Here is a 71,629-nt window from a genome sequence, read left to right on the forward strand (position 1 = left end):
CTCTGCATCACCTAACAGATAGTCCCGCCCATCATGAATGTACTGTTGAATCTCCCAGGCTTACTTCCATGATTACTTTTCCCCACCTCATTCATGAAGTCTTTATGGTCTTTGTTACTCACAATTATTGATTCTGCTACAGAGTTTTCAAGTCACTTTTGGACTATATCACTTCACATTTACATATCAGGCTTGACATGTTCCCTTTCCTTTGCATTTATGCATGTTTTGTGTTCTTCACTAGATGTGTGGAGTGTTATGTATAATACAACCTTCAGTTTTAGACAGTTGTAGACAAGGTCTCACTGAGTCTGGGAGTGGCGACTTCCTGAAGATTAAGGGATGGGGTTATTAAGAAATTATTTGGAAATATAAAGAATAAAATAATCCACTCACCTTTTTCCACTGCTTTCCAGGGACCCAGTACCCCCACATTTAGATGTATGGCTGTGTGGATCTCTCAGATGTCCTCTTGGGCCTTGTAGGCAATCCTTGGTCTGTTAATGAATGTCCATTTAGTTGTAACTTAGAGGGAAGAGACTAAGAAAATAGCTCACTCCACCATGATGCTGACATAACTCCTTGAACATCTTGTATTCATAAAGATGCCCTAAATCTTTTCTTTCCCGGGTCCCCCGAAGCCACATTGCTTCCACTTTCAGGAGTGATTCCCAGAGCACAGGCCCAGTAATTCTTTAAATATTTTCAACTCTTGAGCCTAGGGAACACCATAAGAATTCAAGAGTAATCCCTCCAGTTTGCTCCTTGGGTCTGAAAGCAGGGTGGAATTTGGGGTGACTCATTTAGGGAGACTTTCTATGCCTGAAACTAACAATTTGGAGCTAGATCCTTATTGGTGTTCTGTAGCATACAAGGAAACTTAAAGCTAAAAAATATTATTTTTACCAGTCACCAGTGCCTTAAAAAGATATAGAGATTGGGGCTGGTCCAGTGGCATAGAGGTTAAGTTCACGCACTCGGCTGCAGTGGCCCAGCGTTCACTAGTTCAGGTCCTGGGTGTGGACCTATGTGCCACTTACCAAGCCATGATGTGGTAAGTGTCCTACATGTAAAATAGTAGAGGAAGATGGGCATGGATGTTAGCTCAGGATCAGTCTTCCTGGAAAAAAAAATGCTATAGATCTTTCTACTTTTACTAAAAAAGACTATGTACTTCAGCTATGACTGCCTAGAAAAGCTAAGCAGGCTACCCTGGGCCTTTATTGAGCCACCTCTATAGCCCTAAGGCTCTGTTGTAGGGCAAACTTCGGGTCCTCCGTGTATCTACTGCCCAGAGTTAAACCCTTGCATCATTTGTTCCTGTTTATAAAGGCCTTCACCACTCTCTTCAGGCCCCTGATGAGGTTCTTGTAACTTTTGTTTATTGATATCCATGAATATGGATATTCAGTCCTTCTTCTATAGAAACATCCACTGGCCTATAAACAAAGCCACCACAAGCTGATGTCACCCATCAAGGTCACAAAACCAGCCTCTTGCCGATCTCAGGAAAGTTAAAAAGGACCAGTATGAGTTTCTTCAAGCTCCAAAATACCCTGCTCTCTTGTGAAAGCCCAAAGCTGAAAGCCACAGGGCCTGGTCCCACTAATAACCTCATCTTGTAAATATATGACACACTTATGTTAGTTCCTTTGTTTTTATTTCTGTTATATCTAAGCCCATGTCCCAACTTTCTGTGTCTCTATTAGCTCTCAAAATTCTAGATTTTCTGCCAGTCCAGGGCAAGTTTTGTGCCTGTCTATAGATCTGTCTACCAGCAGGCTTGCATCCAAGATGAAAAGAATGGAGCTGATTAAAGCATGCCTCATTTATTATTCCCCCAAATTTGCCCACCAGATAAGTCATTTCACTTCTCCTGGGGTGGAGTGAGTTAAGGAGCAGAGAGAGGACCAGAGTTGGAGTTGTATACACATGGAAGAAACCAACTGTTCCCTCACCACAATCACTCATTAATTTATTCATGCAAATTAAAAATGACTGTTCAGTTGTTTGCCAGATTTAGCAAATAAAAATATTGGATTTTTAGTTATATTTGAATTTCAGATAAACAGTGACTACTTTTTTAGTGTAAGCATATCCCAAGGATTGTATGGGACATAGTTATAGTAAAAATTATTTGTTTTTTATATGAAATTCCAATTTACCTGGGAATCCTGTATTTTATCTGGTAATGCTAGACTTAATGTCATGCATTGTTCATGGTGCAGAGACTATAGTGTGAACATGACATAGTCCTTGCCTAACAGAGAGGAAGACAGAAAATCCAATATTTTTGGCATCAAATTGGCAATAACATTCAAAAAGCTGCTTTCTGAGCATACCCTTCTAACCACAAGAAACAATTGTTAGCAGGAATCATCATCATCTTCACTTATGATCATGAAATGAATTGTAATTTTTCGTGTGTTGAATAAGTCTGATTTTAACACACTACATCTCAAAGCTATCCATATTCAACTGATCCTTCCTTTTGTTGACAGTTATGCTGGACACAGAGAACTCAAAGTGAGTCAGAGTCATTACCTTCCCTAAAGATACTTACACTACTGAGAAATACTGTCAAAGGAACAGGAAATTACACTTCACTGTGATGAACTCTGTGATGAAGGAAATCAAAGTGTTCATTAAACACATGAGAGGAAGACCTAGCCCAGATTTGGAAGGTCAGAGAAGACCTCTTAGAAGAAGTAACACCCATACTCTATAGTTATTCGTTTACAATATGAATATAAAAACAGTAATTCAAAAAAATATATGCACTCTTATGTTCATTGCAGCATTATTTACAATAGCCAAGAGATAGGAACAAGCTAAGTTCCCATAGACAGATGAATGGATAAAGAAGATGCTGTATACACACACACACACACACACACACACACACATACACAATGGGATACTACTCAGCCATAAAAAAGATGAAATTTTGCCATTTGTGACAACATGGATAGACTTTGAGGGTATTATTCCAAGTGAAATAAGTCATATGCAGCAAACAAATACTATATGATTTCATTTGCATGTGGAATATAGAAAACAACAACAATAAACAAGCACGTAGGTACAGAGAACAGATTGGTGGTTACCAAAAGGAATGGGGAGTAGGGGAAGGGCAAGGGGTAAGGAGGACATTTGTACGGTGATGGATGGAAACTAGACTTTTGGTGGTGAACATGATGTAGTATATACAAAGTCAAAATATAATGTAGTACACCTGAAATTTATATAATGTTATAAACCAATGATACATAAACTTGCATATTGTCGAAGTAATCAAAACAGTATGGTACTGGCATAAGAACAGACATACAAAACCAATGGAAGAGACTAGAGAATCCAGAAATAAACTCATGCATACATCATCAACTGATCTTTGACAAGTATACCAAGAATACTCAATGAAGACAAGATAGTCTTTTCAACAAATGGTGTTGGGAAAAGTGGATATCCACACGAAAAAGAATAAAATTTGACTCTTATCTTACACCATACACAAAAATCAAGTCAAATGGATTACAGGCTTAAACATTAAACACAAAACTGTAGAATACCTAGAAGAGAACATAAGGAAAAAGCCCCTTGATATTGGTCTTGGCAATGATTTCATGGGTATAACACCAAAAGCTCAAGCAACAAAAAGAAAAATAGAAAAGTGACACTACATCAAACTAAGAAGCTTCTGCACAGCAAAGAAAACAATTGACTGAGTGAAGACACTCTACAGAATAGGAGAAAATATTTGAAAACCATATATCTAATAAGGGGTTAGCCTCCAAAATATATAAGGAACTCTTACATCTCAATAGTGAACAAATTTATAATCCAATTAAAAAATGGACAAAGGACATTTCTCCAAAAAAGACTTACAAATGGCTAACAGATACATAAAAACATACTCAACATCACGAATCATCAGAGAAATGCCACACAAAAAGAAATGAGATATCACTTCAGACCTGTTAGGATGACTATTATCAAAAAAACAAAAGATAAGTGTTGGGAGGATATGGAGAAAAGGGAACTCTTGCATTCTATTGGTGAGAATGAAAAATGACACAGCAGCTATGGGAAACAGTATAGAAGTTCTTCCAAAAGCTGAAAATAGAGCTACTAAATGATCCACCAATCTCACTTCTGGGTACTTATCCAAAATAATTGAATTCACGATCTTGAAGAGATATTATTAGCACTGCTATGTTCATTGAAGCATTGTTCACAAGAGCCACAATGTGGGGAAAACTTAAATGTCCATCAGTAGATGAAACGATAAGGAAAACAAGGTATACATACATTGTAATACTACTCAGCCTTAAAAAAGAAGGAAATCCTGCAATATGTGACAAAATGGATTAACCATGAGGATATTATGCTAAGTGAAGTAGGCCAGTCACAGAAAAACAAATACTGGATGACTCCACTTATGTGAGATATCTAAAATAGTCAAATTCATGAATCAAAAAGTGGAATTGTGGTTTCCGAGTGGATGAAATGAGGAGTTACTAATCAATGGGCATAAAGTTTCAGTTAAGCGAGATTAAGTTAAATTAAGCTCTGGAGATCTGCTGTATAACATTGCATCTATAAGCAACAATAATGTATTGTATACTTAAAAATTTAAGATAAGTATCTTGTTGTGTTCTTACTACAATAACAAAAAGGAAGGAGGGAGGGAAAGAAGCAATGAAAGAAGGAAGGAAGATAAGAAGAAAGAAGGAGGGAGGGAGGGAGGGAAGGAGAGAAAGCAAGAAGGAAGGAGAGAAGGCAGGAACGAAGGAAAGAAGGAAGGAATGAGGAAAGGAGGGGAAGAAGGAGTGAAGGAAGGAAGCAAGGAAGGAGAGAAAGAGGGAAGGAAGAAAGAAAGAAAACACAATGGAGAACACACCCGATTCTTTTGAGCTCTTGTGATGCTACAGTCTAATGAGAGAAAGGGACATCATACAATCACACAAATACATATAGAAAGGCAAAATTTGGTAACTATCATTGGGGAAAGAATGGAATGCTATTTGGTTAAAGAAGAGGACCTCTTTCCATTATAGCCTCAGGAGGTCCTCCCCACAGAAGCGACATTTGATCTGAGATTCTCACCTGTTTCTAATGTAAAGGTGTCTTTGAATGGTCATAGCTTCCTATCCTGGTAGTTAGATTGCTGAGAATGGTCTGTCTCTATGTCTAGAACATGCATGCCCAACAGCAGTGATATAAGCCTCAAAGCAAAAAAATGGTTCTTGGGGAGGCAAAAAGATCCTACTATTTTTATGTGTAAAACATAGATACATGCATACCGTACATAAACAGATATACAATATGTCTGTGGTCTTAATGTTTCATGGAGGAAGGGATTGGCTTGGAAAAAAAGTCCAAAAGTCCTGTCAGGGAGGGATAATGAAAAAATGGTTGAGAAACACTAATCCAGAGTTTCTCACAGTCCCTCAAAAAATATTTATTAAGTGCCTACTTTTGAGAAAGAATTGTTAGAAGCACAAGTGATATAACAGTGGATAAGACAAACCAGCCCTTACGCATTAGTCAGAGAGAAGACACAAAAATAACCAAGAAAATAGAGGAAATAATTAGATCATGATAAACACTGTGAAAAAAGCACACAGGGGCTGACACAAAATAGATGAGACCTCTTTGACTGCAAGGCCGTGGAAGGTCTCTCTGAGAAGCGCCCTGGCTTTGAAAACAGGGGTTCGGTAGTATAAGCCCTGACAATTGGTTTTTCCTCTTTATAACAAAGAGTCTTTGACATAAGCTTTGATTGCCTAGGCCTACACCTCAAAGATGGCTACTTCAAATAAAGACACTGCCAGCCACTAGATAAAGAGCTAGGCTGCTTCCCCTCCCACCCCTGCCCCCGAGACTCCCTCGTTTTAGAGATCTTAGTTGATTTTGATAATGGACCATTTGGGCCACTTGTTTTGTCTCTTTCTGTGCTTTAAATGCCTGCTCTTATGTTTTAAATTCACCAACAAAGAGTGAGCCCATGCCACCCTAGCCCCCAAACCCCATTAACCTCAATAAAAGTGGAACGTCAGCCTTGTGACCTCACTGTGCAGCCCTATGTGTGCCATATGCTTACCAGGACCTGTATGTAATAAACCTTTGTTTTTTTTCCAAAATTTTCTTATGGTGAATGCAGAGGGCATCTTGCAATCATAGTAAGAACCACAAAAGCCAGTCCAGTCACAACACTGGTAATACATAGGCTGAGACTAACACAAGAGACGTTCCTCTTTTTATGCCTGTTCCTTTGTCTCCTACTTTGCACAGATCTGGGTGGCAATTAGCCACTTTTGCTAATCTGCGATTTTCTATTATTTTCCTTTTCAGCAGCTTCATGCCAGCTTATATAAATGGCAAAAAGGGTTTTGCATCTGCTTTGACACTTTGTATGACTCATGTTGTAAAACATAGTAAGACATCACACTCATCAAGTGTCTCTATATTAGGAGCCTCATGTGGAAGCAAAAACCTCATGTGGAATTTACAGTTATAAAGGCATTTTCCATTTGAAAAATAAAGAAAAAGTTATTTGAATACTAGCAAATCCACTGCTTGTCATTTTCAGAGAACCTAGGGACAACCTTGGAGATTTCTCCTGCGAGACTTGAACTGTTGGAAGATGACCACCACCTAAAAATGCAGAGCTGCCAGTGTTGAAATACAAACAGCATTTAGGAAGGCAGCCACGTGAATATTTTTAGAACCCAAAGCAAGATAAGATTCTTTACTTCCCCTTTTATAATTCTTGCAGAACTCATCTAAGTACCGCCCTCCTGTCCTCCTGTGTGGATGCAAGTTAAACCTGGCCTTTGGTGAGACAGACTTTCCCTGCCCTCAGCAAGGGCCAGGTCCCCATGCTTCTGTGGCTGCTGCTACTCCTCCTGGGTGAGTGGATTGCTCAGACTGGGACAGGGGTCTTAGTTTCTAATGTCAACCAGGGGAAAAACCAAGGCACTTCTGTCTCCTCTTGCACTTAGGGTTCAGAGACAGACAGCAGGAGAATGAAAATGAGCAGAGCAGTGTTCCCAAGAAAACCAAAGTCTCTGAATACAACTAGCAGAGCAAGTCAAGAATGTTACCCTGGGTTTTTCACCCATTTCTTTTCCATCTCATAGGAAGCTTGGATTTTTCTTTCTGCCAAACTGCAGCTCTAAATCCCTCAGATAAAGAATTACTTTCAAAACTTAGGCAATTGAGGGAAGACTTACTGAGAAACATAACTCCTTCCCTGAGATTTTAAGTCATTATTTAACCAGAGATTGAAAAAGTGAGGAACAACACCAAAGAAATGAGGGGGAGGATAAGTCACTTCTCTAAACCCTTTTCTGCCTCTGCACTGCTAGTTCAGACTAGAGAGGAGAAGAAGGGAATGAAGTATGCAACAGCAAAGAGGTGAGCTGGAGTTGTGGATACAGTCATTCATGTTTATAAAATAAATTATAGGCTAATTTTTGTTTATCTGTAGGGATGGGTTCTGTAGAATTGGGACAAAGAAATGAGGAAGAAAAAATGAAGAAGTGGTTGTGGCTGGGTTGTTGGAAAATTTCTCAGAGAGTATGTAACTGAAAATGTTTGAAAAACATTGCTCTATGCTAATCTTTAAATCTTGGTTCCCTCACAGCTCCTGGAAGAGAACAATCAGGTCAGTTTTCCCTTCTCTATATTCCTCCTGGTCTCTGGGCATTGGACCTCTTGGCCAGCACAACCTGCCTCCATAAATGAAGGATTCAGGGCTGTGCCAACGTTGGTGGTGTTGCTACTCTGAGGTCATGCTTGTTGCTATAGTGGGTGAGCAGACTCTCCCCTGATTTCTCCAGTTCTTTCCCTATTATCAGGATGCTTCAGTGTAGAGAGGAAGGAAGCATTTGCAGAGGGAAGAGCAGAAGCAGGAGGCTCATGTTGGGAGAGCCTTAGATCTGATCTCCTCTATTCCCTAAGACCCTTCCCTCTGTATGTCCAAACTAGTGCCACTAACAAAGGACATAGAAATAGTTCCCATCCACAGAGGAAATGCTACAGCCAAATCTTTATATATCTCCAAAAGGAGCTCATGTCACTCTCGTGCTTCCACTTCTGGTCCCATTAGTCAGTTGCAATTCTATACAGAAGTATGATTTGTGTATATGATTTCTCAAGCAGCCCATGCCCCTTCACTCAAATTCTTTGTATCCTTCAATTATTGACTGTGTCCAACTTAGATGGAGAATAGAAAAAAGTTGCCTTCCCCATAGAATCTCAAATTAAGCAAGGTTTAATAATAATGAAAAGCTAGAAAAAACTTTGTTCATTAAATATTATCACCAAGTAGGAAGTGGTTTTTTAAAATCTAGGACTTGCCTCTGAGGTATACACATCTCAGGCTCACATTTACCTTGGTAAGAATATACAGGTCAAGCTCATTTCAGAATCAGCCCACCTTGAGACGCCCTTATAGTGTTTGCCCAGCTACAAGTCACATCTCCTGAGCTTTTCTGAGCCCACACCAGGGACCTGAGAGCTATCCCTTATGACACCCACCAGCTCACCTTCAGGCCATACAAAGAATGCAGAAGAACAGATTCTGCCCCAGGCATTTCCCAAGGTTGTTTCTGTTCCATTTCTTACCCAGGTCCTAATAGGAATTAGTTTAGGGAAACTCCCAGCTGCAGGCCAGGCCCTCCCCTCTTCTCTTACCCACTCCCCATTCACCTTCACGTGCCTTCATCTTTCTATTTCCTGTTCAGGATTAGCTCCAAAAGCTTTTCTTCTCCTTACTCCTCCATGGTCCACACACTTCAAAGGACAGAAAGTGACTCTCAAATGCAGGGATTCCCGTTATCCAGCCTGGGGAGATGTATCCTGGTATTATAATAAGAATTTGATGAGAGAAGAATCTGGAGAGATTCAAATAAAAAAGTCTGGATATTACAAATGCAAGACCCAAGTATCTTCCTTCAGTGATCCCGTACATGTGGAATTTTTGTCTGGTAAGGAAAGAAAGGAAGAGTTTCTGAAATAAAACCACTCATCAGCATGTCTGAGGGCTGGGTTAATGCAGAGAGTTCATGAAGCGTGAGATATTGGAAGTATTGACCACAGAAAATAATGAAATAGGGCAGCAGTGGATGCTGCATTGTCTGTCTTCTCCATCCAGAGAAGTGTCAGTTACCTATAACTCACAAGGCAAAGAGGGACCCACGTCTGAATAAAGGTATGGTATAAAATTTCTATTTTAACAATATTTATGGGAATTTTTTGAGGACATTTCCTGGGATTAGTTCACTGTCCTAGGACAATGGAGAGTCAGGGATTGGAACCACATGGAAATGTTGATGGAAGATATTTGCAAGCATGTACAGGACTGTAGCTCTTTCATCGTGAGCAGAAATGAGAGCTTGAAGAAAGAAGCAACAAGGGTAAATTGGTGTGTTCCTCTACTCTTTGCAGACTGGCTGATCCTCCAGGCTTCCCACCCTGTATTTGAAGGAGACAAGGTACTTCTGAGATGTCTGGGGAAGGAAGAAGACATTCCTAGTGAAAAGATTTACTACAAAGATGGAAAAAAACTTGGTAGTACTTATAGTACAGAGGCCATCATACTAAATTCAGTTTCCCTGGAAAATAGCAAATATCATTGTACTGTGTCTAGGAAGGATTTCTGGAGTTCATGGAAAGAAACTTCAAAACCTCTAAGGATCCAAGTTCAAGGTAATGGCTACACTTCTGTGGGTAATAGGGCTCAGGAGGGAAACAGTGCGTGTGGATTGAGGGAGGGTACTCATCAGTGGGGATTTCATGAAAAGCCTCTTTTGAGCCAGCCATGGGAGGACGATGAGAAGTGGTTCCATCTGCATGGGTCCCTATCTCCTGATGGCTGGTGCTGACAACAAAGTGGTGTCTTTCCAGGCACGCTGGGCCTCACTGCCCTGAGAATTATATTTGTTCTTCTCTCTAGAGTTGTTTCCGCCTCCTGTGCTGACAGCCAGCCCCTCCCAGCCCATAGAGGGGAGCCCAGTGGCCCTGAAATGTGAGACCTGGCTTCCTCCACAGAAGTCAGACACTCAGCTTCAATTCTGTTTCTTCAGAGAAGACCAGGCCCTGGGGTCAGGCTGGAGCAGCTCCTCAGAGCTCCAGATCTCTGCCATATGGAGTGAAGACTCAAGTTCTTACTGGTGCCAGGCAAAGACAGTGACTCACAGTGTCATAAAAAGAAGCTTGAAATCCCAGATACTTGTGCAGAGTAAGTGTCTGTAGGGCTGCTCTTTCAGAGTCAGAGGTGGGGAGAGGAGAAGAGAACAGTGACATCTGCTCACTGGGATAATGAACATAAGGGAGAGGAGATTCCTGCTATTCTGATATCCTTCTCTGTTTAGGTTCTACAATGGCCTAATCTTCCTAGAGCAGTTTCTTCCATCTAAGTCATGTAATAGCAGTTATTGATCAATTACTGGGTGCCGAATGCTGTGGGGGCTACAGAGACATACAAGATCTGTTGTATTCTCTCATGCGTAAACAGATAACTAAAAGCACAGATGACCACATGCTGTATTTAGAGGTCTCTTTGTTGCTTCCATTTGTTGATCTAAACTTACTCCAAAATAATCAGAAAAGAGGAACATAAACACAAACTGGAATAGTCAAAGAAGAATGTGGGAAGATAGAGGTGAGAATGGAGAAGAGTCTTGAAAGAGAAGAGAGGGGTTTGATTCTGAGTAAAATCAGATCAGGATAGAAGTAGCATTACCATTGCTCTCTCTTATTTTGTGGCCCATTGGTGCATCAAAGTTTCCTTAGAGACAAATGTCCATAAAATATGACGGCAGTCAACATTAGGTTTAAGATTAAGGGCCTGATGCCCACATTACTCAAGAATGGGAATTGTCTGTGAGAGGAAAGGAGCTGCTCCCATTGTAATAATATACTCAATTAATTCCTTAATTCCTACTTTGGACCCCTGCCCATTGAACCTGCTGCTATTGGCTTAATCATGGCAGGACCAGCCTTCTCCTTGACCTTGAAGTCTCTGCCATCAAGACCCTCATGTGTCATCTTGTGTCCTCCCAGGAGTCCCTGTGTCTGATGTGAATCTAGAAATCCAGCCCTCTGGGGGGCAGCTGATTGAAGGAGAAAATCTGGTCCTTATCTGCTCAGTAGCCAAGGGGACAGGGACTATCACATTCTCCTGGCACAGAGAGGGCACAATAAGAATTTTGGGAAGAAAGACCCAGCGTTCCCTGTCAGCAGAGCTCCGGATACCCACTGTGAAGGAGAGTGATGCTGGGAGATACTACTGTGCAGCTGACAATATTCATGGCCCCATCCTCAGTAAACTGACTATGGTCACATTGAGAAGTAAGTTCCCAATTTCTTTTACTTAGCCTTGGTTTGCGAGCCAGGGTTTAGGTTCTCTGTAAGCTGTGAGGATCTTGTGAAAGAGGCAAAGGAACAGAGCTGTGAAAATTTAAAAGCTAACCAAGGAATGGCAAAGACGGCAAAATAAGTTGAGGATACCTTACTTCTTGTGGAGAGGATTGAGTAGTGATGAAAGCAAAATTATCCAGGATTACTCCTCATGACTCAAGGGATCTATCTATTTTTAGCCTCCTCAAGTGGAGTTATGAACGTGTCACAGCTTCAGAGTCCTTCTCTGACAGCTTTTTTTTCTCTCTCAGTTCCAATGTCTCGCCCTGTCCTCACCATCAGGGCTCCCAAGGCCCAGGCTGTGGTAGGGGATGTGGTGGAGCTTCGTTGTGAGGCCTGGAGAGGCTCTCCTCCAATCTTGTACCAGTTTTATCATGAAGATGCCACCCTGGGAAGGAGCTCAGCCCCTTCTGGAGGAGGAGCATCCTTCAACCTCTCTCTGACTGCAGAACATTCTGGAAATTACTCCTGTGAGGCTGACAATGGCCTGGGAGCCCAGCATAGTGACAGAGTGACTCTCAATGTCACAGGTAAGTAGGATATGTCCATAGCAGTTGCATCCAAGAAAAGAATATGTCTTCTCACAAACAAAGCTCATTTGGGCTATTTTCTAGTGTGATGTCCCAGCAGACTCCCCACTTTTTCTGCCTCCACCTGAAGGTTCTGGGATTCTTCCCTCTGGCTATACATTCAGTAACTTAGACAATTTCTTTATTTCCACTTTCATTGTCATCAACAGCCATATATTCCTAACAGTCTTTCTAGTAGAGGCAAAAAGACTTTCCAAAATACCAGATATATGATGGTTCAGCAATTTCTGATGAAGGAACAGCCTATAGAAAGCTTTATTTCTAAATTCCTTTGGACAAAAGCAAATGACCAGATCATTCCTTGACAAAGTTTTCTGCCCATGCTCCCATCCAATATAAATTCCTACTTGGCTCTCTGGATCACTAGACAAAGTGTCTCTCCTTGTGGACACCCACAGCTATCAGAGCAGCAGAGTTTTCTCATGGCCTTCAGACTGACGACCTGTCTGGCCTTCTCACTTTCTCCACATGCCTCTGACTCTTTGAATGTTAGGATATCATTGAATATGATGTTCTCGGTATCTCCAAACAAAATTTTTCTTCACCAGAGCTATCAAGGCATCTTTATTTCCCACTTCCAGTACATGTTGGCAATTAGTGATACGCCCATCCATTTGGGAGAGACCCATGGTCCATGCCATGATCATTCCAAAGTACCTGGCATTTAGAAGGTGAGGAGCAGCACAGGGACTTAGGAAGAGTTGGCAGGATTAAGAGATGTGATGGTGACTCCCAGTGCCTCAAACCCTTACATTCTCTGGATTTTGCCATGGCTTCTTGTTCTCCAGCTATTCCAAACTATTGTAATACTTATGATATCTAGGTTAATAATGACTCTTCCTATGGGCCAACTTTGGGTTATGATTTAAGGAAGATTAGAACCTGGGAGAGCCAGATAGTGTGCTGATACTGGGATTCCAGTCTTGAACAAGAAAGTATCTATTTATGTGACCATCAACAAGTCTCCCTACTAATCTTGTCTTCGATTTTCCCACTGATAAAGTAATTGATTCAAGTAAGTCATGGAGTCACACACATTCCTGATCTTACACTGCTGTCAGTTAAAAGTGTTGAAAATGTATCATAAATATTTTTTATTAGTTATATACATGTTCTACTGTATTAACTTAATATACACACTATTAAACACAGAAATATAAATTAAATAAGGATGAAATAAACAGTATTTTAAAATATTCTTGGAATCTTTGACTAAAATAGTAATTGAATATGATTTTTATCATTTTGAAAATCTTGGTTTACTCTGTAGTACAGTTATTTGAAGCCTGGTTATAAGTTTGGCTTATTCCAATTGATTTCAGTGGCTACTATTGAACAAAAGGTGTCTTGCCAAGATATCCAGATCCAAGTGGAAACAAAGCATCTGTGATACCCATTTTTCAATCCAATATACTAATTACGCAAAGATTTTCCTTTAAATTTGGCTAGTAAATTTCCATTTTTATTGATGTCGTTAAGTTATTTTTGCAAAGTACCTGGGAAGTGTTACATATTTCAATTTATCACAGATTAGTTCAAGCTTTGAAAGATGTATAAACTGGTTACAACATGCTGTTTAACTACATTTTTAAATGTATAGATATAAATTTTTGAAGTGACATATTGACATTTTCTGATAATAAAACCAGATAGAAGTGTAACTATGTTTAAACAACCATTTACAAAATATTATCTCTATCACATGAGTTTATTTATGAAGCATTAATAATGAGTACTGTTAAGTCTTCTTTTTAGTGCTGGACTAAATATTATACTATTGGGTCACTGATCACCAAAATACATAAATAAATAAAAACACCAAAAATAGAGATCTTATCAAGATGGCGCTGTGAAAAGACGTTGAACTCGCCTCCTCCCACGAATACAACCAGGTTACAACAATTTTGGGAAGAATCACCCTGGATTGAAAACTGAAAACTAGATAAAAAGAACCCCCACGACAAGGGACAGTCCTGATGAAAGCAGAAGAGGCAGTAACTCCAGCCAGAGAGGAAAAAAGCCACCTTTGGGAGCAGCGGAGCTTCTCAGCTGGCCAGGCGGGAGCCACCCTAAGGTACGAGCCCTCCTTGGAGGAGTGAGGTCCGGAGCGGGGGCAATACTGCTATAACCATCCTTTGGACTCAGCCCAACTGAGATGAAGGTCTTACTGCCTGGCTTTGCTGGCTATTAACTGCAGTGAGGACGCCCCCAGAAAAGCTATTGGCCGAAAGCCAAAAAGATCCGCGTCTTAAAGGGCCCACGCACAAACTCACTCATTGCAGCAACCTAAAATCACCAGAGAGAAGGCTGACTGTCCTTTGGTGAAACAAGACTCACCTGGTGGGCTCTGGGGGCATCTTGGTGAAAGGAGGGTCCTCTCCGGAGACTGAGACATTGGTGGGGGCCATTGTTCTGAGCTGGTCCAGGCGTGCTGATACGGACACCGGTGGGGGCCATTGAGGTGCATCTGTTGGGCTGTTAGCCCAGGGGTCTGCCACACCCACTAGAGCACAGATTTAATCCAGTTCAGCCAGGGCAGGCAACCCGCCCTAGGGACTGACCCCACCTAACAGCAAGCCCTCAGGCTACTTTTCAGCCTGCATTGACTGAGTGCCTTGATCCTCTACAGGCAGGCAAGGGTGTCTGCCTCTGTGGGGCAAGGCTTGTGTGAGGACCAGGTGAACTGTGGGGGGCATTGGGGCAGAGGTGGGGGCCTCTGCAGTGTGGCATTGGGGTACGCTCCAGGGGGTTGAGAAGTACGCACAGACCAGGACTGTGTTGACAGTGTATGTGGTCCAGTGAGGGGTGAGGCTTATCAGTGGCAGAAGACTTGTGCTTCACAAATAGCCATAAAAAGGATCAGACCCACCTTCCAAAGCCTGAAACAACTGAGTGCCTCCATGCCAAGGGCTAGCCCCACTCAGCTGCACTCCTAAGAGAACTGACAACAGCCTTGTTGGCCTCAGGCCTATTACAACTGTATGCCCCTGAGCCTAGCAACCAGCTACACTGGGTACCAACCCAATTAAGAGGACAGTTGCAATAAGAGTGTGCTGATAGACTTTGTAGCCAACAGTGCTGAGGCCCCTCCAAACAAGATTTACAAACAGCTGGCCAGGGAAGGAAAGATCAGACTCCCTGGGTACCTGCAGTGGGAGCAACCCTCCCACAGCAGAAGAACACAAGTAGCCCACAAAGGGGTCACTCCTGGTTCTTATGGTCTGGTGACGAGAGGGAAGCACTCTGCTGGGCCTCATAAGGCATCTTATACATAAGGCCACTTCTCCAAGATCAGGAGACATAGCCGACTCACCTAGTACAAAGAAAATAGCACAGAGAAAGAGGCATAATGAGGAGGCAAAGGAATACTCTCCAAGCAAGGGAACAGTACAAAACCTCAGAAAAAGAACTAAGTGAAACAGAAACTAGCGACCTCCTGGACAAAGAATTCAAACAAAATATAATGAGGATGCTCACAGATATGTGGAGAAGAATGGATGAACACAGTGAGCACATCAGCAAAGAACTGGAAGATATAAAATAAAATCAATGAGAAGTGAAGAATACAATACTCGAAATGAGAAATTCACTAGAGGGACTCAATAGCAGAGTAGAGGAAGCAGAAGAACAGATCAGCGAGCTAGACAAAAGACTAGAGGAAATCACCCAAGCAGAACAGAAAAGAGAAAAAAGAATTAGACAGAATGAGAACAGTGTAAGGGAACTCTGGGACAATATCAAGCATGCTAGCATTCGGATTATAGGGGTCCCAGAAGGAGAAGAGAGAGACAAAGGGGCAGAAAATTTATTTGTCAAAATAATAGAGGAAAATTTTCCTAACCTGAGGAAGGAAACAGACATCCAAGTTCAGGAAGCACAGAGAGCTCCAAACAAGAGAAGCCCAAAGAGGCCCACACCAAGACATATTATAATCAAAATGTCTAAAATTAAAGACAAAGAGAGAATCCTAAAAGCAGCAAGAGAAAGGCCACAAGTGACATATAAAGGGAAGCCCATCAGGCTGTCAGCGGACTTCTCAGTCGAGACCCTACAGGCAGGAAGAGAATGGCATGACATATTTAAAGTTCTAACAGGAAAAAACCTACAACCAAGAATACTCTATCCATCAAGGCTCTCATTTAGAATAGAAGGAGAGATAAAGAGCTTCCCAGACAAGCAAAAATTAAAGGAGTTTACCACCAAGAAACCAGTTCTACAAGAAATGCTGAAGGGTCCTATTTAAGTGGGAAAGCAATGACCACAAATAGAGATAAAAGAGAAAAAATTATCAAAAAAACCCCAAACAACAACAACAAGAAAAAGCAGGCAATAAAATCACTTGTAAGGTGAAAGTATAGTAAAGGCAGCAGATCAACTACCTGTGAAGATAATATGAAGGTTAAAAGACAAATGTACTAAAATCACCTATTTCAATGATAAGAGGGTAATGGATAGACACACACTAAACAAAAGACTATATATGATGTGAAAAACATATAATGTAGGAGGAGGGGAGTGAAAAAGTAGAGCTTTTAGAAAGAGGTCAAGCTAAAGAGTCTATCTACTCAATATAGACTGTTATATGCATAGTATATTAAATAGGATCCTCATGGTAACCACAAACCAGAAACCTACAACAAGCAGGAAAAAAAGTAAGACAAAAGAAGTCAAACATATTACTGAAGACAGCCATCAAACCACAAGGGAAGAGAGCAAGAGAAAAAGAAAGGAACTGAGAACTACTAAAACACCCCCAAAAAAGAAAAAGTGACAAAATGGCAATAAATACATATTTATCAATAGCTACTTTAAATGTCAATGAACTAAATGCTCCAATCAAATGCCATAGGGTGGCCAACTGGATAAAAAAACAAGATCCATGTATATGCTGTATACAAGAGACACACTTCAGATCTACAGACACTCACAAACTGAAAGTGAAAGGATGGAAAAAGATATGCCATGCAAATGGCAAAGAAAAGAAAGTAGGGGTAGCAATACTTATATCAGACAAAATAGACTTTAAATCAAAAACTGTAATAAGAGACAAAGACGGGCACTACATAATGATAAAGGGAACAATCCAACAAAAAAATATAGCACCTGTAAATATCTACGCACCCAACATAGGAGCACCTAAATATATAAAGCAATTATTAACAGACATAAGAGGAGAAATAGACAGTAACACAATAGTAGGGGACTTTAACACTCCACTTACACCAATGGATAGATCGTCCAAACAGAAGATCAATAAGGAAACACTCTCCTTAAAGGACACATTAGACCAGATGGACTTAGTAGATATATACAGAACATTCCATCCAAAAACCACAGAATACACATTCTTTTCAAATGCCCATGGAACATTCTCCAGGATAGATCATGTATTAGGCCACAAAACAAGTCTCAATAAATTTAAGAAGATCTAAATAATACCATGCATGTTTTCTGACCACAAAGGTATGAAACTGGAAATCAACTACAGAAAGAAAACCAGAAAAGCCACAAAAATGTGGAGATTAAACAAAATGCTACTGAACAACGATTGGGTCAATGAAGAAGTCAAAGAAGAAATAAAAAAATTCCTGGAGACAAATGAAAATGAAAACACGACTTGCCAAAATCTGTGGGATCCAGCAAAAGCAGTTCTACGAGGGAAGTTTATAGCAATTCAGGCCTACCTCAACAAAGAAGAAAAATCCCAAATAGACAATCTAAAAGCACACCTAAAGGTACTGGAAAAAGAACAACAAACAAAGCCCAAAATCAGCAGAAGGAAGGAAAAAATAAAAATCAGAGCAGAAATAAACAAAATAGAGACTAAAAAAACAATAGAAAAAATTAATGAAACCAAGAGCTGGTTCTTTGAAAAGATAAACAAAATTGACAAACCCTTAGCCAGACTCACCACGAAAAACAGAGAGAAGCCTCAAATAAATAAAATCAGAAATGAAAGAGGAGAGATTACAACGGACACCTCAGAAATACAAAAGGTAATAAGAGAATACTATGTAAAGCTAGACGCCAACAAATTGGACAATCTAGAAGAAATGGATAAATTCTTAGAAACATACAACCTTCCAAAACTGGACCAAGAAGATGTAGAAAATTTGAATAGACCAATCGCCAGTAAGGAGATCGAAACAGCAATCAAAAACCTCCCCCAAAAATAAAAGTCCAGGACCAGATGGCTTCCCTCGTGAATTCTACCAAACATTCAAAGAAGACTTACTACCGATCCTTCTCAAACTCTTCCAAACAATTGAAGAGGAGGGGAGGCTTCCTAACTCCTTCTATGAAGCAAACATTATCCTGATATCAAAACCAGACAAGGACAACACACACACAGAAAAATTACAGGCCAATATCACTGATGAACATCGATGCAAAAATTCTCAACAAAATACTAGCAAATCAAATACAACAATACATTAAAAAGATCGTACATCATGATCGAGTGGGTTTCATTCTGGTGATGCGGGATGGTTCAACATCTGCAAATCTATCAACATGACACACCACATTAACAACATGAAGAATAAAAAGCACATGATCATCTCAAAAGATGCAGAGAAAGTATTTGACAAGATACAGCATCTATTTCTGTTAAAAACTCTAAATAAAATGGGTATAGAAGGAAAATACCTCAACATAATATAGGCCATATATGACAAACCCGCAGCAAATATCATTCTCAATGGAGAAAAACTGAAAGCTATCCCTCTAAGAACAGGAACCAGACAAGGATGCCCACTGTCACCACTCTTATTTAACATAGTATTGGAAGTCCTAGCCAGAGCAATCAGGCAAGAAAAAGAAATAAAAGGGATCCACATAGGAAAAGAAGAAGTGAAACTGTCACTCTTTGCAGACGACATGATTTTATATCTAGAAAACCCTAAAGAGTCCGCCAAAAAACTTTTAGAAATAAAGGAATACGGTCAAGTTGTGGGATGCGAAATCAATGTACAAAAATCGGTTGTGTTTCTATACACTGACAACGAAGTACCAGAAAGAGAAATTAAGAATACAATCCCATTTACAATTGCAACAAAAAGAATAAAATACCTAGGAATCAACTTAACCAAAGAGGTGAAAGATCTGTGCACCGAAAACTATAAAACATTGTTGAAAGAAATGGAAGAAGACACAAAGAAATGGAAAAATATTCTGTGCTCTTGGATTGGAAGAATTAACATTGTTAAAATGTCCATACTTCCTAAAGCAATCTATAGATTCAACGTAATCCCTATCATAGTTCCAACAACATTTTTTATAGAAATAGAACAAAGAATCCTAAAATTTGTATGGAACAACAAAAGACCCTGAATAGCCAAAGGATTCCTGAGCAAAAAGAACAAAGCTGGAGGTATCACACTCCCCAATTTCAAATTATACTACAATGCCATAGTAACCAAAACAGCATGGTACTGGCACAAAAACAGACACACAGATCAAGGGAACAAAATTGAGAGCCCAGAAGTAAAGGCACATATTTATGGACAGCTAATATTCGACAAGGGAGCCAAGAGCACACGATGGAGAAAGGAGAGTCTCTTCAGTAAATGGTGTTGGGAAAACTGGACAGCCACATGCAAAAGAATGAAAGTAGACCATTCCCTTACACCATGCACAAAAATCAACTCAAAATGGATTAAAGACTTGAATGTAAGACCCGAAACCATGAGACTTCTAGAAAAAAACACAGGCAGTACGCTCTATGACATTGGTCTGAGCAGCATATTTTCAAGTCCCATGTCTGACTGGGCAAGGGAAACAAAAGAAAAAATGAACAAACGGGACTACATCAAAAGCTTCTGCACAGCAAAGGAAACCATCAACAAAACGAAAAGACAACCTAACAATTGGGAGAAGATATTTGCAAACCACATATCAGATAAGGGGTTAATATCCAAAATATACAAAGAACTCATACAGCTCAACAACAAAAAAACCAACAATCTAATTAGAAAATGGGCAAAAGATCTGAACAGAGATTTCTCCAAAGAAGAAATACAGATGGCCAACAGGCCTATGAAAAGATACTCAACATCACTAGCTATCAGGGAAATGCAAATCAAAACTACAATGAAGTATCACCTCACTCCAGTCAGAATGGCTATAATTAACAAGACAGGAAACAACAAATGTTGGAGAGGGTGTGGAGAGAAGGGAACCCTTGTTCACTGCAGGTGGCAGTGCAAACTGGTGCAGCCACTATGGAAAGCAGTATGGAGTATCCTCAGAAAATTAAGGATAGATCTACCATATGATCCAGCTATTCCACTGCTGGGTATTTATCCAAAGAGCTTGAAAACACAAAGGCATAAAGGTACTTGCACCCCTATGTTCATTGCGGCATTATATACAATAGCCAAGACTTGGAAGCAACCTAGGCGCCCATCAAGGGACGAATGGATAAAGAAGAAGTGATATTTATACACGATGGACTACCACTACTCAGCCATAAGAAATGACGAAATCCAGCCACTTGTGACAACATGGATGGACCTTGAGGGTATTATGCTGAGTGAAATAAGTCAGAGGGGGAAAGTCAAATACCATATGATCTCACTCATAAGCAGAAGATAAAAACGAGAAAAAAAAAAAAACAATGCATAGCATTGGAGATTGGACTGGTGGTTACCATTGGGTAAGGGGGAAGGGGGACAGGCAAAAGGGGTGATTAGGGTCACATGTGAGGGGATGCACTATAATTAGTGTTTGGGTGGTGAACATGATGTAATGTATAAAGAATTCGAAATATGATATACATCCGAAAAAAAATTTAATAAAAGGCTAACAATTGGAAAAAAAATCCACCAAAAGTAAAATAATGATCTTCCATCTTAGCAAAACGCATGGGTAGTCTTTATATTTACCTCCTCTTTTAGAACTGTGCCACCAAATAATTGAAAAAACTCCTAGGTGGTACAAAAAGATACTGTGATTATAACCCAATTTCATTACAAAGCATTTTAAAGACTCTAATTATTTAAGTTGAAATAATATGTAAAAATACTCAAGTAGATGACTTGGAGGGCAATATGTTCCCATATGCTGAAAATGAACAAACAATTGAAGGTTCTCTGTCAACTCCTCCATGTGGTGGGAACCCCACTGCCTTTACAAGAACTCCCTTACAGATCTCAACACAGGCTATGACACATGGCTCGAATAAGAGTGCCAATGTGACTATTAGTAAAGCTGAATTTCTTTCTTACTTTTTTTTTTCATTATTAAGTTGAGAACTTTAATCTTTTCACTTAAAGGAAGCACTTTGTGGCTTCTCTTTGGCATATCCAAATTACCAGCATCACTGCTCTTGTACTTTGAGGCCATTATTAAGCAAAATAAGGATTACGTCAACACAAGCACTGCAATACTATGACAGTAGATCTGATAACCAAGATGGCTACTAAGTGACAAATGGGCAGGTAATGTATACAAGATGGACACACTGGACAAAGGGATGATTCACGTCCCAGGCAGGTTGGAGCAGGATGGTGTTCCTCTAAGACCAGGAACAAGGCAAGGATACACTCTTTTCCACTTCTATTCAGGATAATATTGGAATTTCTAGACAGAGCATTAGACAAGAAAAGGAAATAAAAAGTACTCAAATTGGAAAAGAAGAATTTAAAATTACTCTGTTCACCAATGACAAGATTTTATATGTAGTAACCCCTAAAGATTACACACACACCCCCAAAAAATCTGTTAGAGCTAATAAAAGAATTCATCAAAGTAGCAGGATACAAAGTCAACACACAAACATCAACTGCATTCTGTGACTAATGATGAATAATACGAAAAGGAAATTATGAAAACAATTTCATTTAAAACGAAATCAAAAAGAATAAAATACTTAGGAACTAACTTAACCAAGGAGAGGAATGACTTGGACAATAAAAATTACAAAACATTGCTGAAATTCAGAAGACATAAAGTAAAGGGAAACACGTCGCATGTTCATGGATTAGAAGACTTAATATTCTTAAGATGTCAATACTACCCAAAGCAACCTACAGATTCAGTGCAATATCTATAAAAATTCCAATGATGCTTTTTGCAGAAATAGAAAAATCCATTCTAAAGTTCATATGGAATCTCAAGGGACCTCACATAGCCAAAACAATTTTGAAAAAGAATGGACCTTGGAGCACCACAATTCCTGATCTCAGAATTTACTACAAATCTGCAGTAATCAAAACGGTGTGGCACTGGCATAAGGACAGGCATATAGACTAATGGAATAGAACAGGAAGCCCAGAAATAAATAAGAAGCCCATCACATTTATGGTAAAGTGATTTTTGACAAGGATGTCAAGACCATTCAATAGGTAAAGGACAGTACTTTCAACAGATGTTGCTGGGAAAACTCAATATCCATATGCAAAAGAATGAAATCAGACCCTTATCTAACATCATACACAACAATAACTTAAAATGGACCACAGGCTTAAATTTAAGACCTAAAAGTATAAAACTCTTAGCATAAAATATAGGGCAATTTCATGACATTGGATTTAGCCTTTTTTTTTGATAGACACCAAAGACACAGGCAAAAAAAGAAAAAAATAGACAAATTAGACTTCATGAAAATTTTTAAAAATTTGTGCATCAAAGGACAATATCAACAGGATGATAAGGCAATCCACAGAATGGGAGAAAATATTTACAGATCATATATAATGATAATGGATTAATATCCAGAATATAGAGAGAAGTTATAAAACTCTACAACAATAAAACAAACAACCCAATTAAAAAACAGGTAAAGGAGTTGAATAGACATTTCTCCAAAGAAGATAAATAAATGGCCAATAAACATGTGAAAAGATGCTCAACATCACATGGTTATTAAGGAAAGGCAAATCAAAACTACAATGAAATACAACCTCATACCCATTAGGATGGCAACTATAAAAAAAAAAAAAACGGGTCTGGCAGGTGGCATAGCGGTTAAGTTTGCACGTTCTGCTTTGGCAGCCTGGGGTTTCCTGGGTTCGGATCCCAGTGTGGACATGGCACTGCTTGGCAAGCCATGCTGTGGTAGGCGTCCCACATAGAAAGCAGAGGAAGATGGGCATGGATGTTAGCTCAGGGCCAGCCTTCCTCAGCAAAAAGAGGAGGATTGGTGGCAGATGTTTGCTCAGGCCTAATCTTCCTCAAAAACAACAACAACAACAAAAAAAAACAGGAAAATAACAAGTGTTGACAAGGATGTGGAGAAATTGGAACCCTTCTGTACTGTCGGTGGGAATGTAAAATGGAGCAACCATTATGGAGAATAGTATGGAGTTTTCTCAAAATTTGAAAATAGAACTACCATATGATCCAGAAATTCCATTCTTAGGTTTGCATCCTCAAAAATTGAAAGTGGGTTCTCAAAGAGATATTTGTCCACCCATGTACATAGCAGCATCTTTCATAATAGCTAAAACATTGAAGCAACGCAAGTATCCATTGATAGCAATATGGATAAGCAAAATGTAGCATATACATACAACGGGATATTATTCAGACTTAAAAAGAAAGAAAACTCTGATATTTACTACAACGTGGATGAATCTTGAGGCCATTATGCCAAGTGAAAGAAACTAGCCACAGAAGACAAATACCAAATGATTCCACTTATATAAGATATTTAGAGTAGTCAAAATCATACAGACAGAAAGTAGAATGGTGACTACCATTGGCTAAGGAGTGGGAAAATGGGGAGCTAATGTTTAATGGGTGTAGAGTTTTGGTCTTACAAGATGAAAAGTTATGGAGATGGATGATGGTTACGGTTGCACAACATTATGAATGTATTTAATACCACTGAACTTTGCACTTAAAGATGACTATGGTGGTACATTTTTTCCAAGTAATTTTATTGAGATTATAATGGTTTATAATATTGTGTAATTTCGGGTGTGCATTATTGTTTATCAATTCCTGAATACACTTCATCGTGCACACTCACAGTAGTCTAATTTTTACCCATCACCATACATGCATGCCTGTTTGTCCATTTTGACCAACCCCCAGCCCCCTTCCCCTCTGGTAGCCACTAATCTGTTCTCTTTATCCATGTACTTGTTATCTTCCACGTATGAGTGAAATCATGCAGTATTTGTCTTTCTCTACCTGGCTTATTTTCTTAACATCATAACCTCAAGGTCCATCCATGTTGTTGCAAATGGGATTATTTTGTCTTTTTCATGGATGAGTAATATTCCATTGTATATATATACCACATCTTCTTTATCCTTTCATCTGTAGAAGGACACTTGGATTGCCTCTACCTCTTGAATATTGTGAATAATGCTGAAGGGAACATAGGGATGCATAAATCTCTTTGGATCATTGATTTCAAGTTCTATGGATAAATACCCAGTAGTGAGACAACTGGATTGCATGATATTTCTATTTTTAATTTTTTGAGAAATCTCCATGTTTCCCATAGTGGCTACACCAGTTTGCTTTCCCACCAACAGTGTATGAGGGTTCCTTTTACTCCACATCCTCTCCAACATTTGTTTTTTGTCTTTGTAATTATAGCCATTCTGACTGGTATAAGGTGATCCCTCATTGTAGTTTTGATTAGCATTTCCCTGATAATTAGTGATGTTAAACATCGTTTCATGTGTCTCTTAGCCATCTGTGTATTTTCCTTGGAAAAATATCTGGTCATATTCTCTGCCCATTTTTTGATCAGGTTGATTCTTTTTCCCTTGTTGAGTGTATGAGTTCTTTACATATTTTGGAGATCAACCCCTTGTCTGATAAATGATTTGCAAATATTTTCTCCTGGTTGGTGGATTGTCTTTCTGTTTTGCTCATGGTTTCCTTTGCCTTGCAGAAGTTCTTTAGTCTGATGTAGTCCCATTTGTTCATTTTTTCTATTGTTTCCCCTAGCTGTGTAGAAATGGTATTCAAAAATATGCTGCAAAAACCCGTGTCAAACAGTGTGCTGCCTGCACTTTCTTCTAGGAATTTTATTGCTTTGGGTCTTACATTCAAGTCTTTAATCCATTTTGAGATAAATTTTTGTGTATGGTGTAAGATAATGGTCTACTTTCATTCTTTTGCATGTGGCTGTCCAGTTTTTGCAACACCATTTATTGAAGACACTTCCCTTTTTCCATTGTATGATCCTGGCTCCTCTGTCAAAGATTAACTTTCTATAGATGTGCAGTTTATTTCTGGGCTTTCAGTTCTGATCCATTGATCTGTTTCTCTGTTTTTGTGCCCATTCCATGCTGTTTTGATTACTATAGCTTTGTAGTATGTTTTGAACTCAGGGATTGTGATGCCTCCAGCTTTGTTCTTTTTTCTCTGGATTACTTTGGATATATGGTGTCTTTTGTTTTTCCATATAAATTTTAGGATTTTTTGTTCTATTTTTGTGAAGAATGTCATTGGGATTCTGATTGGGATTGCATGGAATCTGTAGATTGCTTTTGGTAGTATGAACATTTTAAGTATGTTTATTCTTCCAACCCATAAGCATGGAATATCTTTCTATTAGTTTATGTCTTCAGTTGCTTTCAATAATGTGTTATAGTTTTCAGTGTACAGGTCTTTCATCCCTTTGGTTAAGTTTATTCCTAGGTATTTTATTGTTTTTCTTGTGATTGTAAATGGGTTTATATTCTTGATTTCTCTTTCTGCTTTTTCATTGTTAGTGTATAGAAATACAACTGATTTTTTTAAACTTTCAGATGTACATCATAATATATTTCAAATTCTGTGTAGACTACATCATGTTCACCACCCAAAGACTAATTACAATCCATCAACACACGTGTGTGCCTAATCATCCCTTTCGCCCTCATCCCTCCCTCCTTCCTCTCTGTAAACATCAATCCAATCTCTGTTGCTATGTGTTTGTTTGTCATTGTTTTCATCTGCAACTTATGAATGAGATCATATGGTATTTGATTTTTTCCCTCTGACTTCTTTCACTTAGCATCATTTCCTCAAGGTCTATCCATGTTGTCACAAACGGCTGGATTTCATCCTTTGTTATGGCTGAGTAGTATTCCATTGTGTATATATACCACATCTTCTTTATCCATTCATCCCTGATGGGCACATAGTTTGCTTCAAAGTCTTGGCTATTGTGAATAATGCTGCGATGAACATACAGGTGCAACAATTGATTTTTTAAAATTGATTTTGTACTGCGCAACTTTGCTGTAGTTGTTGATTAATTCTAATAGTTTTATGATGGATTCTTTAGAGTTTTCTATATAGAGAATCATGTCATCTGCAACCAGTGAGAGTTTCATTTCTTCCTTTCCAATTTGGATTCCTTTTATTTCTTTTTCTTGCCTAATTGCTCTAGTCAAGAATTCCAGTATTATGTTGAATAGAAGCGGCATGAATGTGCACCCTTATCTTGTTCCTGTTCTCAAAAGGATGGCTTTCAGTTTTTCTCCATTAAGTATGGCATTGGCTGTGGATTTATCATGTATGGCCTTTATTATGTTGAGGCACTTTCCTTCTATACCCATTTTATTAAGAGTTTTTTTTTTATCATAAGTGGATGTTGGATCTTGTCAAAAGATTTCTCTGCATCTATTGAGATGATCATGTGATTCTTATTCCTTATTATGTTAATGTGATATATCACATTGATTGATTTGTGGAGGTTGAACCGTCCTTTAATCCCTGGAATAAATCCCAATTGATCATGATGTATGATCCTTTTAATGTATTGCTGTATTCAGTTTGCCAATATTTTGTTGAGGATTTTTGCATCTATGTTCATCAGCGATATTGGTCTGTAATTTTCTGAGGTTAAAAACTTTTAAAACATCAAAATTATAGAGCTAATAAAGGGCAGAGACAGGATTTGAACTCAGGTTTTCCTGAAACCCAAGTCCATGTTCCTAATAATAAATAATGCTGGATATTTCCTTTATTAAGTTATCTTGTGTATACAGTTAATTAAAACTTCCAGTGAACTATGTTTTGTCCCTCAGTTCCAGTGTCTCGTCCTGTCCTCACTCTCAACCCTGCTGGCACCCAGCCTGTGGTGGGAGATGTGTTGGAGCTTCGCTGTGAGGCCCAAAGAGGCTCTCCCCCGATCCTGTACTGGTTTTATCATGACAATGTCACCCTGGGGAAAATCTTGGCCCCCTTTGGAGGAGGAACATCCTTCAACCTCTCTCTGACGGCACAGCCTTCTGGGAACTACTCCTGTGCGGCCGACAATGGTCTAGGGATCCAATGCAGTGAGGTGGTAATGCTCAACTTCACAGGTGGGTTGGCGGTACCTGGGCTATAGGTTACAGTTATGTCAATAAAATATTTCTCCAACAGATTGTACAAATTCTGCCAATGTCAAAGAGTTTTGCAACATGATACCAGGGCTTGGGGCTTCTGGAGATTGGTACTGATTTCATGGAGGAGAAGAAAAGGGAATAAATTTTCATCTTAGATGCTGCCAGTCACCCTCTATGTGTCATTATTTTGAAATTTACAAATTATACCAGAGATAATTCAAGTGGAGAAATCAGAAACTGGCAAAAATCTTTCCTGATAGATCTCTAGCTCCCACCCACATAGTCTTTGCCTAGATCAAAAATATTTGCTACTGGAACTCAAATATAGGTTTTTCCACTTAGTGCCTTCCAGGAGCAAAATAATCCTTATCACTGTGGGAGTCATCTCGGGGCTGCTAAGTATCCTTGGCCTTACTGCTACTGCTGCTCTGGTGTGCAAGTTCAAGACCCAAAGGAAATCAGGTGAGTATCTACTTCTTACCCTTGGATATTGTGACTTATGCCATTGCTATAATAATTTGGACTTGTGTGGTGCATCTGATAAAGGTCAATTTTTCCCTTCAAGTAATAGACTCTCAGTTCTACTCACTGCCACTCTATAGGTAACAGTGGCAAAAATCATAAATTTTCTCAATGAAATTGTTACTCCATATGTTTAATTTGAGATTTAAATCAGATAGCAAGAGTTTGACTTCCAATTATAAATTACAAAGTTAAGTGTTTACCATTCTACCCCCAGTCCAAAGCTTACTGAGAACAAAAAGAATGAAAAATCAAGTCCTTTCTTTGTAAAAACAACAAAAAGACAATGGCCATGAGTATAAACCATGGACTTTGAGATGTATTCAAATACCTGTCAAATATAGTGAAATTTGGATAAAATTAACAAAGAATGCTGAGAATTAAATTAAAGTTTAACTTCTGATCATTTATTGATAGTATATAGAAATAAAATTTGTTATTGTAGTGTCATTTACTCTGAAATGTTCTTTGATGTTAATGTATTAATGTAATTAGTGTTAGCATGGTATTTCTTTATTCATCTTTTTACTTTTAACCTATTTGTGCCCCTATATTTAGTGCATTGTTTACAGAGAGTGTAAGTTAATTCTTGTTTTTTTATCCAAGATGACAGTCTCTACCTTTTAACTAAGGCGTTTAGATCATTTCCTAATGTGATTATTGACAGGCTCAGATTTAAGTCTATTATTTTGCTATTTGTTTCCTATTTGTCCCAACTGTTCTTTGGTTTCTTTTTTCCCCAACTTCTTTTGGATCAATGGAGTATTTTTGGATGCCATTCTATTTCCTTTGTTGGCTTATTAGTTATATAGTTCTTTGTTTTGTAATTTTAGTGGTTGTTTTAGAGTTTATAGTATACATCCCTAATGTCACAGTCTGTGTTCAAGTGATATTATTCACTTCACATATAGTATATTACTATAGTGTGCTCCATTTCTCCTCTCTGAGCTACATTGTTATTATTTTTGCAATTATCTCTTAAAGAGACTTAAATATAACTTTAAAATCTTATATATTTACTCAAGTGGTTACCACTTCCAAAGTCCTTTATTCTTTTTTGTATATCCATATTTTCATTTGATATCATTTTCTTTCTGCCCAAAATATTTCTTTTAACATTTCTTGTAGTATGGGTCTGCTGGTGATGAATGACTTCAGCTCCTGTATGTCTGTAAAAGTCTTTATTTTGCATTCATTTCTGAAAGATATTTTTGCTGGCATTGAATTCTAGGTTGAAAATATCTTTTCTTTCAGTATTTTAAAGATGTTGCTCTGTTGTCTTTTTGTGTGCATTGTTTCTGACAGGAAATCTGCTATCATTCTTATCTTTGTTCTTCTGTGGCTACTTCTTTTTATTTCCAAATTGTTTTCCATGGATCAGGAATCTTTGAATGAACTGTTTTATTTAGCACTCTGAGTGCTTGCAAGGTCTCAATACTTTATATTTTGGAATTACTAACCTTTTACTTTCTTTTTGTCTATGTGGTGTAACATGGCAACTCCTTTTCTGTCAGGCTAAATGCTTCTTTCTGTTCTCTTTTTCTCAGGGCTCATACTGAAAACCAAGAAAATAAGCAAATGAAACATTTGGATCTCAGTTTAATGAAAAAGCTTACATATTTTTTCTTAATCATGCTGGTCAAGCATTGTCTTCTTACACCTCTTTTCATGTCAATCAATGAGTTTCCATCCTGTTTCTTTGTATGAAAAATGGCATTGACATTTTGTGATTGATATTATAAAGCTACTTAGTATTGTATTAAATAACATTACATATAAAATTATGTGTATATATAATTTTCAAAAACGTGAAGAGATTGAGAACGCTAACTCCAACAGTACTCATAAAATCTGTCATTTATTTAGAGTCTATTATATGCAATTTTATAACTTGTCTAATTCTCCCAATTGTTCAATAAGTACATTTCAGTTCAATTCTACCAAAATTATTATCAACAAATTACAGATGAAAAAATGGAGATTTAGGGAAGTTAAGTAACCTTTCACATATCTATTATGAATCAGAATTAGGGCTTAACTTGAGTATTCCTAACCCTTGAGTTAGTATTCTCTTCATTACACCTTGACGACTTGTAGAAGGCTGGTCACACTTCCTACTCTCAAAGTTACTTTTCTATCTCATTGCCTATCCAGGATATCATTTATTAATCAGTGGCATACTAGAAGTGCAGACATTAGAACACCAATGTTAAAGTTGATAATGTTCAAAAAACCGATTGCTCAGTCAACACAACACCAAACAACACCAGGGAAGGAAAGATTGCCAATCATCACTTTATGTGATCCGTGAGGGTGTGAGCTCTGGAGGTTTTGTCCTCAGATCTAGGAGAAATGTTGTTTTAAATATCAAATTCAACTAAGGAATTCTGAGAGTCCACCAATCAGAAGTTCGCTGCCATTCTCATCTCAAAATCTTGCCTACTGTATTTCCCTCATAGTAAAGTCTTCCTTCTCATTATTGACCAGACGCTCAGGGAGGAGTTCAGGACTTCCAAATTTTCCTAAAAATGAAGAGTTTGATTCCTCAAGCCTGAACATATTCTACAAGTTACCTAAGGGAATGATAAACTTATTCACTCTGTAATTAACTGCATTGATTACAATTCCAGTAATGACAAATATCAAGAATTTGGCAAGTAAATTAAATTCTCCAGACCCTAGTTTCTTTAGCTATGTAATGGTCATAATAATAGCGTCTATCTTTTAGGTGCCATGAGACGATCTATGTAAACTGCTTAGCACAGTGCCTGGACTATATATCTTCAGTGAATATTAGCTTGTACTATAAATAGCAATGTTCTGGGTCTGTTTTCTCTTTTACGAATGAAGAGATAGACTGAGTCTAAGAAGCTTCCTGAGACTTAGCTAACCTGCCCACAAGGGAGGATATTGGTTGCTGATTTATGTGGATTGCAATTGTTCTGAGGAGAGAGGTACAAGCCAGATTCATGCTCATATACCTCTAGCTTAACTCAGGACACCTGGTTCCTAAAGACAGGATTTGTAGAATCAATCAGTCATTTTGCATGGGAGGTAAGGATGAGTATGTTTACTGTGGGCAATAACTTGTGTTCTCTATGCCTGGTGAAACAGATATAGAGCCACAGATAAATAGGTAAAAGACAGGGATGGGAAACTTGGAGGACGCGTGTACTGAGTCAGGCCAGAAAGATCTCAATATTTCAGTGGTGAAGGAAAACTGCCGTATTTTCAAGGCTGGTGGATAAATCTTACAGATTAGATTTACATGTAATCATCTTTTGTAAAACTGTCAATTTGTCATTCTTTTATTCCTCAATGTACATGCTTTAATTTGTTCAGTTGTTTTACAAATTGATATTGAATATTTTCAAGATTTTAGGTATGGGAATGCAAAATAATTAAGACAAGGTTTGCGGCCTCATGTTACACACTGATTCATTAAGGAGAAAGTTAGAGACAAATATAGAAATAAATAATTATAGTACAATATAGTAATTTAATATTTCAGGGTTCTGGGTGCATGGACATAGGTCAGTTAATCCAGCCTATTGGTATCAGGGAAAACTCTTGAGGAGGAAAGGTAAATTGGAATTGGCCAGATGAAAGAGAAGGAAAGAAGAAGTGTGGAGAAAACATTATGTACCCAGTGTTGGAATGGATGTGTAAGGGTCACTGATAAAGAGAGGTCTTAGATTATTATGGTAGTCCTAATGATTCATGCTTGTTTAAGAATTCTGTATCAGTTTTAACCCCTCTCAAGGCCTCAGTCTCCTTGTCTCTCCTCATAGGGCTACAGTCAGGATAGAGAAGTGGCAGTGAGGGAAGCATTTGACCCAGAGGGAAACATTTAATTGTCTCTCTTCTGCTATTTGGTCACTACTACTTACAGATCATGCTGATATTACTGATTGAATAATGATTCAGAATAAGTGTGATTCTGTGCAAATGTCTTTCAAGACCCCACCTTCCTTATTTAAAACATGACATGGGGAATGGAGTTGGATGTTCTCTCAGATTCGTCGTAGCTGAGATCTAGAATGAATCTGACTTCTAGGAAGGGATATTCTAACATAGAGCATGTTATGCACACAGCTCACTTACCATCAATGTTCCTTTGTGTGTTTTTCAGGAGGACTTTCTGCCACTGGAACACCTGGGTGAGGTCTCTGCTTCTTGTGCTGCCAACATCTTCAGGATTTATTTATACCCATAAGATAGGAACATGGAATATGTACATTAAAAATTTTTGACTGAACCTCCTATTAACATTTTCAAATTCTTGGGAAATCCAAAAATGTGATTAAGAAGACGACTTTCAATCACATTTGTGAATAATACTAATTTATACTTAATTATACACAGAATTCATGTTATTTGCTTTCCGTGTTAATTTATCTACTTCTTTAGATGTGCTGCAGTAGAGAATTGACCATTGACATCTTAATTACACCATCTCTCTTACAACTACAATTCATTCATTGCCTTATTGCTCATTCCTCCACTCACACACTCATTCAGGAAATGATTCCCGAATGCCGGCAATGTTCAATTCACAATATTAACTGCAGAAGGAAATCACATTGAGAAAAAAACCACAGCACTTTTCATGAAGTGCCTTCATGGTATCTTACAGGAAGGGTAGATTATTGTAATATGGACAGAAAATCGAAAGGGGCCTTTTACAAAAGACAAAAGTCAAATTCTGTGGGAATGCAGAAGTCTTTGTGTATCAATGTTGAAGCATTTACATTTTTGAGAATAATAAAAAATTAGGCAAATACAAGTTTTACTCTATCAAAGTGACATTGAGACTGTGTAGCTTTAGCCCTCTAACCTTGCCTTAGACAGCCTTCTCTGTAATGCTGCCCTGGCCTTCATCTTGTGCCACATCCCTTCTGACACTCTCTTGAAAAACTCACGCAGACTCTTAGAGTAAGCAACCATGATATTTTTACTATGCTGGGCTCTTCCTGGGTATTGATTTCCCTGAGACTCTGTATAATCTACAAATACTTTTCTCCCTTGTCTCTCCCCACCCTGTCACAGTTACAGTCCCAATGAGTGTCAGGAACCTTCTTTGTCCAAGCCTTTCAGCACAGACACCCAAGAACCCACTCACTCTGAGCTACCAGCCCTAATGGAGCTGCAGCCAGTGTACAGCAATGGTGAGGACTTCCTAAGGCTCAGAGGGCTCCAGGGAAGAGCCAGGGAGGGAGGAGAGTGAGCAACAGTATAGAGCTCAGTCACATTAAATTTATAATGGCATTCCTATCACTCTGTTGGGGGTAGAACTTGGTGGCTGGGAGGAAGGGTCTAGAGTGTGGGCTCTTGACTACAGCCAGCTATGATTTATTCTCTCACAGTGAATCCTGGAGATAGTGACTTGGTTTATTCCCAGGTCAGGAGCACCCAGCCTACAAAAGAACATTTAGGTAAGACATCTTGCAGACAAGTAGAGGTGAGGTGACAGTATGTTGTCAGATCTAGCAAGGAGTCTTTGATCAAAGAGTCATCTCAAATATGAGTCCAAAATGGAAGAAATTTCCTGCTTCTCTTGTCTTGCCAATCATATAATCGCTCATTCCATCTTAGCTGTCTACACTGCCACCCCACAGATTCCTTGAGGACAGACAGTATAATCTTTCACTAATGTATCAAAGCATCTAGTGCAATACTTGGCAAACTATAGGCCCCCTCAAATATTTTTTGAATGAATGAATGAATATAATTGCTAAATTAAGCTTCTCGTAATCTATTGTGCAGACAATTGTAATTCTCTTCATTAGTCTTATTATTTGTGATCTTGTTATCCTCCCACCTTCCAACAATCTGTTTCCCACATGATCCCTCTGAGATATACAATAGATCTCATCATTGAGTATATTAACTGCCCGCAATGACTCTCCATTCTAAAGGATGACCCTTGCCTCCCTCTGAACTCTGGCCCCACTCTAAGTTCTGCCTTATGAGCTTATTCTAGCCATACTGAACTCTTGACATCTTTCCTGATCATACTGGGCTGTTTCATGCTTTGGTTCTCATGCTTCTTATTTGTCCTGTGATGTCCTTGCCTTTAGTTTACTTGCTGACCCTTGCTCACATTTCAAGACACAGTTCAGGAACCACTGTGAGACTTGGAGTGACTCCCACCAGCCCTCTTTATGTCCTAACCTGGGAGGAACTGATTGCCCTTTCCTAGTTACATAGCATAATTCGATGTGTATGTCTATCTTGGTGCCTATAATACTTGTTGCATTTTTTATGAAAGAGATCCAAAGAACCCCTTGGAAGGATGGAAGAAATACACATACTGAATTTTCTTAATATTCTACTGTAATTGTCTTCCTGGGAAATTACTGTGTGGCCTTAGAATACCAACTCTCTCTCTGACCGCCTCCAATTTCCCACTGCAAAGTGAAGTGAATCTTATTTGACATCTGTTCCCAGATGATCAGTCTAGTCATAGATGCCCTGTGTTTGGGGGTAGGGTGGTTCTCTGTTGGGGTTGTGATGGCAGTGGAGAAAGAAGGAAATCATCAGGAAAGTGATTCTGGGCATTTGGTGGGCAAGGGCAAGGCTTATGATGTGTGTGGAGGGGAGCAGGTTGGGACCCTTTGCCTGTGAGGGCTTAGAATTATTCAGCAGAGGAAACAGTCAAGAGATGAGTCAGCAGAGGAAATGTTGGCTTGGAATGCATTGTGAGTAACTTGTAAGTTGGAATATATCATCCACTGTTTAATACTTTTCTTTCCCTTCTCCATCCAACAGCAAATTCACCAAGGATGCATTGGGAGCACGAGGTGGGTCACATTTTCTGGCTTTCTTTCCCTTCTGCTCTTCCTCACCTATATTTAGGTATTTATTGTTTGTATTTTTTCCCACCAGGGATCCACAGTCATCTATTCAGAAGTGAAGAAGACACATCCAGATGATTCTGCAGGTCAGGCCAGCAGTGGAGGCTGGGCCCATGAAGATGCTACAGAAAGCTATGAGAATGTCCCATGTGCATCAATGGCCTTGGACCACTAGCCCTTTACCCAGAGTGACCTCCAGAGACCCTGCAAATCAGTCCCTGCTATTCTCCCTATATTCTCCAACCATGCACCCTCTGCCTCCATGACTCAGCCTCCAAGGAGGCTGGAGGGGACTTGAGGCTGTGTGAAATATCTGCCAGCCTCCTCTGTCTCTGGGTCTGTTCATCTCTAGGAATAGAGTGGGCGTTTGTTTGAGTAAATACTGCATTCTTTTTTCAGTAGACGTACATATGAAAGCAATGCAGGTAGGCCTTCAGCACCTGGGTCCATGGAATAGAGGAGGAGGGAGAAATGACCTGGCCAGAGTCATAAGGGCGCAACGTAGTTATTTAATTGAAGTGTGATTGAAAGCTTTTAATGTACTCTCTCTGCATAAGTAGTTTGATCTAAACATTTTTTTTCTTTTGTGCATGTGTGTTTGGTAGTGGCATTGCTGATGTTCTGGTGTATATGTTATGTTCCAGCTACCAAATTGGAAATGATCAAAAGGATTCATTCTATCTACATATATACTATTTCTTGATGAAATATGTATTTGAAAAAAATAGCCCAGTTTATTTAAAGAGATAGAGCTTCTAAATTATCTGATTACGTAGTGTTATGGACTGAGTTGTGTTCCCTCAGAATTCATATGTTGGAGCCCTAACCCCAATGTGATGATAGTTGGAGATAGGGTTTTTAAGGAGGTAATTAAGGTTAAATGAAGTCACGAGGTCAGGCTGTAATCCAACTGGCCTGGTGTCCTTACAAGAACAAGAAGAGGCACTGGAGATCTCTCTATCTCTTCTTGTGCACATAGAGGAAAGGTTATGTGAGTACACAGCAAGAAGGCACCATCTGCGCAGCCCAAGGTGGCCGGAAAGAGAAGTCTCACCAGCAACCAACCCTATCAGCACCTGGATCTTCGATTTCCAGGCTCTAAACTCTGAGAAAATAAGCGTCTGATATTTAAGCCACCTACTCTGTGGCATTTTGTAATGACAGCCAGAGCAGATTAATACAGATTTATACATAGATATATAGACGATAAATGATCGGTGATTATAATGTTGATGATGATAATGATGATGATGGTAGATAAATAATAAAATAGATGCAGACATATGACACACCTCTCTACCCACACAGAATTTTTGGTCTTCAAGATACTTTGGTCTCACAGGATCAAACATTCTTCCTACCTGAGGCAGGTTAGTTTTTGCTGTTTAATTATTCAACATCCAATATTTGAAGACTACAGAAGCATCAGCACAAACCCTGTAAGCCCAGTAGAGCCAATGATTCACGTGACTCAGATGGCAAAACTTAGTGTCACTCGGGAGCCCTCATGACCTGTTCTGGCAGTGGATATAGAGATAGACGCAAGGCAATCAGTAGGCTCAAAGGAGGACAACCCCTTCTTTTGCTCAAAGACCCCTAATCCATTCCTCAACTGACTGACAAACATTGAATGTCTACCACTGAAGAGAAAAAATTTTTAAAGTGTGACTTTGTGCTTAAGTTTCAGGAAAAATGGCAGAATAACTTTTATTCATAAGATTTGCTGGGGCAAGAAATGAATAACTGAAATTGTTGGGATCTATCACCTAGTGTTACACGCAAATTTTATTAGCTCTGAAAACAATAGATCTTAAGAAAAGAAGCTAGTAAGTTCACTAATGACTGATTTATATCAACTGTTATAATGTATGGACGTCATGGATTTTACACCAGTCATTATTCATGACTTTAAGTAAATAACACAACGATGTTTTGCAAAACTGGAAAATAACTCAAGCATAAAAGTATTAAGTGTATTTTATATTTTTGGCTTTTACCCTTGGGGGTCAGAAGGTTAGACAACAGAAAGTATAACATATACTTTAGAAAAGTGCAATCTGATTTGAGGTTTTTAATCATAGGCTTATGAATTCAACTAGCAAGATAATTTGCTGAGAAAAAAACCTACTTCTTTCTTAAAGAGGTCATACATATTTTTCTTATTAAAGGGGCTTATATGTCTTGTCACCATGTTACTAGGTACAAAATGCAATCTGGAATGTATGCCTGGCCTTTCAAGGGTGCAAGAGATCCAGGTGTAATCTATATCTGTGCTTAAATTTTGCTCCAAATGCCTCCCCACTTTGGGATCCAGGAAGAATAAAGCTGTATATGGGGGAGGAGTCAATATCACCAAGTGCCAACTGTGAGAAATCCATTTGGAAGAGTGATGAAAAAGGACAAATGTTTCTTTATTGACTTAAGAGAGAAAATTCCTAAAGGAGAAAGACAGGATCTAGGCAGCATCCCATGGACAGTGAGAGTCACTCTCCAGGAGTGCCAGTCAGTGGTGCAAGCAGCACCAAGGACAGCAGCCTCTAACAAGAAGAGAACCAGCAAATGGCAGCAAGAGATGGGGACCAGAGAGACTCTAGAGTGCATAGAATAGTTCCGAGCTTATGAGAGCCTCCCTCCCAGAACTCCATATCCAGGTCCTCAAACTGAGGGCAAATAATAGTACCTGTAAGCAGTCAGGAAGTCTAAGAAATATTTGGGAGAAGATTCAAGAGAAAATTATTTTTTGAATTAGTCAAGAAAGTAAATTTGAAGCTTCAAGATTTGACACATTACTATAATTTCTTTCTTTACATTATGTTTATTTGCTTACAAATTTATTGTAGAATAATTTATGTGCAACAAACTGCACATTTTTAAAGTGTACAATTCAATGAGTTTGACAGATGTATACATCCGTGAACCCCCCACCACCACAATCAAGATGCTGAAATCTCCATCACCCCCCAAAGTTTCCTCATCCTCTAAGCAATACTGCTTTCCCTCTACCGCCATCTTATGTAATCATTGATATGCTTTCTGACACTATAGATTTCTAAAATGTTATGTAAATAGAATCCTACAGTATAGACTCTTTTGTGTCTGGATTCTTTCACTAGGAAAAAAAGATTTTGAGATTCATTCGCAGTTTTCATGTATGCATAGTATATCCCTTTTCATTGCCAAGTAATATTACATTGTATGGATATACCACGTTTTGATTATCCATTTACCTATTAGTGAACATTTGGATTATTTCATCATTATTAAAAATAAAGCTGCTATAAATATTCATGTACAAGTATTTGTGTAAACATATGCTTACTGCTCTTTTGTCATACCGTAGAGTGCAATTGCAGGGTCACATAGTAGATTTATGTTCAACACTTTAAGAGGCTGCAATGCTCTTTTCCAAAACGGCTGTACCATATTACATTCCCATGAGAAGTTTATGATAGCTACAGTTGCTCCACATCCTTGCCAACAATTGACTTTTTCAGTCTGTAATTTTAGTCACTCTAAGGAGTATGTAGTCTAGCACAGTGTTATCTCATTATGGCTTTAATTTCCCTGATGATCAATGATGCTGATTATCTTCTCAAGTCCATATTGGCTCTCTACAGATCTTTTGTGAAGCATCTGTTTGCATCTCTCCCTCTTTTTAATGGGTTGTTTTCCTTTTTATTATTGAGTTGCAAGAGTTTTTGAATATATTCTGGTATGATTTATATGTTGCAAATATTTTTTCCATTTCCATAGCTTGCCTATTATTTTCTCAATGGTCTCTTTTTAGAGCAAAAGTTTTTAGTTTTGATCAAGTCCAATTTGTCAGCTTTTAAATTTTATGTGTATGTTTTATGTTTCCTAAAGAAGAAAGTACACCCCAAGGTCAAAAGGTCCTCTCCTATTTGTTTCATTTTTTTTCTAGTTTTCACTTTTACATTTAGGTCCATGTGCAATTTAAAGTGAATTTGTGTGTGTGTGTGTGTGTATGTATAGTGTGAAAAAAAACTGTTCATTTTTTCCTTGTGAATATCGAGTTGTTACAGCATTATTTGCTGAATAAACTTTCTTTTGCCTCTTTCTAATTTGAGTTGTTTGTCTTCTTATCCAGTTACTGAAGTTCATTATATATTTGGGATATATATCCCATTGTCAGATATATACTTCGCAAATACTTCCTTTTGGTTTGTGACTTGCCTTTACATTTTCTTTACCGTGTCTTTCAAAGAGCAAACATTTTTGATTTAATAGAAATTATTTACCACTTTTTTCTCTTATGGTTTATGGTTTGTGTATCTTGTTTAAAAACAATTTGCCTAACTGAATGTCATAAAGATTTTTACCTATATTATTTTTTAGAAATTTATTAGTTTTAGCTCTTATATTTGTATATGTGACACATTTCAAATGTCTTTTTCATATGGCATGAGGTGAGAGGTGATGTTAATATTTTCCCATACAGACATCCATTTGTTTCACTACCATTTCTTCAAAAAACTACTTTTTTTCCCATTGAATTACCTTGTCCCTTTGTCAACATTCAATTGACCATATAAACACAGGTCTACTTCTAGACTATTCCATTCCATTGATCTTATACATCTGTCCCTATGCCCAAAACCACTCTTCTTGATTACTGTTGCTTTGTTTTAAGTCTTGAGATCAGTTGGTGTAAGCTCATCAACTTTATTTTTTTCCCAAAGTTGTTTTAACTAATATAAATTAATTTAACTAATATATACTTAAAACTCATAGGGTTTTACACTGGAATTTTAATTTATTTGAAAAAGTCTGTTAGAATTCTGATTAGGATCTCATTGAATCTATAGATCAATTTGAAGAGAATTGCCCTCTTAACAACACAGTCTTCCAATCGATGAAATTTATATAACTTTTCATTTCTTTAGGTCTTTTTAAATTTCCTTTTTGCACCCCCTTTATTAAATTAATTTCTAATGATTTTATATTATATGCTAATGTAAGTGGAGTTTTTATTTCATTTTCTAATTTCTAGTATTTTGTGGTAATATTCCTCAATTTTGTGAGTTCAGGTAGGATTGATATTTTATTTTTCTTTAATAGAATACAGTAGTGAAGCTGTTTGGATCTGAATTTTTTTTGTGGGGGAAAGTTTTTTGGTAAGGAATTTAGGCTCTTAATTGATAGAGGACTATTCACAAATTTTTTCTTTTTGTGTCAGTTTTGGCAAGTTGTATTTTCTGAGCAATATGTCCATTTCTTCTAGTTGGTAAATTTGTTAGCACAAAATTTTACATCATATTTTCGAATTTTTTAATGTCTGAAGCATTTGTAGTACTAACTTCTCTTTCATTCCTAACACTGTTTGTTGTATTTGCTCTCTTTTTCTTTTTGATCTGTTTAGCTAAGAGTGTCTCAATTTTAGCAAAGAACCAGCTTTGTCTTTGTTAATTGACTCTATTTTTTTGTTTTCCATTTTGTTGATTTCTGCTTTTATCTTTATTACTTTATTCTTTCTACTTATTTTGTGTGTGGTAGGCAGAATTCTTTGATGGCTCCCAAGATTTCTGCTCCCAAAGACTCTCATCATTGTATTATCCTTTCCTCTTGAGTATGATCAGGACTTGTAAATACGATGGGATATCACTCAGTGATTAGATTACTAATCATTTATTTTCAACTAATTAGAAGGGAGATTTTCCTAAGCTACTTAATCAGATGTCTTTAAAAAGAAGTGAAGCAGCAGAAAGATTTTTCTGCAGGCCTCAAGGAAGAAACAAACTTGTCATGTTGTAAAATGCCTATGAAGAGAGAGGCAGCTTCTAGGAGGTGAGGGTGGTCCCCAGCCAGCAGCTGGTGAGAAAAAGAGGACCTCAGTCATACAACTGAAAGGAAATGAAGGGAACTTGTAAGTGGATCTCTTCGGAGTTCAGCCTCCTTATGTGGATCCCCTCAGCTGACACCTTGATTTCAGCCTTCTGAAACCTTGAGCAAAAGACCCAGCTGAAAACACACCAGGCTCCTGACCCATTGAAACTGTGAGATAATAAATGTTTGTGGTTTTAAGCTACTAAATTTAAGCTACACAACAATAGAAAGTGAATACATTGTCTGCTTTGTTCCTCTTTTTCTTGCTTTTTAAAGTGGTACCTTGAATTATTCATTTTAGACCTTTCTTCCTTTCTAATGTAATCATTAAAACCTAAGGTTTTGATACTAATGCTGGTTTATCTGCGTCCCACACATTTTATTATTATTGGTATGGTTACATCTGGGTACTCCATTTCATAGTTTTGTGTTTTCCTGGTTTTTATTTCTCTGCTTACTTTTCCTGCTTTCTTCTAGATTATTTTTATTTTTATTTTTTTTAGTATTTTATTCAGTTCCTAATAGTTTTTAATAGTCGTTAGGATTTTTTCAACTCACTAATTATTTAAAAATACGTTGTTAATTTCCAAATATTGGGGATTTTCCCAAATATCTTATTGGTACAGATCTTGCTTGACTTATGATAGAGTTATGTTCTTATAAACCCATTGTAAGTTGAAGATATCATAAATCAAAATAGGTTTAATACACCTAACCTAGTGAGCATCATAGCCGAGGCTAGACTACCTTAAACGCACTCAGAACACTTGCATTAGCCGACAGTTGGGCAAAACCATCAAACACAAAGCCTACTTTATGATAAATTGTTGACTGTCTCATATAATTTATTGAAAACTGTACTGAAAGTGAAAAACAGAATGGTTGTATGGGTGCAGAATGGTTGTATTAGTTGTTTATCCTTCTGATCGTTGGGTTGACTGGGAATTGCAGCTCGCTGCTGCTGAGCAGCATCACCAGAGAGTATTGTACTGTATATCTCTAGTCCAGAAGACCAAAATTCAAATTTGAAGTACAGTTTCTACTGAATGTGTATCACTTTTGCTCCATCATAAAGATGAAAAATTGTAAGTCGACTCATTGTAAGCTACCGACCATCTATATTGCTTCCTAATTTAATTATGTTGTGATTGGGGAACATTCTATTATTTCAGCCCTTTCAGATTTATTGGGACTTGTTTTATGACCTGATATGTGATCTATCTTGATGAGTATTCTGGAATGTAGTAAATATCAATTAAGTTAAGGAAGTTAAGAATGTTGTTCAAATTTTCCTTGTCTAGTGTCCTATCAACGGCTGAAACAGGAATGTTAAAATTTCCTATTATGATTATAGAATTATCTATTTCTCACACTATACCATCGATTTTTGCTTCTCGTATTTTGAGACTCTGATATTAGATGCATACACATTAATAATTATGTCTTCCTGAAATGCCCCTTTTATCATTATGAATTATCCCTCTTTATCTCTAAAAATACTCTTTGTCTTGAAGTCTATTATATCTAGCCTTAATGTAACCACCTCAGCTCTCTCATGCTTACTGCTTAAATAATGTATCTTTCTCCATTCACTTACTTTCAACGTATTTGTGTCATTATATTTCAAGTGTGTTACTTGTAAGCAACATGAAATTCGGTATTACTTATTTTTTATTGAGGTAACATTGATTTATAACATTATGTAAATTTCAGGAGTACATAGTATATGTCAATTCTTGTGTAGATTACATCATGTTCACCGCCCAAAGACTAATTACAATCTGTCATTACACCTGGTTCCCCCTCTGGTAACCACCAATCCAATCTGTCTCTATGTGATTGTTTCTTGTTTTTATCTTCTACTCGTGAGTGAGATCATATGGTATTTTACTTTCTCCCTCTGACTTATTTCATTTAGCATAATACCCTGAAGTTCCATCCATGTCGTCACAAATGGCTGGATGTCATCATTTCTTGTGGCTGAGTAGTGTTCCATTGTTGTGTATATACCACATCACCTTTAACCATTCATCCCTTGATGGATACTGAGGTTGCTTCCGAGTCTTGGCTCTTGTGAATAATGCTGCAATGAACATAGGGTGCATGTATCTTTATGCATTCCTGTTTCCATGTTCTTTGGATAAATACCCAACAGTGGTATAGCTGGATAGTATGGTAGTTCTATTCTTAATTCTTTGAGGAATCTCCACACTGTTTTCCATAGTGGCTGCACCAGTTTGCACTCCCTCTAGCAGTGTATGAGAGTTCCCTTCTCTTCACAACCTACCTAATACTTGTTGTTTCCTGTTTTGTTAATTATAGCCATTCTGACGGGAGTGAGATGATATCTCGTTGTAGTTTTGATTCACATTTCTCTGATAGTTAATGATGTTGAACAGCCTTTCATGTGCCTGTTGGCCACCTGTATATCTTCTTTGGAGAAATATCTGTTCAGATCTTTGGCCCATTTTTTATCTTAAAGATTGGCACCTAAGCTAACAGCTGTTGCCAATCTTCTTCTTTTATTTATTTATTTAATTTATTTTTTCTTCTTCTCTCCAAAGCCCCCCCAGTACAGAGTAGTATATTCTAGTCGTGAGTGCCTCTGGTTGTGCTATGTGGGATGCTGCCTCAACATGGCCTTATAGATTGTGCCATGTCCATGCCCAGGATCCGAACCCGCAAAACCCTGGGCCGCAGAAGCCAAGCATGTGAATTTAACCACTTGGCCACTGGGCCAGCCCCTGGTCCATTTTTAAATTGGGGTGTAAGTTTTTTTTTGTTGCTGAGATGTATGAGTTCTCTTTATATTTTGGATATTAACCCCTTATCAGATATACGGTTTGCAAATATCTTCTTCCAATTGTTTGATTGTCTTTTCATTGCATTGATAGTTTCCTTTGCTATTAAAGCATTTTAATTTGCTGTAGTCCAATTTGTTTATTTTTTTCTATTGTTTCTCTTGCAGGTCAGACATGGTACTTGAAAATATGCTGCTCAGACTGATGTCAAAGACCATACTGCCTATGTTTTCTGCTAAAAGTTTCATGGTTTCAGGTCTTACATTCAAATCTTTAATCTATTTTGAGTTGATTTTTGTGCATGGTATAAGGGAATGGTCTACTTTCATTCTTTTGCATGTATCTGTCCAGTTTTCCCAATACCACTTGTTGAAGAGGCTTTCCTTTCTCCATTGTATGTTCTTGGTTCCTTTGTCAAAGATTAGCTGTCCATAGATGTGTGGGTTTATTTCTGGGATCTCCATTCCGTTTCATTGATCTGTGTGTCTTTTGTTGTGCCAGCAGCATGTTTTGGTTACTATAGCTTTGTAGTATACTTTGGAATCAGGGAGTGTGATACCTCCAGCTTTTCTTTTTCTCAGGATACCTTTGGCTATTCAGGGTCTTTGGTTCTTCCATATAAATTTTAGGATTCTTTGTTCTATTTCTGTGAAAAATGTTGGAACTTTGATAGGGAATGCATTGAATCTGTAGATTGGTTTAGGAAGTATGCTCATTTTAATGATGGTAATTTTTCCAATCCAAGAGCATGGAATATCTTTCCATGTCTTTGTATCTTCTTCAGTTTCTGTCATCAATATCTTATAGTTTTCAGTGTACAGATCTTTCACCTCTTTGGTTAAGTTTATTTCTGGTTATTTTATTCTTTTTACTGCAGTTGTAAATGGGATTGTACTCAATTTCTCTTTCTGCTACTTCATTGTTAATGTATAGAAACACAACTGATTTTTGTATGTTGATTTTTTACCCTGCAACTTTCCCATATATACTTATTATTTCTAAAAGTTTTTTGATGGATTCTTTAGAGTTTTCTATACATCAGATCATACCATCTGCAAATAGTGACAGCTTCACTTCTTCCTTTCTAATTTGGATACCTTTTATTTCTTTTTCTTGCCTGATTGCTCTGGCTAGGGCTTCCCTACTATGCTAAATAAGACTGGTGACAGTGGGCATCCTTGTCCAGTTCCTGGTCTTAGTGGGATATCTTTCAGTTTTCTCTATTGATAATGATATTAGCTGTGGGTTTATCATACATGGCCTTTATGATATTGAGGTGCTTTCCTTCCATACTCAATTTAATCAGAGTTTATATCATAAGTGGATTCTGTATCTTCTCAAGTGCTTTCTCTGCATCTATTGAGATGATCGTGTGATTTTTATTCTTCGTTTTGTTAATGTGGTATATCATGTTGATTGATTTGCAGATTTTGAACCATCCCTGGATCTCCAGAATAAATTCCACTTGGTCATGCTGTATGGTCTTTTTAATGTATTGCTGTATTCTATTAGCTAGTGTTATGTTGAGGACTTTTGCATCAATGTTCATCAGTGATATTGGCCTGTAATTTTCTTTTTTTGTGTCGTTCTTGTCTGGTTTTGATATCAGGGTAATGAATTAGAAAGCTTCCTCTCCTCTTCAATTTTTGGAAGAATTTGAGAAAGGTAGGTATTACATCTTCTTTGAATGTTTGATAGAATTCACCAGGGAAGCTGCCTGATCCCGGACTCTTATTTTTTGGGAGGTTTTTGATTAGTGTTTTAGTCTCCTTACTGGTGATTGGTCTATTCAAATTCTGTATTTCTTCTTGATTCAGTTTTAGAAAGTTGTATGATTCTAAGAATTTACCCATTTATTCCAGATTATCCAATTTGTTGGTGTATAGCTTTTCATAGTATTCTCTTGTAGTCTTTTGTATTTCTGAGGTTTCCATGGTAATTTCTCCTCTTTCATTTCTGATTTTATTTATTTGAGGCTTCTCTCTTTTTTTGCTGGTGAGTCTAACTAAAATTTTGTCAATTTTGTTTATCTTTTCAAAGAATCAGCTCTTCGTTTCATTGATTTTTTTTCCTATTGTTTTCTTAGTCTCTATTTTATTTCTTTTTGCTCTGATTTTTATTATTTCTTTCCTTCTACTGATTTTTGGCTTTGTTCTTCTTTTTCCAGTTTGTTTAGATGCACTGTTAGATTCTTCATTTGAGATTTTTCTTATTTGTTGAGATGGGACTGTATTGCTATAAACTTCCTTCTTAGAACTGTTTTTGCTGTATCCCATTAATTTTGACATGTCATATTTTCATTTTCATTTGTCTCCAGGTATTTTTTTCTTTCTTCTTTGATTTCTTCATTCACCCAATCGTTGTTCAGTAGCATTTTGTTAAATCTTCACATATTTGTGGGTTTTTTTGACTTTATTCTTGTAGGTGGTGTCTAGTTTTATAATTTTGTGGTCAGAAAAAATTCTTGGTATTATTTCAACATTCTAAATTTATTGAGATTTGTTTTGTAGCTTAACATGTGATCAATCCTGGAGAATGCTCCATGTGCATTTGAAAAGAATGTGTATTCTGTGGTTTTTGGATGGAATGTTCCCTATATATCTACTAAGTCCATCTGGTCTAATGTGTTGTTTAAAGCCAGTGTTTCCTTATTGATCTTCCATTTTGATGATCTATCCATTGGTGTAAGTGGAGTGTTAAAGTCCCGTACTATCATTGTGTTACTATATTTTTCTCCTTTTATGTTTGTTAATAATTGGTTTATGTATTTAGGTGCTCATATGTCGGGTGTACAGATAATTACACTTGTTATGTCCTCTTGTTGGATTGTTCCCTTTATCATTATGGAGTGCCCTTCTTTGTCTCTTGTTATAGGTTTTATTTTAAAGTTTATTTTGTCTGATATAAGTATTGCTATCCTAGCTTTCTTTTCATTGCCATTTCCATGGATAATCTTTTTCCAACCTTTCACTTTCAGTTTGTGAGTGTCTTCAGGTCTGAAGTGTGTCTCTTGTACACAGCATATATACGGGTCTTGTTTTTTTATCCAAACAGCTACCCTATGCCTTTTGATTGGATCATTTAGTTCATTGACAATTAAACTAGCTATTGATAAGTATGTTCTTATTGCCATTTTGGTACTTTTTTCCAGGGTGTTTTAACAGTTCTTTTCTATTCCTTTCTTCTTCTCTTGCTCTCTTTCCTTGTGGTTTGATGGCTTTCTTTAGTATCATGTTTGGGTTCTTTTCTCTTAATTTTTTGTGTATTTATTATAGTTTCTTGTTTATGACTACCATGCAGTTCATATATAATAATCTATATATATGGCAAGCTGTATAAACTTGATGGTCTCCTTAGTTTGACCTCTTTCTAAAAGCTCTACTCTTTTACTCTCCTTCTCCCACATTTTATATTTTTGATATCATATCTAACCTGTTTTGTGTGTGTTTGTGTATCCATTACCCTCTTATCATTGAAATAGGTAATTTTAGTACTTTTGTCTTTTAACCTTCATATTATCTTCATAGGTGGTTTATCTGCTACCTTTACTGTATTTTTGCGTTTACCAGTGATTTTCTTGCTTTTTTTTCTTTGTTAATTTCTTATTCCTATTTGTGGTCTTCTCTTTCCCACTTACAAAAGTCCCTTTAAGAATTCTTGTAAAACCGGTTTCTTGGTGATAAACTCCTTTACCTTTTGCTTGTCTGGGAAACTCTCTCCCCTTCTATTTTGAATGATAACCTTTCCCAGTAGAGTATTCTTGGCTGTAAGTTTTTCCCTTTCAGTACTTTAAATATATCATGTCACTCCCTTCTAGCCTGTAAGGTTTCTGCTGAGAAATCATCTGATAGCTTTATGGGGTTTCTTTTGTACGTTACTTGTTGCCTTTTTCTTTCAGCTTTTAGGATTCCCTCTTTATCTTTAATTTTTGAGGTTTTAATTATAATGTGTCTTGGTGTGAGGCTTTTAGGTTTATCTTGTTTGGTGCTCTCTGTGCTTCCTGTACCTGGATGTCTGTTTCTTTCATTTCGTTAGGAAAGTCTTCAGCTATTATTTCTTCAAATAGATTCTCTGCCCCTCTATCTCTCTCTTCTCTGTTTGGGACCCCTATAATATGAATGTGTGTGCTTGATGTTATCCCAGAGATCCCTTGAACTGTTCTCATTCTTTTTAATTCTTTGTTCTTTTATCTGTTCAGCTTGCGTGAATTTCTCTAGTCTTGCATCCAGCTTGCTGCTCTGTTCTTCTGGATCATCTATTCTGTTGTTGAGTCCCTCTAGTGAATTTTTCATTTCCAGTATTGTATTCTTCATTTCTGATTGGTTCTTTTTTATATTTTCCAATTCTTTGTTGACATTCTCAGTGAGTTCATCCATTCTTCCCCCAAGATCAGTGAGCACCCTTATGACTTTTTGTTTGAATTCTTTGTCAGGTAGATTATTTATTTCTGTCTCATTTAGTTCTTTTTCTGGGATTTTGTCCTGTTCTCTTATTTGGAAAGTATTCCCTTGTCTCTTCTTTTTGCTTCCTTCTCTGTGCTTATATCTATGTATTAGGTGGATCAGCTATGTCTTCTGATCTTGGAAAGGTGGCTTTATGTAAGAGATGTCTTATGAGGCCCAGCAGTGTACTTCCTTCTTGTCACCAGTTCCAAATGTTCCTGGAGTGTCCCCTGTGTGAGCTACATGTGTCCTTCTGTTGTGGCAGAGTTGCTTTTGCTGCAGGTGCCCGAGGATCCTTGGCTATCCTCCTAGTCAGCTGTTTATAATGCTCAGCTGCATGTGGCTAAAATGGTTCCTTCAGTCACTCTATCAGGCATAGAGAGGCCCAGCACAGTTGGCTGCAAAGTCTAATAGCACATTCCTGTTGTAGTTCTTCCATTAAGTGTGTTGATCCCTAGTGTGGCTGGTTGCTAGGCTCAGGGGTTTACAATTGCTGTAGACTTCCAGCCTACAAGGCTGTTGTCAGCTCTCTCAGATTGTGACTGAGTGGATCTGGTCATAGGCATGGGAGCACTCAGTTGTTTCAGGTTTTGGAAGGTGGGGCCAATCCCCTATGTGGCTGTTTGAGAAGTACAAGTTTGCTGGAGCTGACAAGCTCCACTGCCCGCAGGGCTACACATCCCAGCAATACAGTCCTGTTCCATGCTCACACCCTGACCCACTGAAGCAGACCAAGTCACCCTGCTGCAGAGGCCCCACACACTCTGCCAACACAGGCCTACCCCTCGCACATACCCTGCCCTGCAGAGGTGGACCTACTCACTCAGCTGCAGAGGTTCCATGCACCCTGCATATGTGGGCCCACAAGTTGCCTGAAGGCTTGCTGCTGTGTAGGGCCTGTGGCTAGGGTGGCCTTCCTGTCTGGCTGAGCTGGATTACATTGATGCTCTAGTGGGTTGGGAAGATCCCTGGGCTAACAGGCCAGAGGAAGAACTCCAATGAAGTGAGCCTCTTTTCACCAAAAGACAGTGCACCTTCTGGTGATGTTAAGTTGTTTTCCAAAATGGGTGAATTTGTGCATGGGCCCTTTAAGAACAGGCTTTTTTCCCCCCTTATGACTGATAGCTTCTCCAGGGCTATACCCCATTGTTGGTGATAACCAGCAAAGCCAGATATGGCAATTGTCTCAGTTGTGCTGTGTCTAAAAGCTGCTTATTGTGGTAATGCTCCCATGCTCAGATCACCTACTTCTCCAGGAAAGGGGTCATACCTTAAGATTGCTCCTGGCTGGCTGTGAAGCAGCTAGAAGGTGGCTTTTTTTCTCTCCAGAAAGGAATTTCTGCCTCTTTCACCTCAGTCAGCACTGTCCCTTGTTGTGGGAGTTCTTTTTATCCCGTTTTCAGTTCTCTGTCAGGGCTAATTGTTCCAAGAGTAGTTGTAAATTTGTTATGTCCATAGGAGGAGGTGAGTTCAGAGTCTGCCTGCACCACCATCTTGAGAGTAAATCCCTGTCCACTCTTTAATGTTCAGTTTTTTAAATTCACATTGATGTAAAATCAACAGAGTGTCAGTGTCTTTTTGAAACCTTAAATGTTTTACATTTGCCACCATGTCAGGAGTAAGACCACAGCCTTTGGAATCTCCTGCCTGAGGTGTGTCCCAACTCCATCTCCTATTAAGTGTGTGGCCTAGAGCAAACTACTTAATCTTCCTATGCCTCGGTTTCTTCACCTTTAAATGGAGATAACCCATAGGTTATTATGAAGAGTAAATAAGTGTTCATAAATCTCCTAGAACAATGTCGGGCATATAGGTAGCACTATGTAAGTGTTCATTAAATAAAATATACATAATTATCACTTAGCCTTAAACTTAGTACTAAGAAAGTTCAAAGAGCTGAGTAATATGGGTCTCTAACTAAATGACTATCAAGCACAAGTATCAGAATTTTCACCACAACACCTCTTTGATTGACGTTTTGTACAATCCCCTCCCCTGCCAAAGATAGTTCACCAATGGGAGGGACATAGATGACTGTGGGTTTGAATTTGATAATCAATCTACCAAAAATAATTTAGAATGTTTTATAAAATGTACAGAATAATTTTGAAGTTCTTCAGAAAAAACAAACATTTAAGAATGGTTACAACTATTATTTAAATTTTTTTGTACTGAAATAATCATACATCCTTGACAAGAACACCTAACTTCTGAGCTCTGAGCATCAAGAACTGAGAGCTAGTATATCCCATAGGTTTATGACAGGATGAGGGCAATCTCAACCTTACAATTAACCCTGGTACCACCTTAGCACTGATGAACTACTCTTAGCTATTAATTACATCTAACCATCCCTGGGGCATAGTACACTCTCCCATTATTAACAGTAATTATGGCATAAAAACCTCTAGTAGAATATATCAAAATTGTGTAGGGACATAGATAAATTGGTCTAGTCACTCCAAATCACCCTTATCTATTAAGAATTATTTATCTACATATTTCTGGCTTACTAGAACATGTGGGAAATGATAGGTTTTCAGGTAACTTTCCATGTTACCATGGTCTGGTTCAATGGTTAAGTTGCCAGTGACCACTCTAATCTTAGAAGGGGACTATCTAAGAGCTGCCATTTAACACTTCTCCATACACTTAACACACATGCATATGACCTGACTATTCTGAAATCTGAGGGGACTACCACCTGGACCCCTTGAGCTGAGAGGGGCCACAAGAACCTATGGATTTTTACATATAAGATAATATATCTTCATTATACAAAAGTAAGAAATTAGAGAAAATTAAAAATATAACTATTAAAATCACTTACACTTCCATCACTCTGAGGCAATTGCTACTACACTTCAGTGTGAAGGATTGATCAGCTTATTATACATTACTATCATGATACAGAGTTGAAACAAACTTATAGGAATGAGCAATCTCCATTTTCTCAGCATCTTACATAAGGAAATAGAGATCAAACATTGGAGGAGTCTCTTTCTTCCTGGCTTTCTATTTATATAGAACATTCTGAAGAATAGCTTCTGGTCCCTGCTTCCTGTTACCTTTTTGAAAGGTCTCTTCAGGTCAGTTGCTGAAATAGTCTCTTCTCAAAATGCTGAATGATGAGGAGCTCGTGCTGCTGTGATCATTGCTGCTGGTATTTGGGGAGTGGACAACTTGGAATGAGATCTGGGGCAGCAAGAAGATGGAGACCAGAGTATGTAGCGATCCTTGGGGCTTTCTCAGAGTCCACATCTCTGGCCAACGCCTAACAGTGAGGCTGGATCTCCACTTCCATTTCAGTCTCCAGAGATATTTGAGAATTGAAAAAATGAGAAGACCTAGATTTCCAAGAATATATAGGAAGGATACATTTCAATTTCTATTAGGAAAAGAAGTCTTTGTCACGAATTTCTCTTCTGATCATACAGGAATCTTTATAAATGATGTAATTGGGATTTTTTTCAATACTAAACCCCAGTAATCTATTCTTTCCCATACTGAATAAAAATCAAAACTGTTTAGATGAAAAATTAAAATTTACTATAGACAGTGACATCCTTTGATAATGTGTCACTGCTTAATTGTGGACAAGGGAAGATCAGAACTTTGCTATGAAACCTGACTTCTTTCTGTGTACTTGGTAGGCATTGTGTACATAATTTTAGAATGAAGAAATGGATTTTTAAGCCAAAGTTGTCCTGAAGTTGATAAAGAGGGACTTGTACATCATACAAAACATAGGAGAAACCCTTCTTCTTCTCCATGTGTTCCCCCTGGCTCTGTGTCTTAAGCTATATTGGGGCTCTGGAGAAGCAGAAGTAATAGTCAAAGGAATACACACTGGAGTGTAGATGAACTTCTTGGAAAAGGGAACAGCGCTGAGTAATAAGCAGTGTATATGTTGGGAACTTCCTTTGTGGGTGTAAAATGAAGCACGCAATGTAGTGTTGATGGGAAATGTACAGCCTTTGGGGAGATGTGGAATGTGGAAGAAGAAATATGAAAAGAAGGAAAGAGAGAAGAGTGGAACAGAACTGGGAAAGTCCTCAGAATTGCAGATTGATGAGAGAAATGAGGATACTGCTCTGTGCTCATTTCTCACTATTCTCTCTCTTGCAGCTTTGGTCAGTGAACAAATTAGTACCAGTGTTCCTGCTGTTCCTTTCTTACATTTTGAGAAATGCTGTCCTTTAGACCAGCTCAGGAGGCATGAAAGTTCCACCTCAGATAGATGAGATTGAGGACTACTAGACATGCAAATGCTTAGTGATTTCCTCAGGCCCGGGCTGTTCTGTTTTCATATGATATCTGCTTTGAAAATATGCGTGTTTCTGCTAAGTGGATAGATGCTACCTGTCTTTTAAAGATCTCCAATTATTTACCCTTTAAATCAGAGGCTCAAAACTGGTGGTCTATGACCTTTCTCACAGACCTTCATTTCACTAGTATGTTGTTTTTCTTTTTAATTAAAAACTTTATATTTGTGGACAAAATGGCTCTAGGCTCTTCCTCCTAAAATTTTTCTTGGAAATACTTTTACCGAACCTGAAGTGAGTTCGCTCACCCATTGCACAGTAAGCCAATCTCTGACACCAGGGGTGGTGGAAGAAAGTAGGAATTTTATTTTTGCACAGTGCTGAGCAAGGAGAGAGGGCAGCTAATGCTGAAATCCCAAACTCCCCGAAAAGCTAAAAGGAAGGGTTTTTATTTGGGGCTTTAGGTAGGGGAGGGGGAGCATATGGCCTTGCTGGTCAGAGCTTTCCCAGCAGCCTGTCTTTGGCCTTGAGACACTTGCAGAGAGGAGGAAGCCCATGACATTGCTGGTCAGCAGCTTTCCCACCAGCCCGTATCTCTTTGTGGGAGGAGATAGTCCAGGTGCTTGTCCTTGACGGTGTCTGTCTCCATGGAGGACAGTGGATTCTGGAGCCAGGAAGCCAGAGAGTAAGCAGGGAATGAGTGTTTTGGTTTTAACCCCATATATGCTGGGTTTAGTGTGGGAAAACTGATATCAGGGTCAATATCAATACCACATAAACAAGACGGAGGTTGGTGCCTATCAAAACTTTATATAAAAACTATCATAAATACATAAAGAGACAGAAATATAGGGAAGCAGAAGCTGCTTAGAGAGAATGAGGCAGATTGGAGGTGAGAGAATGCTTTCCAGATGAGATCTTCTCTCCCTCATATTGTTCTGAACTGCTCCTTGCCAAAGCCAGCTGGCCAATTCTACCAGCAGAGTCAGTGCAGTAGCTATCAGGGCAGCACTAGAACTCAGCCATCATAGGCATCAGATAACAGTGGGTACAAGTGCACTGCTGGGCTCCTGGAATTTCCTGTCTCCCCACTGTCCACCCCAGCTCAAAGACTGAGTGATTGTCATTGAAAGAGGCAGAGAAATCCTCTAGTGGGCAGACAAATCAAGAATGATTGTGTCCAGTTAGAGCTCTGGAGGTTTTCTGCCTGCAAACACTCCCCAACACTCCCTAGACACATCGAATTGTGCACAAGTGAAAGAATAGCCAAGGAAAGATCACAAATCTGAAAATTATAATGGTCAAAATAAAAATAACTGATAGGTGGATTAATTACTACATAGAATCATACTAAAGAAAAAAGTTATCTGGATCAGAAAAACTCTTGTAAAAATACCAAAAAGGGGTACAGAAACCGAAACTATAAAAGGAAAATAAAGAAACATGGATGATGGCAGTGTCAATATCTGTATAACGTATGTACTACAGATAAAAATAAAAGAATAGGACAAAACCCATGGAAAAAATAGTGACAAAGAGTTTTACATAATCAGAGAAAGATGAAAGATTTCACATTGAAAGTGTCGTAATTTGCTAAGTTCAATAGACAGAGAAAACCAAAACATTAAAGTAAAATTTAAGAATATCAAATATCAAGGGGAAATTCTGACATATTCAAGAGTATAAAGATATTATCTATAAGTCATAGAAATCAGATTGTCTTCAGACTTCTTGACAATAACACTAAATGCAAGAAGTGAATGGACATAATATTCTTAAAATGGAACACATAATCTTATATCTAGCTAGATGAAGATAGATAATTTTATATTTAACTAAATTTTCATTTAACTATGGGAGTGAGTAAAGATATACTGCGGTATAACAGACCTCGAGATTTTAATATACACACACACCTCTGAAAACACTCTCAGAATGCTCCAGTGAGAAAAAAATATATGCAAGAATATACCCCAAGATATGGAAAATGTGTGAGTAATCAAATAGTAAAATTTTGTTCTTTAAATAAACAATGACAAAATAGATAGAAGATCATAAAATAAACTAATAAAATCCTGTTACTTAAACTCAAGAGTACAATCTCACGATTGAAGGGTGGGAGGGAGTTGTTTTGAAGAAAAATAAAAGGATGCTGTTACTTATCTTAGTAAGTTAGTAATTACCACCAGAACAAAAACAGGATGTGTAACTTTCAAAGACGTATAAGAATATTCAACCTCTAACTGGGCTGTAGCCACTGCTGAGCAGAATATGGCTGCATCTCCCATGTATGCTGATCTTGGCAGATCTGTCAGGGATGTCTTCACTAAGGGCTATGGATTTGGCTTAAAAAATTTGATTTGAAAACAAAATTTTAAAATGAACTGGAATTACAAACTCAGGCTCAGCCAACACTGAGACCACCCAAGTGAAAGGCAGTCTGGAAACCAGGTACAGATGGACTGAATGTGGTCTGACATTTATGGAGAATTGGACCATGACAACATGCTAAGTCACCGAGATTACCATGGAAGATCAACTTGCACGTGGACTGGCCTGATGTGTGATTCATCCTTCTCATCTAACACTGTGGGGAAATAAAAGCTAAAATCAAGACAGGATATAAGCTGGAGCATGGCAACTTGGGCTCTGATGTGAATTTTGACAGCTCTGGGCCTTCAATCTGCAGCACTCTATGCTGAGCTGGTTGATTGGCTACCAAATGAATTTTGAGACCACAAAATCCTGAGTCATCCAGGGCAATTTTGCAGTTGGCTGCAAATGACTGGTGAATTCCAGCTTCACACTAAGGTGAACAACGGGATAGAGTTTGGTGGCTCCATTTACCAGAAGGTGAACAGGAAGATGGAGATCACGGTCAATCTCCTGGAGAGCAGGAAAAAGTAACACTAGTTTAGGAATAGCAGCCAAGTATCAGATTGACCCTAATGCCTGCTTCTTGGCCAAAGTGAACAATCCAGCCTGACGGGTTGAAGATACATCCAGACCCTAAAGTCAGGTAGCAAACTGACCTGCCAGCTCTGCTGGATGGCAAGAATGTCAATGCTGGTTGCTACAAGCTTAGTCAAGGACCGAAATTTTGACCATAAATGAATACTGTACAACAATTTAATTTTACAGCATTTTTCAGCATAACTATCTTTGGAATTTAGTATACATTTTAATATTGTATATCTGAGATGCCAGTATTGCTAACTATCACGTTAGATCTCCAAGTTAAAGATGATTCAGCTCAAAGGTGTTATGATTTCAGAGAAACAGAGGAAATCCAATTCCCAAAAACGATCCTTTCAGATAGTTATAGACTTTGGGGGAATTGATGGCCCCTCTAGATATATCAGGTTTTCTTTCTTTCTTTCTTTTTTTTTTAAATCTAGAAATGGCTGCAAATGTAAGCTAACAGTGCTTAGGCATTCTGTAAATTCATATTGAGCAAATGAATGAACTTGTGACTTCTTGAGAACTGAACTTTGGTTTCCTACCCTAATTGAGGAGCAGCTTACTGCTTAATGGTGTGTAAAAAATCACCTAAAAGGGACGATTTTAGACAGATATTCGTGACCTGTTTCCACCGCAGTCCATCACCTCTTTTACACCAAAAATACTCAGATCAGAGTGTGGTAGCTGTTTCTTTCATGCCATTTTGGTGTAGAGAGGGTGGATGCAATGTAGCCAATAATTTAGGAGTTAATTCTCTCTCATATGGTTCCTTGTCCTTGCACTGCAGTATGAAATAGCTTCCAGGAGCTCCAGCCATAAGCTAGGAGGAAGCTTTGCAGCTGTAATCACATGGTTACAGCACTCAGAATCTAAACTGGACTTCTGTTGTGTTCTTATCACTTGATTTATTTGTTAGCACTTTAATGAATACCTTTTGGAATCTTCTATTTTGTATGGAATTAGATCATCCTTTCAAATCCCATAATTAACATCATATAAAATAAAACTTGAATAAAATATTGAAACTTTAAAAAAACAAAAAGAAAGTCCAATCTCTGTAATGAAAACTGGTAGACAATGGGGGAAAAGACACAAAAAGAAAATATGGGTAAACAGAAATGACAAAATAAAACAGCAGAAATTAAGTTCCACTAGCAAAGTACTTACAATAGTTGCAAATAAGTTAAACTTAGCAATCAAAAGGCAAGGATTCTTAGACTGAATTGAAAAAAAGAACCAAAAATACATTCAGAAATATATTTATAACACAATTACTAAACAAACACAAATAATACTATTTCAATTCAATATAATTCAATTCCAATAAATACTATTTTGAATTACTAACTCAAAATCAAACATTTTTGGCACCATTTTGCCATTAATATTAATTTTGTGGTGGTAAAACTCTCCTTCTCCACAGAGAAAATTCAGGTAGGTCCCATGATTTTCTTCTCACTCTTAGGTAGTAGGTAAGTTGAATATTTAATTTTCAATTTATTAATTAGGATGTCACTGTCCTAGATATTAATCAAAATTCAAAACTTGGGTTAGCATCAAATATGCCTTCTCTCAGCCTAGGCCTATTTCATACTGAAAGTCTACAGTGAAAAACTGGTGTGGAATGTGCTTAGTTTCATCTCTTTTTCTCCATTTTGTCTCCCCAGGTAGCATCAAGAACTTTGGAGCCAGCATATGGGAAGGCAAGATTAGAAAAAAGCAGGCTTCACATCATCTAGGCATACAGGTATTTAAAGCTGTTGTCTTTCCTTCTTGGAAGCTCTAATTAGCTAGTATTCATTAACAATTTCTGTCTCTGCATGCAGTGCCAACCCAGTTTCATTTGGTCATCTTTCCATGTCTCAGGTGTTTCTCCTGAAAGACCTCACACAACCAGTCTGTCTATAGGGCCATAATATCACTCTGCAAACCATATAGATTCTGTCTTCTTGGCTCATTCTCCTGCCCTCTTTCCTCAGCCTCTCTCCTTCTTGGTATCAGTCACTGTTCCAGGATTTTCATCTGTTTCTGGGTCTCACAGTGGCCCTTCCAGCCCTGGCACTGAAGAGCCCACCTGCTGAGGTTGTGGAACTACAGCCAAAGTACAGAAATGGTGAGACCCTACTATGTAGGAGGCTCTCTGGGTTAGGGCAAGAGAGAAAGGAGGAGCCTGGGGAAAGGATCATGATGAAATTTTTCTGGTTGCCAGGCCTTGCTCAAGCTTAGTCTCTCTCCGTAAAAAAATGACTCTAAGGGTTGGGAAGGTAGTCCTGGAGACATCTGTGAGTCCTTGGCCTCTCCATCAGTGAATCCTGGAGGTGTCAATAAGGTTTATTCTCAGGTCTGGAGCACTGACAAGAGCTTCTTGCTCTGTGCCTCCTGTCCATGTGGCAGAGGCCTAGGCAGGGTGATGATCCTCTAGTCCAGGCTCCACAACAACAACGACATAGAATCTGATAACCCAGGAGACAGCAAAGCTAACAGGAGTCTGCACCTTAATGAGAAATTGACTCTCTGAAAGAAATTGGGAAGCGCCACATCTACTATCCTATTTTAAGTTAACTGTGCTTGTGTCCATTCTGTTCTTCCAAAGGCTTTAATACATTTGTATTATGTTACTGTTAGGTTTAAGCCATCCTTGTGGACTTTAAATTCTGGGCTGAGGCTTGAAGTAAATGATACAGGAAAAAATGGTAGCAGCTTAAGGCAGCTAGAGGTAATAGAGAGCACAGAAATCAGACATATATGAAAAGAGTGGATAGTATCCTGAGCCAGATGACTGACTGAGGTGGAATGATAATAAAGATAGATTTGTGGAGAAGGCAAGTATTTACCATGGACAAATGGAAATATTGGGGATGGGAAACCTGATCAAATAAGTGAGTTTATAAATCAGCCAAAAGGAAAGGGTCTTGAGTTACTGACATATGGACGTTAAAATAAAAAGTGGGGTTATATGAAAGGTAGACTATTAGGGTAAAGAAAGATCTCTTTGGTTACCGTGTGAAGCATAGGTTATGGTCTTCTACTTCCCACAATGGAAACCTAGATAATTTTTTACCAATCATTTTGTAAAAGACAATTGAGAAAGCAAAATTTTATAGGTTCAAAACATAAACGAGCTGGCAAAACAATAAGGGATTACTGGGGAGAGATCTGGAAAAGATCAGAATGCAAAGAGCTGTTTTGCGACAGTTTATGTCCTGTGGCAGTAAGGGGTGAGGGAAGCTGATATGAAAATGTTGATAAGGGACTGAGCTGAGATTGAGGTAGCCTTGTAAGGCTGGCAATAAACATCGAAGTCTAGGGTCTGTAAAGGCCAAGGAACCTAGTAAACCATCCTCCCTCTTGAGTTGATATCTCAAAGGATTCCACTGCAGGTGTAAGTGGGAACTGGACGTAAACTGGCCCGCAGACAAATTGATGCCTGGTTTCAAGTCATTTGGTTGCCCTAGAAAACCACACTGCCTGGACTTGGATTAAAGTGGCCCCATACTGTTACTGCCGCCAGAATACTGAGTTTTCCAAATATGGATTTTAGAAAACTAAATTTTCTTGAGAAAAAATAAAATCAAATTAGACTTCAAGTTATTCCTATAAACAAATTTTCAAATACAATATACACACAAAGATAGGCACACAAGGAAACAACACAGCATGAGTAACAATCAGGAGAAATAATGAGAAAAATCGAACCTTTTGTTAGGCTGATCAAGACAAAAAAAGAAAGAGGGTACAAATAACCAATATCTGGAATGAAAAAGAGGTCCTGATTATGTATTCTGAAGTTATTTAAAAATGAAATAAAAAGAAAATACATGATTCTACTTAAAAATAAAAATTAGATGAAGTGGGCAAGTTCCTAGAAAAGCTATCTTTTTCCAGGAAGAAAAATTGAAAAATAAACTGAAAAGGACATCAGAAGACATAGAATACCTAAATAGTGCTGTAACTTTTTTTTTTTTTTTAAAGATTTTATTTTTCTCCTTTTTCTCCCCAAAGCCCCCCGGTACATAGTTGTATATTTCGTTGTGGGTCCTTCTAGTTGTGCCATGTGGGACGCTGCCTCAGCGTGGTCTGATGAGCAGTGCCATGTCCGCGCCCAGGATTCGAACCAACGAAACTCTGGGCCGCCTGCAGCGGAGCGCGCGAACTTAACCACTCGGCCACGGGGCCAGCCCGAATAGTGCTGTAACTTTTGAAATTGAACCAACGATTTAAAATTTTCCGTAAAGAAAACTCCAGGCTCAGATAGCTTTATTAGGAATTCCACCAAATATTTTGAAAGAAATAACACCAACTTTACATGAACACTTGTAAATATTTGAAAAAGGTAATATACTTGACAAGCATAATTTTTCTCACATTTATTGCCCTGTGCTGTTAGGATTTGTGTTCTTTGCAGATTTTTGGGAATCCTATCTCATTACTCTTTATATTTCTGATAGTAGCTATTGGAATTTCCAGAAGTTATCACCCACGTTCATGAAGCTGCTTCCTCAGGACCAACTGTGCTCCTGTGGGTATTCTCATGGTACCACTGGTGGGCAGTGGTGTACAATTATCCCAAAAGACTCAGAAAAACCTGTTAATTAAACAACACCAATGTCATTTGGCATCCCAGGTTGAGAATTTATTTCTAGTTACATTTTTCCACCCAAGTTAATTCCAGTAAGCTGTTCAGAGGTTCTGCAGTGAGATTGAACAATAACACAAGATCCTTTAATAGCTAAATTACAACAACACTGAGATGCTATAAACTTTACTGTAAACTCCTTCCCTTTTTAATATTCCTAAGAAGAAATTAAAATTCAAAGATTAAATTCCCTTGTAAGAAAAATTCCTGACACAGAAAAATAAAAATAAGTTACAGTTTTGGGGCCAGTGGTGCAGTGGTTAAGTTCGCACATTCTGCTTTGGTGGCCCGGGGTTCGTGGTTTGGATCCTGGGTGTGGACATATGCACCACTTGTCAAGCCATGCTGTGGCAGGAGTCCCATATAAAATAGAGGAAGATGGGCATGGATGTTAGCTCAGGGACAGTCTTCCTCACCAAAAAGAGGCGGATTGGCGGCAGATATTAGCTCAGGGCTTATCTTCCTCAAAAAAAAAAAGTAATAAAAAATAAAGTTTTAAATCAAATCATCTTTTGTCAGTTAAAACTTAAAAGACATTAAAGTAACCCCTAGCCTCTGATATTTTATTTGGCTCAATCTCAGCCTGAAGGAGGTTCTCAGTGTCTGGGTGAAGTTGAGATTGTTTGAGCAATTACTGTCTGGACCATCTCACAGTAGACTTGAATAATTTCTTTCAGGACCTTGGAGGTTGTGTTGGTTCAGTGCCAAGACTCTCATGAACTACAGTTAGTGAGTTCAAAGAATTAATAAGACATAAAAAATTGTCACATTACAGACCCCGAACTCACTGGACTTTTAAAAAGCTAATCTCCAACCCTAGAGCAGTTATACCAAACAGATTTGCACTCCTAGAATCCACATTTAATGTCTCCAAAGACCATAACAGAGATCTAGCCACATATGACGAAGGGACAGCAGATAAATAAATTCTTTGTCTAGCTTCAGTAGGATGCCAGTCTGTTGGTGCCCATGGATACCAGTTAACCCAGAACAGTTGAATTTAAACTCAATTGTGAGGAAACCTTCCAGCACAATGTTGACATTAAGCATTTACTACTTGGGGCGGGGGGGGGGGGGGGGGGGGGGGGGGCGGTGAGTGGAACCACCACTTCTGTGCCATTTTTCCTGTTAAGTTTATTCAAAACCTCTTCGTTTTCACTTCCCTTTTGAGTGAGGTGCTTCTGACACCTTGGCTCTGAACTGAGTGGAGCATCTCTTAAGTGACAGTGTCTGCACTCTCGAGTGAGCAGACCAGCTGCTGCTTGTTATAGAATTGCTTTGGCCTAAGAAGCCTGCAACCTGGGAGACATTTTCACCTTGCCCCCTCATTTATTTCAGATGGGAAGTATATCTTAGCAGACTCCGGAAATGAAACTGCTGTATATGTTTCTGAAGCCCGTGTCCCAAGAGGCCCACTGAAAACCAATCCTTCCCAAATGTGCACCACAACAAACTGACTTTCCTCCTCTTATGAATTCTATAAATTTATCGGTCACATTTCCATAAGATACAGGCAAGATCTGCATGTCCATTTATAATAAGTATACAATCTTGAAACTTACTCAGTAATTCTTTAAATATTTTCCACTCTTGAGCCTAGGGAACACCACATGAATTCAAAATTGATTCCTCCAGTTTGTTCCTCAGGCCTAGATGCACAGTGGAATTTAGGGTGACTGATACAGGGAACCTTTCTAGGCTTGACATTATCAATTTGGAGCTAGATCTTTACTGGTGTTTTGTAGCACACAAGGAAATTTATAGCTAAAAAATATTATTCTAGTCATCACTGTATTAAAAAGCTATACAGGTTTCTATTTTCTCTAAAAAACATTATCTGCTTCAGCAGTGACTGCCTAGAAAAGCTAAGTAGGCTACCTTGGGCTTTTGTTGAGACATTCTTGTAGTTCCCAAGGCTCTGTGGCTGGGCAGCCCTTCTGATCATCCACGTGTCTACTCCCCACACTTAAACCCCTGCCTCGTTTGTTCCTGTTTATAAAGGGCTTCACTCCTCTCTTCAGACCTCTGATGAAGTTCTTGTACCTTTTGCTTATTGATATCCATGAGTGCAGTCTTGCCTCTGTAGAAACATACACTGGCCTATAAACAAAGCCAACAGAAGCTGATGTCACCCATCAAGGTCAGAAAGCCAGCCTCTCGCCCATCTCAGTAAAGTTAAAAAGGCCCAGTATGAGCCTCTTCAATCTACAAAATATCCTGCTCTCTTATTTTTATTTATTTATTTATTTTTTGAGAAAGATTAACCCTGAACTAACATCTACTGCCAATCCTCCTCTCCTCGCTGAGGAAGACTTGCCCTGAGTTAACATCCATGCCCATCTTCCTCCACTTTATATGTGGGATGCCTGCCACAGCATGGCCTGCCACGCAGTGCCATGTCCATACCCGGGATCCAAACGGGCAAACCCCAGGCCACCAAAGTGGAACATGTGAACTTAACCACTGCACCACTGGGCCAGCCCCCTGCTCTCTTATTAAAGCCCAAGGCTGAAAGCCACAGAACCTGGTCCCACCAAAACCTCACCTTGAAAATATATGATGTCCTTATGTTTGTTCTTTATTTTTTATTTCTGTTAAATTTAAGCCCATGCCCCAAATATTTGTGTCTCTGAGAATTTGCTCTCAAAATTCTAGATTCCCCCCCAGTTAAGGGCAAGTACATAGATCTACACTGTATATAGTCCTCTCTACCAGCAGCCTTGAATCCAAGATGAAAAGTGTGGAGCCAAGTTGAACATGCTTCACTTATTGTTCCCCCAAATTTACCCATTAGATAGGTCATTTCACCTCTCCTGTAGTGGAGTGAGTTAAGGAGCAGAGAGAGGAGCAGAGTTGGAGTTATACACACATGGAAGAAAGCAAGTGTTCTCTCACCACAATCACTCATTAATTTATTCATGCAAATTTAAAAGTGATTCTGTTCAGTTTAGTTTGCCAGATTTAGTAAATAAAAACACAAGACTCCTAGTTACATTTGAATTTCAGACAAACAATAACTACTTTTTAGCGTAAGTATATCCTAAACATTGTATGGGACATAGGTATAGTAAAAATTGTTTTTTATCTGAAATTCAAATTGAACTGTATTTTATCTGGCAACACTACAATTAATGTCATGCATTGTGCTAGATTCTGGGACTAAAATGTGAATGTGACATAGTCCTTGCCTTACAGAGAGGAAGATAGAAAATCCAATATTTCTGGCACTAGGTAGGCAATAACATTCAAAAAGCTACTTTCTGATCATCTCTTTCCAACCACAGGAAACAGTTGTTAGCAGGAATCACCAACATCTTCACCTTTGACCATGAAAAGAATTATATTTGGTCAAGTGTAGAATAAGTCTGACTTTGACACACTACATCTCAAAGCTATCCATAGTCAACTGATCCTTCCTTTTGTTGACAGCTGTGCTGTCATGTGAGCCAGAGCCTTTTCTTCCCTAATGATACACTACTGAGAAATGCTGTCAAAGAAACAGGAAATTGCACTACACTGTGATGAAGGAAATCAAAGTGTTAGTGAAGCACATGAGAGGAACACCTAGCTCAAATTCAGAAAGTCAGGGAAGAGCTCTTAGAAGAAGTGGCACCCACACTCTGTAATCGTAGTTTACTATATGAATATAAAGACACTAATTCAAAAAGATATATGCACTCTATTTCATTGTAGCATTACTTATAATAGCCAAGACATGGAAACAACCTAAGTGCCCATAGACAGGTAAAGGGATAAAAAGGATATGAAATACACACACACACACACACACACACACACACTGGAATACTATTTAGCTGTAAAAAGATGAAATTTTGTCATTTGCGACATGGATAGATTTTGAGGGTATTATGCTAAGTGAAAGAAGACAGATGGAGAAAGACAGATGTCACTTGATTTCACTTGTGTATGGAACATAGAAAACAACAATGACAAAGAAGTACATAGATACAGAGAATAGATCAGTGGTTACCAGAAGAAATCAGGGTTGGGGGAGAACAGGAGTAAATGGGGACATTTATAGGGTGATGAATGGAAACTAGATTTTTGATGGTAAAGATGATGTAGTGTATATGAAGTCAAAACATAATGTACACTTGAAATTTATATAATGTTATAAACCAATATTGCCTCTCTCTCTCTCTCTCTCTCTCTCTCTATATATATATATATATATATATGGCAAAAAGTTAAAGTAATCAAAACAGTATGGTACTGGGATAAGAACAGACATATATACAAGTGGAACAGAATAGACAATCCAGAAATAAACTCACACATATATCATCAACTGATCTTTGACAAGGGTGCCAAGAATACACAACGGAGAAAAGATACGTCTTCAACAAAGTTGTTGGGAAAACTGGATATCCACATGAAAAAGAATATAATGTGACTCATCTTACACCATACACAAAAATAAAGTCAAAATTGATTGAAGACTTAAACATAGAACACCAAAGTGTAGAATACTTTGAAAAGAACATAGGGAAAAAGACCCTTGATATTGGTCTTGGCAATGACTTTGTGGATATAACACCAAAAGCTCAAGCAACGAAAATAAAAATAGACAAGTGAGACTACATCAAACTAAGAAGCTTCTGCACAGCAAAGAAAACAATTGACAGAGTGAAAGACACCCTACAGAATAGGAGAAAGTATCTGCAAACCATATATCTGATAAGGGGTTAATTTCCAAAATATATAAGGAACTCTTCAACTCAATAGTAAACAAATTTATAATCCAATTAAAAAGTAGGAAATGGGCATTTCTCCAAAGAAGACATATTAATGACTAACAGATATATAAAAAGGTGCTGATCGTCACCAATCATCAGAGAATTGCAAGTCAAAAACCAATGAGATATCACTTCAGACCTGTTAGATGGCTATTATCCAAAAAACAAAAGGTAGGTGTTGGCAAGGATGTGGAGAAAAGGAAATTCTTGTACACTGTTAGTGGGAATAAAAAAAATGACACAGTAGCTATGGAAAACAGTGTAGAAGTTCTTCCAAAAACTGAAAATAGAACTATTATATGATCCAACAATCTCACTTCTGGGTATTTATCCAAAATAATTGAATTCAGGATCTTGAAGAGATATTATTAGCACTGCTATGTTCATTGAAGCACTATTCACAATAGCCATGATATGGGAAAAACCTAAATGTCTATCAACAGATGTGTGGATTAAAAAAACGTGGTATACACATACATTGTAATAATGCTCAACCTTAAAAAAAGAAATTCTTCAATATGTGAATGTGACAGCATGGATGAACCATGAGGACATTATGCTAAGTGAAGTAGGCCAATTACAGAAAAACAAATACTGAATGATTCCACTTATATGAGATATCTAAAGTAGTCAAATTCATGGAATCGATGAGTGGAATTGTGGTTGCCAGGAAGATAAAATGAGGAGTTACTAATCAGTGGGCATAAAAAGTTTCAGTTAAGCAAGACTAAATTAAATTAAGCCCTAGAGATATGAGAATAACATATTGTATTACAATAATGTATTATATACTTAAAAATTTGTTAAGAAGATAGGTATCACGTTGTATTCTTACTACAGAATCTAAAGAATACTGTAGTCATGTGGTATCACACTCAAAAAAAATCATGACTTTTTAGACATTGGCTTGTAACTATAATTAGATCGTCTGCTCAGAATCAGCCCCAGTGGTCTCCCAGGGGACTACAGCATGTTCCGCATTTTGAAACACAGAGATGGACACATACATAGATCCAGACACAGAAAAACCAGACACCAGTAAACCAGTTCCAAGATTTGTGGTAGAAAGTCCTACAACTGTTCCCACTCTGAATGGTCATACATTTCTATCCTGGTATTTAGATTGCTGAGAAGAGTCTGTCTCTATATCTAGAGCATTCATTCCCAACAGTGGTGATATTGATATTGGCCCTGATATCAGTTGCTCTACATTAAACTAAGCATATATGAGGTTAAAACCTAAAGCACTCATCTCCTTTCCCTGCTTACTCCTTGGCTTCCTGGCACCAGAATCCACCATCCACCATGGAGGCAGACAACCAAGGACACCTACCTGAGGATTTCTTTATCTCACAATACTCCTCCTTGCATCAGTCTCAAAGACTAAGTGCAAGCTGGTGGGAAAGCACCAACCAGCAGGGCCACAGTGTCCCCCTCCCTACAAGCAGCTGCATTGCTCACAACCTTTTAAAACCCTTGCCTCCCATCTTTCAGGGAGATGAGATGAATTTGAGGGCTGACTCTTGTCTCCCAGCTGTATCACCTGAAATAAAAACCCTTTCCTTCCCATAAGCCTGGCATTCCAGTTTTTATTTGGCCCTCTTGTGTGGTGGGTAAAGAACTTGCGTTTGTGTCCTGTAATAATTTGGTGAGTGAGCCAGGAGGCTCTTTACTCATGGCTCCACAGTCTCAGGCCAACTGGGGTTTCCTGGAATCAGTCCAGCAGCTGCCTAGGTGATTTGCCCCAGGAACTGTCCCTAGTACTTTCTGTCTGACTCAGCACCACTGACCCTAGACACATTTTCTTGTGGCAAGGACACAGGCTCTAGATTCATTTGTGGTTTTTGGCTTCTGGTGAGTAGACGGACTTAATCTAGAATAGGGTAAGTCACCTCAGACATGCCCATGAACTCCCTTACCCTCCAGTTGGGGCCTTTCCATTTATGGTGGGGCCATCTGCAGTCCCTTCCATTCGCAGAGTGGCCATCTGGGCCAACATTCAACCCACACCACATGAAATTAACTTAGTGGCTAATATCAGGTGCTAGAAGGATAATAAAGTTTTCCCTTCCAAGGTAAATTGGTCTAAGATTAAATGTACACTTAGAAAGGGGGAATTTCTTAAATGATTTGTGCAGACTTTTAAAAGGGTGATACATTGTCCGAAAGTTTCAAAACTGCAACTGCGATGTCTTTGTGTATATGTGTGTCTCTATATATATGTTATGTGTATATATATGTGTGTGTGTGTGTGTCTTATATGATATTTTACCTCAGATGGAATGGTCGAAATTAAGAGGTCTATTTAATTGGCTTAAAGTGAGGACTTACATTAGTTGTTTCTAAATGTAATAAAAACTAACCCAAATGTCTTTCAAGTTAACATAATTTAAAATAACCTTTAAAACATAAAATAAATAAAAGCTTATTTAAGTTTGCTGTTTTGATCTAACATAGTTGTGTCCTCAAAGTTATCAGTATTTGATATAATGTGGACATACAGCTTGGGTTTACTGGTCAAATAAGCTCATGTTTTCTCTGTTACAAAATTTGTCAGTGAGATTAGTAACTCACAGTAATAGCTGTTTTTTTTGGATGTCTCATGAGGTTTTTGTGGACAATATACATATAATTGTTGAGGACAGATAAACTAGATAGATTAAAAAAGATAAAAGTTCTTGGACGAAATTTTTAACAATTATGTTTTGTGGTATATACATTTGAAAAATAACTTTCAAAATCTTTTTGTTAACTTAAAACTTTAGTTTTGCTGAATTAAGTAAATTATAAAATGTGTTGAGTATCTAGTTCATTTCCACATAAGATAAAATATTAAAAATTGATTACTAACCATAGATTTGCCTGCCTTTGGTTTCTTATGTAAAAGAAATGGAAAGATGCTTGAGTTTGTTGATAAACATGTTTTGTGCATGCTGAGGAATTTTCTATGAGAAAGCTCATTTTTCTAGAAAGTCCGTACACAAGGAAAGTAAAATGTATGTTTTCAGTAAAAGAGGTATAAAAAATGGGTATATTTTTGTTTATTTTGTTAAAGAAAGATAAATTTGTCCTAAAGTACTAGGAGGGAAAAAAGGAGACATGAGACAAATTCTAATTGTAAAAAAGGAAGTTATACAAAGCTTATGCAGAAATAATCCTGAGGAAGAAACAGTTATACATTGTCAAATTGACTAAGATTAAAATGAATTTAATTAATAATTACATTTAAAGATCAAAAGCAAGCTGATGTAAAAGTAGAATTTGACTTTCTCTCTCTTAAAAAGATAATTCTCTTGAACATTTGACCTGCTCTTGATTAAGAAGTTATAACAGGTTTTTCTTTATTTTTGAGTAAGTCTACATAAAAGACAGAAGATCTATGCTTTGTTAAAATAATTCCCTGTGTTCAAAATCACTGAAGTCTCTTAATTAAAGTTTTTTGACTGTTTTGACTCTCTGTTTACTTTTGACATCTTCTGTTGTCACCTTGGTTGAATGGATACCTAAGTATTGTTTGCTATTGGACCAAGCGTTTTAAAACCTTTTGATATTTTTGAAAACTTCCTCCAAACTTAAAGTCTTCTTTTGACTTAAGAAAATTGAGAATTTCCAATCAACTCTGAAACTTCTCAAAATTTGTTCACTCTTTGTACAAAGAGGAAGATATTAAACTAACTAAACTTATTTGGTATGTTAAACTACATGGTAAGCATTACAAAATAAATGATAATAAGCCTTCCTAGGTTATATTATGTGGGTAAATGTTATTGATATGCATTTTAAAAGTTGTATAACATTCCTAAAATTCTCATCTGTACTGATTGTGAGTCACAATTCTGGTTATTATCTTAAAGTGTTGTATGTCACAGAAATAGCCAAGTTTCTTTGTCAATTGCCATTTTTAAGTCTTTTGTCATTTTCAGCCAGCTGTTTTACTCTGGGTTTTTTTGAAAATATGTTTCATCTTCAGCCAGATTCATGGAAAGGACTCTGATCCTTGCTCTAGAATACAGGTTTCTAATAAACTTTCAGATTATGAAACTGAAATGGGTAAGAAATTACAGAACTCTAAGTGAAAAGCTGATGGCTTCATTAAATTGGTAACAGAAGATCAAGAATTGATTACATGAAACCAAATGAAGTGGTAAGGATGTGTCCAATTTTTATGACTTTTGATTTGAAATATTGCTGATTTTCAATTTTTTTTTTTATATTTAAGGAAATTTTTTCTCATTTCTCTTAAGGAACTATGTCTTATAGCAGTTTGTAAACAAGTTTAAAAAATTTATCTTTTTCTTCCTACCTGATTCCACCAGAATTTGGAAATTCTTAGTGAATTAGTATTGTTTTCATGATAATATGGTTGTTTGCATAAGTTCAATAAGAATCTTTTTTCCTTACGTCAGGATGCAATTGAAAAACACTATTTGTATAACCAACGCATTGACTGGAATATCATATTTGAGAAAAATATATATAGACTCAGATATGACCAGACAACTTTTAAGAATGAAGGTTGAATTTATGGAGTAAAGCCATTTGGTAAATATTGGCCTTGCTTACAGGGTTCCCAGCAACCTTACCAGGTAAGTAAAGAATGTCACTTTTCTGGCAAGTGCAAGGAACCTCAAACTATTGTGGGGAACCTCAAAAAAGAGAGGAAATCACCCAAATTTATAGGTATTACAGACAGAATCTGACAACAAATCCTTGGTATGGGTTTCCTGACCTCAAGAGGCCTTTAAATTTCAATTTGGGATTCCTTGTTAAAAGTTCCAGCAAAGCAGATTTAAAATAGCCTATATAAATTACTATTCTTACTGTACTTATGTAGACAATTGGGATAAGTTTTTTAAAACTAGACTTATTTTACAAACAGTGAGTCTTAATTTGGCTATCTTTGATAAAAATGAGTGTGATTTTAGAGAGAAAAATTACGTTTCAATAAAAACTTTGTGGATGTTAGATTTTGATTCTGTTAATTGTCTCTGAGGTTTTTGTTTTCCATCTGTAAAACTGACTGGATCCTGAATTCTTCTAGTCTCCTGAAATATCTGTATACAAATCTCCAAACTAACATTTTCAATTTTTCCCATCATTTTCATTTGGAATCATTGAGAACTGAACCTACCCTTTTTCCTGAAGTCCTGCAAACTGAAGCTGAACATCTTGATATAAACTTAAAAAACGTTCATGCCTGTTGCTATATTAGCCACTCAGAAATATACCTGAGTGCCTGGTGACACCATCAGAGACCTTTCAAACTGCAAAAGATGCTTTGACACTGACTTCTAGAAATCTTCTTGATTGGCTGGCCCCTGGGCTCAGGAGCTGGTTTATAACTTGCTCGAACCATTAACCTTGTTTTTTCTTTTTGTTTATCTGGAAATACTTCTTATTAAATACGTGATTACTTACTTACACAATGTCAGCCTAACTTGGGGGCCCACCTGCATCACCGCCTTAGTAAGAGACTGGTTCAAAGAGATGAATCAACCTATGCCCCTTATCAACAGTTTTATTACAGGGAAACTGATATCATATCAAGAAGCTGAAGCTTCCCAGACCCCAACTCTGCAGATTCCTGGTACTAGAATCTACCACCCACCATGGAAGCAGACGATCAAAGACTCCCACCTGTGGCTTCCCTTATCTCACCACCCTCCTCCCTGAAAGAAGCCTCACAAGGCCAAATATAGGCTGGTGGGAAAGTGCCAACCAGCAAGGCCATAGTCTCCCCCTCCCTACAAGCAGACACATTCCTTGCAATCTTTAAAACCCCTTGCCTCCCATCTTCCAGGGAGATGAGAGGAATTTGGAGGCTGATTCTCTTCTCCCAGCTGATATCAAATAAAATAAACACCCTTTCCTTGCCATAAGCCTGGCAGTCCAGTTTTTATTTGACTCTTCTTGTGTGATGGGTAAAGAACCTGTGTTTATGTCTAGTAACAATATCGTCCTCAAGGCAGCAAAAATTGTTTCTTGTGAGGTGAAAAATGTCTTATTTTTATGTATAAAATGTAGGTATGTATACAGTACATAAACATATATACAGTATATCTGTGGTCTTAATGTTTCATGGAGGAGGGAGTTGGCTACATAAAAATGTCAAAAAAGGTCCCTTCAGGGAGTGATAGTGAAAAAAATGTTGAGAATCACTGGTCCAGACTTTCTCACAGTCCCTCAAAAATATTTATTAAATTCCTACTTTCAAGAAAGAATTGTTAGAGGCAAGGGGCATATAATGGTGGATAAGATAAACATGGGCTGTTAGTGTTAGTCAGGGAGAAGACACAAAAACAGTAAGAAAATAGAGGAAATAATTACAGATTAAAATAAGTGCTGTGAAAAAGGCACAAAGGGGCCTGAAAGAGAAAATAGTCAAATGAGACCTCTTTGACCACAAGGCCATGGGAGGTATCTCTGAGAAGGACTTTGGCTTTGAAAACAGGGCTTCTTCAGTGTAAGCTGTTTTTGCCTTTTTCTAGTGCAAGTGACTCCCTTAAGCTTTGATTGCCAAGACCTACACCTCAAAGATGGCAGTCTTGAATAAATACATTGCCAGCCACCAGACAAAGGGCCACACCACCCGCCATCCCTTGAGCCCAGCCTCCTAGAGTCCTTTGTTTTAGAGATCTTGGTTGATTTCTGGCAGCTGGCCATTTGGGTGGCTTGATTTTTCTCTTCCCTTGCTTTAAATTTTCAGTCTTAAGTTTTAAATTCACCACCCTAAGCCCCCACTCTCAAACTCCATAAAAGCAGAGTACCAGGCTTGTGACCTCACTATGCAGCCCCATGTGTGCTGTGTCCTTCTCAAGACCTATGAGTAAGCAAACCTTTTTTTTTCAACATTTTATTGTGGTTAATTAGGAAGGCATCTTGTAGTCATAGTAAGAACCACAGCATTACTCATCCATAGGCTGTGACCAGCACCAGACAAGATCCTATTTGTATGGTTATTCTTTTATCTCTTAATTTACACGTATCTGGGAGACTTAGTGGCAGCCCCTTTTGCTAATCTGTGATTTTCTATTATTTTCCTCTTCAGCAGCTTCACGTCAGGTTATGTAAATATAACAAAAGCTTTTGTGTCTGCTTTGACACTTTGTATGACTAACACCATAAAACATAGTAAGACACCACCCTCACCAGGTGTGTCTATATTAGGAGCCTCAGTGGAACCAAAGGTTTTGTGAATTGGTAATAAAGGGGTTTTCCATTTGAAAAATGAAGAAAATAT

General features: G+C 38.0%; 1 protein-coding gene and 1 pseudogene across 1 annotated transcript; both read left to right on the forward strand.

Moving 5' to 3' along the window:
* The first annotated feature begins 6,862 nt into the window (after window positions 1-6,862).
* Window positions 6,863-37,727, forward strand: LOC124251505 (Fc receptor-like protein 3). Its single transcript, XM_046684375.1, has 13 exons — window positions 6,863-6,915; window positions 8,754-8,996; window positions 9,457-9,717; window positions 9,965-10,249; window positions 11,074-11,361; window positions 11,682-11,960; window positions 27,002-27,280; window positions 27,647-27,766; window positions 31,959-31,986; window positions 32,876-32,994; window positions 33,193-33,261; window positions 34,598-34,629; window positions 34,715-37,727. The coding sequence occupies exons 1-13, from the start codon at window positions 6,885-6,887 to the stop codon at window positions 34,856-34,858; spliced, it is 2,178 nt and encodes a 725-aa protein (XP_046540331.1). The 5' UTR covers window positions 6,863-6,884; the 3' UTR covers window positions 34,859-37,727.
* A 16,579-nt stretch (window positions 37,728-54,306) lies between these two features.
* Window positions 54,307-55,139, forward strand: LOC124250178 (voltage-dependent anion-selective channel protein 1-like; annotated as a pseudogene).
* The last annotated feature ends 16,490 nt before the right edge of the window (window positions 55,140-71,629 follow it).

Source organism: Equus quagga, chromosome 13, assembly GCF_021613505.1.
Source record: "Equus quagga isolate Etosha38 chromosome 13, UCLA_HA_Equagga_1.0, whole genome shotgun sequence".
In the NCBI taxonomy this organism is placed as follows: Eukaryota; Metazoa; Chordata; class Mammalia; order Perissodactyla; family Equidae; genus Equus; species Equus quagga.

Excerpts from the sequence above, each read along its gene's own strand:
- LOC124251505 (XM_046684375.1), top strand. The coding sequence starts at position 6,885 with ATGCTTCTGTGGCTGCTGCTACTCCTCCTGG. Across the intron at positions 11,362-11,681 it reads GACTATGGTCACATTGAGAA|TTCCAATGTCTCGCCCTGTC; the intron begins GTAAGTTCCCAA and ends TTTCTCTCTCAG. Across the intron at positions 34,630-34,714 it reads GGATGCATTGGGAGCACGAG|GGATCCACAGTCATCTATTC; the intron begins GTGGGTCACATT and ends TTTTCCCACCAG.